This window comes from Simochromis diagramma, unplaced genomic scaffold, assembly GCF_900408965.1.
Source record: "Simochromis diagramma unplaced genomic scaffold, fSimDia1.1 OVJJ01000603.1, whole genome shotgun sequence".
Classification (NCBI taxonomy): Eukaryota; Metazoa; Chordata; class Actinopteri; order Cichliformes; family Cichlidae; genus Simochromis; species Simochromis diagramma.
The window spans coordinates 21,330,916-21,403,004 of record NW_024387414.1 but is presented as its reverse complement, the minus strand read 5'-3'; the positions used below and the strand labels follow the sequence as shown (position 1 = coordinate 21,403,004).

Sequence of the window (72,089 nt, the reverse complement as noted above, 5' to 3'; positions counted from 1 at the left end):
TTCTATTATCATAATAATAATAATAATAATAATAATAATAATAATAATAATAATAATAATGGATTGGATTTATATAGCGCTTTTCAAGGCACCCAAAGCGCTTTACAATGCCACTATTCATTCACTCTCACATTCACACACTGGTGGAGGCAGCTACAGTTGTAGCCACAGCTGCCCTGGGGCAGCTAAAGGTTGTTCAACATGCATCAGGCACTGCTTCTGTATTTTGGCATAGATTTTGTATTTCAATTTTTGTATTTCATTAAGGGACAATTTTGTCCCTTAATGCCATGCCAAACAGCCATGCTTCTATGGCTGTTTGGTCTCTCCAATGTAGAGGTCTGGGCATTCCTCGCTGCACTGTACAGCATACACCACATTGTTAAGTCTGTGTTTTGGAGTTTTGTCTTTCGGGTGAACCAGTTTTTGTTTGAGCGTGTTGCTGGGTCTGAAATGCACCGGGATGTCATTCTTGGAGAAAACTCTCCCGAGTTTTTCTGATACACCGGCTACATAGGGAATGACAATGTTGTTGCGTCTGTCCTTCTTATCCTCCCTCGCTGGTGTCTGATCTTCTTTTCTGTGCCTCTTTGCTGACTTTAAGATTGGGATTGGGACTACGATGACCTGGATGACTGAGAACCTTCACAGACATATTTACTGTTAAATACGCATAGATTATTGCGATGATGTTGTTTATTATATTGCTCTCTTTTTTTGCTTGTTTTCTCTTCTTTCTTTTCTCTCTCAACAGGTGATCCAGGTGTTTGATATATATATATGTATTTTTTGTCCCCCCACCTCTTTCCTGTTTTGTGCCCTTTATCACCGTTCCTCTTCCCCGCTGCTTTTCTTTCTCTCCCTCTCTTTCTCTGTAACAATAAATAAATAAAATAAATAAGAGGGGCCGATGGCGCGATATGGCAGCCTCGCTTCTGTCAGTCTGCCCCAGGGCAGCTGTGGCTACAACTGTAGCTTGCCTCCACCAGTGTGTGAATGTGAGAGTGAATGAATAGTGGCATTGTAAAGCACTTTGGGTGCCTTGAAAAGTGCTATATAAATCCAATCCATTATTATTATTATTATTATTATTATTATTATTATTATTATGATGATGATGATGATGATGATGATGATGATAAAAACAAAGGTCAATCAAATGGACCGATACGGCAAGGCCGGGAAGGTCCACTTGGTAAAGTAAATCCATTGGGCATCTTTCTTGGCCTTTAGACAGTAATTCTGATGGCAAAAGAACCAAACGGGACAGGCGGGGAAAAAAAAGTTATTGTTGCTAAAGGTTGTTCAACATGCATCAGGCACTGCTTCTGTATTTTGGCATAGATTTTGTATTTCAATTTTTGTATTTCATTAAGGGACAATTTTCTAGTGTCCCTTGTGTGTGTAATGTATAATGGCAATACACAGACACTGAAGAAAACAATAAACATGATAAGGGATGTAGTGATGTGTCGGTCGCGAATGAAACGGCTCTTAGAGCCGGATCTTTGAAGTGAACGACGCGAGCTGGCTCCGTGGGTTTTTTTTCTGTCTCTCACCCTCTCGCACTTGTTTTCCGCTTCACTCTGCACACGAGCCTTGTGCTTTGCTTTGGGCAGAGAGGGGAGAGGCAGTAGTTTCACTCTCAGTAGCACAGGAACAGAGCCGGAGGGAAAGAGGGAGAAAGAGAGCCAGTGACAACAACGTCACATTAGAAAGGTATAGTAATTATCCACAACTATTTTCAGTTGCGGATGATAAAGGATTCAGAAAGTTTATTCATGCAAAAGAAGATGCACATTCTCTGTCATATGGGCCTATATGACAGAGAATGTGCATCTTCTTTTTGTTTTCATATTTTAATTTATATTTAATTGTGTTGTGGTTTGCAGTGTTTTGTGTTGTTTCACTTTTAATGCATGTGTTATTTCCTTTATTCACTTTTAATAAAGGAAAAAGCTGAAAATTTAACTAGTTAAAAGTTGAAATGTAAATAGTTGGGTTTTTTTTATTATATGATTTATTTATTACATTTTATGTGGAGTGAATAAATAAAAGTATATTTACAGTGGCCCCTAGAGGCATGCTTTGGAGTTTGTACGTGCTTTGGAATTTGTTTTGCTTTTTGGAGTTTGTTTGTGCTTTGTCTCTAGGGGCCACCGTATATATTTATACATAAACATATATAAATAAATCCATGGTTTTTTTTTTTACATTAGTAATGTTGTTAATAATAAATTAATTAAAGCAACAAAATAACCTGAAGAGCCGATTGGGAGCTGAAAGAGCCGGCTCCTTTTAGAGAAGCGGCTCTTTTGGCTTGGCTCACTAAAAAGAGCCGGAAATCCCATCACTAGTGTGATGAAATGTGGATGGCTCATAGAAAATTATTATTAGTCTGTAACAGGGGTAGGCAACCTTTTTGATGACGAGTGCCATCTAAAATTTCCTCAAAGGTCAAAGTGCCATATCAACCGTTGCATTAACAAGAAATTTATTTACAACAATAACAATAACAATAACAATTGCATTAACAATATGTAACAGCATATCAACAGTTACGCACCATAGAATAACTTTATAGAACTATATTTGCTGACAGATATTGGCAAAGTGCAGATCAGCTATTTTCAAAAAACACTTTTTATACATAACAAAAACATAACAGCAAAGGAACCTATACAACAGAAAATGCAAATCCTGTTTATGGTCACCTCACAACAGTGAAAAGAAAAAATAAACTGGGCTAATATGACATTTGGTAATACAGGGATATGCATGTTAATGTGATTCCTGTCCCTGCTTTGTATTTGCCAGTTGTGTTATCTGGGGATCACATTTTGTAACTTTAAGGAGCACACAGGTCTCTGAGTGTCCAGCAGTCAGACGGCAACGGGAGGCGCTAAGGACACTCTTCATGTGAGAGAAGATTTGCTCACACAGATAGGTAGAGCCAAATAGTGTCAATAGGGCCTGTGCAATGTTCTTAAGACACTTAAACTTGTCTGGTGTGATGTCCAGCAAGTGAAGATGCAAGCTCCATGATCACGCGCAGCTGTGGATTCTAGCTGCGTTCGTAGTTCTGCGAACTTTGTCACCCACAGAGTCTAGCTTTCCAGCTCAATCAGCTGCATTTCCATGTCATCTGTGTCCAGCCATTTAAAAAGAGACAAATCCAGCTGCTCATTAAAGCTTTTTTTTTTTTTTTTACCACATCAAAACAATCCACAAATCATTCCAGAACCTTTCCACAGCTAAGCCATCGGACAGCACAGTGGAGCAGGATGTCTTTGCATGAGCTATCCATCTCCTTGAGCAGAGACTGGAATTGGCGGTGAGTCAATGGAGATCGCTTAACTATAAAGTTCACGACTTTTGCCACTGTGGCCATGACGTCATGAAGATCTGAATGTGACATCTTGGCACACAGGTTTTCTTGGTGTATTATACAGTGCAGTTTCATGATGGGATGGCCAACTTGTTCTTCAATTAAGGTAACAGCACCCCTGTGTTTCCCAATCATAGCTGGCGCACCATCAGTTGTCACAGCAAAAATCTTTGTAATGTCAATGCCTCGCTCATCAAAACACTCCTTAAAAACTTTGGCAATATCCTCACCTTGCGTTGTTTCAGGCATCGGGGTTAAACAGAAGAGTTCCTCTTGTTCCACAGTTCTGGTTGATGCAGGTATGTCTTGTATCCTTGCTTTAATTGCATCTTTGTTTGGAAGACCATTAAATAACACTTCTGAGCTTAAGAGAAAAGCCTCCTTAACAAATTTTCCGTCTGTAAACGGCTTTCCATGTTTAGCAATACAGTGTGCAATACGATAACTTGCTTCAGTTCCATGATGTTTTGCAGCTGTAAAAACTTTTAGAGTACTTGCTTGCTTCTCATATCTTGACACAGCACGTGTAATTGATTCAACTTTCTCTGCCTCATCCTTGAAGGTTTTTTGATGTTTCGTCTCAAAATGTCGTTTAACACTGGAAGTCCGGCAAACAACACTCTTGAGGCAAAGGGCACATACAGCACGATCTTTCTGTTGCACAAAACCCCAGTCTTCCGTTCAAATTGGCATAAAAGACCGGGGATCATCTTTTTTTCGCTCTCTTCGAGGCCATGATTCACAGGACTGGCTAGCTAGCTATATCCCTCTCGTCTGTGTAATTTTTAGCCAGTTACAAGTAAAACAAGGAGGTGGGGCTGTAAGCTTAGATAGTGTCATTAAGACGCGCTGTCATTAGCTGTATTGTCATTAGCTCTGTGTGAGCTAACTTGTGATGTGCATTGGTGGCCCAGCTGTAGATATTTATTTTTAAATACACCTTCTCAGATTATTTCACTGCATGCCGTGCCATCATTTAACCCTTCGCGTGCCACAGCTGGCACGCGTGCCCAGGGTTGCCGACCCCTGGTCTATAATGTTAAAGTGAATCCTGCAATCAGTGGATTATGAACAGTCATATTCCTCATGCAGAGCATGTTTGATGACCTGCATAGTGATACACGAGCCTCTGGCTTTTAAAGTCTGCCATATTAACATTTTTTAGATTAAGATGGAAGCCTGTTTTTATGGACAATAAATACATTGCTGAGAATAAAAAATTCAAAGTCATAAATTCATCATGGTTCTCTCCTATCTCAAGACCCTCACGGCCCCCCTCCTGGACCCCCTGCAGTTTGCATACAGAGCCAACAGGTCTGTAGATGACGCCATCAACATGGCCCTACACTTCATCCTGCAGCATCTGGACTCCCCAGGAACCTACGCCAGGATCCTGTTTGTGGACTTCAGCTCTGCCTTCAATACCATCCTTCCAGGCCATCTCCAAGGCAAGCTTTCCCAGATGAATGTGCCTGATCCCATCTGCCGGTGGATCACTGACTTCCTGACGGACAGGAAACAGCATGTGAGGCTGGGAAAGAATGTCTTGGACTCCCGGACCATCAGCACCGGCTCCCCTCAGGGCTGTGTTCTTTCTCCCCTGCTCTTCTCCCTGTATACTAACTGCTGCACCTCCACCCACCAGTCTGTCAAGCTAATCAAGTTTGCAGATGACACCACCGTTATTGGACTCATCTCGGACGGGGATGAGTCTGCCTACAGGAGGGAGGTTGAACGTCTGGTGTCCTGGTGCAGCCACAACAACCTGGTGCTGAATGCCCAGAAGACAGTGGAGATTATTGTGGACTTCAGGAAGCACACAGCCCCACTCCCCCCCATCATCCTGACTGACACCCCCATCACCTCTGTGGACTCATTCCGCTTCCTGGGTAGTGGGAGCCCACCATCACCTCCGTCATTAAGAAAGCCCAGCAGAGGATGTACTTCCTGAGACAGCTGAAGAAATTCAACCTGCCAACACGGACGATGATGCAATTCTACACTGCAATCATCGAGTCCATCCTCACCTCCTCCATCACCGTGTGGTACGCTGGAGCCACTATCAGGGACAAACAGAGACTGCAGCGTGTTGTGCGCTCTGCTGAGAAGGTGATTGGCTGCAGACTCCCATCTCTGCAGGACCTGTACACCTCCAGGACACTGGGGCGTGCAGCTCGGATCTCAGCTGACCCTTCTCACCCTGGACACAGTCTGTTTGACCTGCTCCCCTCAGGCAGGAGGCTCCGGTCCATTCGCACCAGAACCTCTCGCCATAAGAACAGTTTCTTCCCCTCTGCTGTTGAACACATGAACAATAACCGTATGACTGTTCCCACCACTAACACATGACCCTACGCTGTGTTCACTGCATCATTCCATGTTTGGCACTGATCACCACCTGCACTCATGTATATATCATGTATATATCTATCTATCTACTTAGCACTTTTAATTCTTATTCTCATTTTTATTTTCATGTCTATTTAAGCTTAATTTATAACAGTATGTTTGCACTGAAGCACCGCAGCAATTTCCTAATGTTGTAAACCCGCTCAACATTTGGCAATAAAACCCTTTCTGATTCTGATTCTGATAACAATGGCGTTTCTGGAATAATTTCAACACTGCATGATTACGGATCAATGTGATTCTAGTTTTAATGGTGTATTTATTTATTTAGAAACGTACACACCAATGAAGACTTTCTTTCATGTACTAGTATAATTAGATATTAAATAGAAAGAGGGTGAGAGATTAAAACAGTTTACTGGAGCGTAACATAATGTAATACAGAAAAGAGAAGAAAACAGCTACATTGCAGCAATACTAATCACTGAAACTGTAATTTTATGCAACCATCCTGCAGACACAGCTGTGCCTAGCTTATATTTTCTGTATACATCTTTTTGTTTTTGGATTTAACCATAATTAAATAATTCCTTTTTGCTGTTTGCTTTGTGCAGTCTTTTTCCAGTCGATAAAATGAAATAAAATTGAATTTAACTGAATTGGAAATTAGAGCAGTCTAGACTTAAATATTCCTTTCCTGACTTTGTGAAATGAAATGCAACAAATGATTATTTTCTATTGTGAATTACTGAATTGATATTAACTAAAATCATAAATGGTAAAAAAAAAAAAAAAAAGGAGAGGTATTTACTGACCCACAAACAAGAGAACTGTTGGCTTTTGTGTTGAGCAGACTGATCTCTCTGACATTAGGGACTAGTATCAATGAGGATCTGAACAGATTATAGTCTGGAAGCTATATAACCTTCTGGAAGGCTACTCCATAGATGGATCAGGAAGTTCACTGATTGTGTGCTATTGCACTGGCCAACCAGAGAGGAGCATCCTGTCCGGCATAGAAACTGGTGGAATTTAAAAATGGTCACATTTGTAAATTTAAATTTATTGTACATCATTAAAAAGAAAGTAGAAAATTACATTTCAGTTTTTGTTTTCCTTTTTATGCAGACAGTCCAGGGCTTCCATACTAGATGCAAGCACGTGTAATATTTAATCAGCCTGTGTATCAGGTCATGTCTGACTTTAACTGTCATGAAAGACTTAAACTATTATTTCTATTCAAAAGCTGACCACTGATAGTATAATTACATTTACTTTATTTTAAAGTACAAACAATGTAATGGCATTTTGGATAGGTCTTAAGTAAAGTGGCAAAGTAGAGCAGGTAAGTATAACTATCTTCTTTAACCAAAGAAATTTTGAACCATGAACCCTTATGAACACACTGATTGACACTGTATTTAAAGGTTCTTGTTTTTCATCTTAAATGTATTCTTAACTGTCACGATTTGTGAGGGCAGATCATGTGGAGAGAATGAAGTGGACCCAAATGCAGACAACGGAGAGATAGGTGGTTGTTGAACAGAAAGCAAGCCTCTATAGTTGGCTGCACAAAAACACTACAAAACTAGTGATGTGTCGGTCGCGAACGAAACAGCTCTTAGAGCCGGATCTTTGAAGTGAACAAAGCGAGCCAGCTCCTTATTGGGAGCGGTGTTTTTTTTTTCTTTCTCTCACCCTCTCTCTCACACACGTGATTTTGGAACGTGAGCCTTGTGCTTGTGCTGAGCAGAGGGGTGAGGGGCAGTAGTTACACTCGCAGTAGCACAAGAACAGAGCGGGAGGGAAAGAGAGAGAAAGACAGCCAGGGGCAACAACAAGAGGCAACATCATCACATTAGAAAGGTATAGTAATCATCCACAACTATTTTCAGTTATGTCACATACAAATTCTAAAACATGTACAAACTCCGAAACAACACAAAACACTGCAAACACAATGAAATATAAATTAGAATATGCAAAACAAAAAGAGGATGCACATTCTCTGTCATATAGGCCTGGGATGATTTTTGGGAGAGCGTTTTCCTGCTTGGAATTACATACATAGGATTCACTGCATGAATAAACTTTCTGAACCCTTTATCATCCGCAACTGAAAATAATTGTGGATGATTACTATACCTTTATAATGTGACAATGCTGTCTCTTGTTGTTGTCTCTGGCTCTCTTTCGCTCTCTGCTTTGTCTCCAGGGGCCACCGTACATATTTATATATAAACATATATAAATAAAACCACGTTTGTTTGTTTTTTACATTAGTAATTCCTTTTGTTCATAATTTTATATCATTGTTGATAATTAATTAATTAAAGCAACAAAACAACCCGAAAAGCTGGTTGGGAGCCAAAAGAGCCAGCTCTTTTTAGTGAGCCGAGCCGAAAGAGCCGGTTCTCTAAAAAGCACCGGAATTCCCATCACTATACAAAACAACTAGCAAAGGCGAACTGAGAAAAACCAACAAAAAACTAAACTGAGGAAAGCTAAACATGAAAACAAGAGGAGACACACAGAACACACAATATAGAAACTTGGGGACATGAGGAGCGATGAGCAGACAGATGAAAAGCAGTGAGTGATATGCAGATGAACCGACGAGGAACAAAGGAAAACACACAACTATATATACATAGGGTAACGAGGAAACACGTAATAGAAGGGAGACACAGCTGAACCAAATCTGACAAGACAAGGCAGGGAGAACACAAAACTAAATACACTCACACTGGACACAAGACCATCAAAGTAAAACAATAAAATACAAGACAGGCACGGAGATGCAGACTTGACAAGGAGACAGGGAAGACCGAGCGAACATGGAGTACAGCAGTGGTTCCCAAACTTTTTTTGCTAGGCCACCCTTTGTTTTACAAGAAAAATGTAAAACAAAGGGTGACCCCCACAAACACATCCTCCAACCACACACACCCATATTTTGATCCAATGTGGTTTATTTCACACCTCAAACATTTAGTAGACAATTAAACAAATACAAGTGAGAGGTAGTAATAAAATAAACTACTAACTCTTTTACGCTACGTCCACACCTACACGGGTATTTTTTGAAAATGCAGCTGTGTCATCCTCACGTAAACGGCGTTTCGAATCACTGAAAATGGAGATTTTTTAAAACTCCTTTTTTGCGTTTATGTGTGGACGAGGAATACAGAGTTCGTCACGCAGTGTCAAAGGTATGTGCCTTTTTTCACGTCACGCTGTGCGCCACGTTACTGTTTACATGAGATAATAGCAGATAGAGACAAAATACTGTTACTGTTAATATGACTATCTGCAGGTTTTACACGCTTACATATACACACGCAGTTACTGTCCCTCCATTTACAAAGGCAGAGGCTCACGGTCAGTGTTCCCTCTAAGTTGCGCGCGTGCGCAATTGCGCACTGCTGGCACTATCTCTGCACACAAAAAATCTGTGTTGCGCACAAAAAAAAATCTAACCTGAATTGAAATGAAAGTAAATACATTAACAATTCTGTTTTGCAGTGTTAGTCAGTAAGTGACTGGCTGCTCCTGTATGGGATTAAAACGAAGCCACATTATCCCATAGTCCAGCCAATGATGCGATTCACATTCGTATATACGCAGCTAATCAACGTCGTTGACAGGCTATGACAGCGTTCTTATGTGCAGACATCGGTGTTTTAGCTTGCAAAGCGGCTGATGTGGAGTGAAGCCACGTTAATGACAACGTGTACAACCATTGGAGATGTGAGCAGGACAGACGGAACAATTGATGGAAAAAGTGTGGACTTTATACCAGTTTTTAAATTGTGTTGATAGGCCACGTAAAACCAGAGTTATGATAAAAAGAATATATGCAATGTTTGGTTTTTATATTTATTGCGGGAAGAAACGGTAAAAACGTCATTTTATAAGGAAAACGCTAGAAAGTGCTCTCCGCCTGTGAGCAAAAAGAAAACCAAAAACCCCAGCCTTTCCTATTGGTCGAAAAAAGTACCATGTCGACCAATCAAAAAATGATATGGCAACGTGGCATTTAGTGGTTTAGGGAGGAAGGAAGTTTTAGGAGTGACGGCGGTGTTTTGAGATGTGAGAGATTTGCAACGTTTAGCGCAAATCTTGTGTAGTTAGTGTGTAGTGTAGTCAATAGTTTTGTTGTGTGTGTCAGAACAATGAGGCGACTGCTGAATGTTACAGGTGTTACAGCAGTGATACATCTCCTGTTGTCAGGCCTGCAGGTATCAGGCTGTTGTTCTGCTTTATCTCATAGTGGACAGAAATTATTTTTTGGAGTGGCACAAATAATTTGTGTGGCATCAGATTTGATGCAGAACACCTGATTGTTCTGTAAATAGTTTGAAATTTTATTTAAAAAACCGCCTTGGCTGCATTTTTAGGTAAACAGCTGCAAAAAACTTTGTTTGCAAAACTCAGTAACTTTTTTGAAGACATAACTATATATTTAATTGCCCAGCATTGGTCATTATATACTGTATTTTGCTGACAGAGAGTTACCGGACTCTCTCCCAGACCACAGACTCATAATACAAGTCAGAGCTTTATAAAAAAAAAAAAAAAACGAAGAAAGAAAGTTGTGTTTTCAAAATTGGAGTTCAAGTTATTTTTACTTCCAATAGTGTTAACATACTACACAGGTCAGGAACAAGATTTTTTTTAAATTTTCATTGTAATTGGGCTAAAGCAGTTAATTAAAAGTAGTCTAACATAAATGTAAATGCTGTATTTGATTATTTTAATAAACCATGTAACTTGGATGGATTCGATGCTGGCGTGACCACAGTGCACACGTCTGCTGTTGCTCACAGTGGTCCAACTGTCCGCTCAGGGAGTTTGTGTGTTCGCTCAGACACATGAAAAATTAGAGGGAACATTGCTCACGGTGTAATTATTTTAGGTGTAGTTGTTTTTTCCTGTTTAATAATATTCAACATTGCTATCAATACATTTTTCAAAAAATGCCTCTCTGTGCAAAGTGGGTTCAAAAACATAAACAACTGTGGGATACTGTTTGTCCGTGATTTGAACCGGGGGACAAACCGTGGCAGGATCAGCCTGATATTATTTGTATCCCACTGTAACTTTACTGTATAAAGAGCTAACATCTCCAAAATGTCAGGAGTAGTTAGTCATTATGAGAAGTGTTTGTGAACTAAAAATCAAGAATGTGGGATACTGTTAGTCCGTGATTTCAACAGTCCAGCGCGTGCTCCCCACGAAGGGAAAACCAATTCTGCAGAGGAGACCTACGTTGGCACTTGTGCAGGTGAAACCAAAGGGAAGATATGTTTCACCATATTTTCTAGTCTTTGGCTTAGAATGAAGTTGGTTTGGAAACATATTTGGCGATGCTTCATCTCCTGCTTTGCATTTCTGTGGGCGCCCCGTGCTAGCAGTGTCCAAGCGTTTTGGTTTTTTTCCCCCTTTTCATACCGCGCACCCCCTGCAATGGCTCTGCCCCACACTTTGGGAAGGTCTGAGTTACACTATAAATACAAAACTACAATGAATATACATAGTATAAAATATAGTATAAGAAAGATAGACAGAGAGGGACAGAGAAATTAAAATTATTTCCAAAAGTATGGATAAATGTAAAATTATAATATTGAAATGATTGTGATAAAATTAAAATGATTTAACTTTAACCAGCCTTTGACCTTTTTTGTAAAAGAATGTAATCAGTTTGGTTTCAGTTGGACGTATGTTGATTGTCCACATTTAGATCTGCATTGTGGTTTTCATAGTTGCCGTCCACCAGGCTCCTAGTAATCCAATGTCTTGTCTTTGAATGTATCTAGAAATAGAATAGAATAGAATTCAACTTTATTGTCATTGCACATGCACAGGTACAGGGCAACGAAATGCAGTTTGCATCCATCCAGAAGTGCTTTAGTGATATAGATATATTACAATATATATTAGCAATAATATAGATATGTGAGTATATTACAGAAATGGGTCTATTATGGTATGTTATAATGTACACGGTATGAAGTATGTTGTGAATATTCTATAACTATAAGTATGTACAGGCTGTAGTGAGTACAAGCTATGTACAGGCTATGAACAGGATATAAATATGAAAAACTATACAGAATATGAAATAAATAACTTTACAGAAATCTGAGATATACAGCTATACAGAAATGGGAACTATGCAAGTTGTAAACAGTTGTAGGGTTAAAAATTATTGAATGTACAGAATGATTATTTACACAGAGCTATACAGTAGTGCAGTTAAGATAAGTGAGATATAATTCCTACAGAGGCTATATAAAGTGCTAGTGGTTGTGAGTGGTGGTTCAGTCCATGTTATTATTGTGTGTTTGAGGGTACAGTTGTCCATTGTGGGTGTGTGTATGTCCAGTCCATGTGTTAACGTGGGTCAGATGTCAGCAGGCTCTAGACACACTAGAGCCAGATTGTTTATATATTTGAAAACTATTTTTTAAAAAATCCTGAGAAATGAATAAAACTCTCAAAAGTAAGTAACATATTTCTTTAAAAGTGACAATGATCTACTGAACTGTCTTTTTATACATTATTTTCAGACTGATTGAATGAAGAAGTCAGATGCTTAAATTATAGATGATGATGCTTGAACTGTCATTGAATATGAAAAATGAGAAAATTTCATGGAATACATAAATAACTGAGGCGCTGAGGTGGGTATGTAATGTTGCTCCATCAACCCATAAACATTGTAGATGAAACTTCCTTAATGTCTTTGATATCTTTCACACAAACAAAGACTATAACTGAAAAAACTAGTAAAACACTGTAAGGACACTGATATCATGAAAAACAAACAAAACTAAGTATTCCCAAATGAGACAAAAGTTATATTTATAAAATGCTAAATGATATGAGCTGCAGCAGTCCAGTAGAAGCAAAGAAATAGTGGGTGGTGCACTGACGCCTTTAAAGGACCACCTCATTGCAAAGACAGCCTTGGATGCACCTTACATCAGCGTAATGACGTATGTACTGACTAGTCTTCTATGTTTCTTTAATTGCTGCTGTAATGTCAGATACGAATAAGCAGAGGGTGGTTCTGGCTCAGATCTATTAAAACACTATTTGAAAAGAGGTAACTGATGGAAGTTAAGGGGAAAGTTAAGTGACTCATGCTGTAGGTGACGTCAGATGCCAGAGATTTTGGCAGAAAAGAAAGCGAATGGTAGCGTAGAATTTAACAAACGTTTCTTCAAGTATCAAGTATACTTTTCAATTGTCATATAACTAACCACATCTGCTTAATCATCTCCAACACCCTGGAGGACAGCGGGGAGAGTTTAGACGCTCTCCAAGATTTCATCAACTGGTGCTTCGAGGACATGGTGATGAAGTAGGCCCAGATCGCATCTTCTCCGGCCAAAAATGAGATGCCATCATAGAAAAGATGTCGCCCGGCAGACTCCCGGTAAAACATCGCCTGCAAGCAAAGACTTTGCTTACGTTCCTGGAGTCAATCGATAACCGATTGTCCAGTTTGAATGTGAGGTTGTCCCTGGTGGAGGTTTTACACTGGGAATTTAAATCCCTGAGGGAATCCCTGGAGTTTAGCCCGCAACAGGTGAAAACGCTCGCTGCTGAAAACGCCATGGTACGGGATTCAGTCAACTCTGTTACCGAGATGTGACCCATAGAAAATAGAAAAAACATAGAAAATAAAAAAATAAAAGAGACTGATATTGATCTACAAGCTTGTAACATGAGAGATAACCTTGTGTTTTCTGGTATTACAGAATCTGCTGGAGAGGACGCAGAAGCAACGGTGAAAAGCGTCATTAAAACCCACCTGAAACTGCTGAAGGGCACTGTGAAGAACATCATACACAGCACAAGAGTGCATCGTATCAGGGCAAAGAAGACAGGGGCTGGGAGACCATGTCCTATAGAGATTGACAGACCACGTGACTTTCGTGCATTGCATGCCGGGAACTCGTAGCAAAACAATCCAAGTACCGCATCAAATGCAAGCATTTGCAGCACCGCAAAACGTTAATTCTCCGGTTACAATACCTTCTTGCTTTTTCTTTGCCCCCCAAAAAAGTTATGTACAAAACGAAGGACAACAATGTCGGTCCGTACAAAGACAGACTTGATGAAAAGTCAAAGAAAAGATACGAGGAAAAAATCAAAGGAGTGAAAGGGTTAGACCCTTACGAGCACACAGAGTGGACAAAAGACGTTAGCGTGCTGCCCAACTTTCACCACGCTCATATTTATAATTATACGGTTCTTGGAGTGAGTGCATACACTCATGAAGTTTAGTAACTTCAGGTCACTGCAACAAGCCCAGGTACAGTTTACCGACGGATGGGTACAGGACCTTGAAATGCACCATGTAGAATGAAAGACCATCGTACGAACAAAGGTAAGTTTACCAGTCTCACAAATCGTCTTCATAAATACACCTTCGTTAACCGTTTATTAATAGGACCTTTGAGCTCAACGGTAATTAATTAGTAGTGGAAATAATTTCTGGTACGCGTTACAGAAATGTAGCAGTGACAATAATATTGTATGCTGTAATCGTACTGGGCAATTAGTGATACAAAAAAGCTGTTTTATCCTGTGAATAAAAGTATATGTTTTTGTCAATGTACCATGGTAATAACAGAAGCGAAACGCAATATTCTGTCAGGACAATTCACTATTTATGCACAATAAAGCATAGCGTGACAATTTCTGTTCTGCAGCAAGGCTTCTGACAAAAACATCTAAGTACTCTCATGTAACACCATTGCTTATACAGCAGCACTGGCTCCCTGTTGAATTCAGAGTCCATTTTAAGATATTGGTTCTGACCTTTAAAGCTCTTCAAGGCCAAGCACCAGCCTACATCATTGAACTCTTATAGCCCTATGTCCCTAGGAGGTCCCTGAGGTCATGTGATCAGGGCTTACTTGTTATTCAGCATACAAGTCTGAAAACCAAGGGAGATAGAGCTTTTGCCACTGTGGCCGCCAGACTGTGGAATTCTCTTCCTCGGAACTTAAGACCTGCGGACTCAGTGGTCACTTTTAAAAAACAACTAAAAACACATCTTTTTAGAATTGCATTTTGTTAACTTTTGTCTGTTTTTGTTTTATACTTTGTGAAGCACTTTGCGATCTTTTTATCTGGAAATGTGCTATATAAATAAAATTTTACTTACTTACTTACTGGCTGCCAGCAGAGCCCGCAAGCATGTCAATACAGCCCCCGGGCCTTCTGTGCTGCGGCTGCTGGGTGATCCTACGTCCGGAGCTCTCCTCAGCTCTTTCCAGGAGGGTGGCACAGTGGTCCCTCTGATGGTCCTCCTTGGGCTCTGGGGGCGTCTGGAAGTCTGGGGCCTGGATTTCCTCCATGCCTGCTTCATGCCCTGGGGGACGGGGCTATGGCTCCCCACACGTACACACGGTTGCTCACAGACACAAACTACACAAACAATGTACTTTGAGGCTGCTTTGAGTTTTGATTTTGTTATGCTTTTGTTTTGAAGTCCACTAACCACTCTCTCTCTTTTGAGGTAAACTTCCTGAAGGCCTGATTCATGGAGTGCACACATGATTACGGCCTAATGATGTTCAGCTGAATGGGGTTCCCCAATTATCTACTGTTAGTGGGGTAAACCATCAGAGAGTTGAGGGTGGGAGTGGGCTGAATTTTTAGTTTGATTTGATTTAGTTAGTTTGTATATTATTTAGCTGGGGTGTGTTTGTAGTCAGATATATATGAGGTGTGTTAAGATAAGGGGATATCTTTTAAATTATATTGGTGGTGGTATGACCGGCGCCTATTTAAGGAGGGGTTTTTGGGGGCTGGGTTGTTCATCTTTAGATGTGTCGCGGGTGAGAGTGTTAAACCTCTGTACGTGTAAAAGAAATGTATCCAGAGCTCTGAAGGCTGAAACAACTGAAGGCTCGTGTGGTTGTTTTTTCCCATGTGGTCCCCTTCACATTACCTTGTGACTGCTACACTATGGTGTCATGTTTATTGTGTTGCCCTCTTTTTGCTTGTTTTCTTTTTTTTGTTTGTTCTCTCTTAACAGGTGATCCAGCAGATTTTTTATTTATTTAAGTGTCTTCTCTCACTGTCCCCCTTCCCCTCTGTTTTTCTTTCCCTCTCCCCTTCCTATCCCCAAGTTATGTCTGTCCCGTCTGTAATAAAAAAAAAAATAATAAATAAAATAATAATAACAAAGGTCAATCAAACAGACCAATACAGCAAGGTCGTGATGATCCACTTGGTAAAGTAAATCTCTTGGGCATCTTTCTTGGCCTTCAGACAATAATTCTGATGGCCAAAGAACCAAACAGGACAGACACACACACAAAAAAAAACTATAGTGCTGGAAAACAGACTCCCATTCAATTCAATTCAAATTCTTTCTTGTCCCACAAGGGGAAATTAGTTTAGCAGCAAGGCAACAATAACAGTAAACAAAACAATAATATTAATAATCATATAACCAGAGATGGGCAGTAACGCGTTACTTATAACGCGTTACTGTAATTCGATTACTTTTTTCAAGTAACGAGTAATGTAAGGGATTACTATTGCAAAAACGGTAATTAGATTACTGTTACTTTCCCGTAGGAATGCTGTGTTACTGCGTTACTAAAACCGTGATTCTTTTGCGAGAATGTCTCATGACAGTGACGTAAGCAAGTGCGACGTTCGTGACAACAGCTGTGTGCAGATCAACAATGGATAATATATCAAGTGCAGGAGAGAGTATGATCGTGCAGCGTTTAAAGCGTGGAAGTACTGACCTTACTTTAAGTTTGATTCCATAAAAAGTGACAAAAACATTAGCGTCCATCGTGCGTGGGAAGAAAACTTCTTTTTACAGCTAAAAAAAACCCCCCTAAACTTCCAAGCAAGCACCGAGTGCGCTACGACGTAATGGGAAATTCACAGAGAAACTCGCGGATTCTTCAACTGACCGCTGCGGCACACCTGCACCAGGGCAAACCTCTGCCTACCCTACTCCCGCTTTACAGGTGAAAATAGAGCAAAAGGACCGCTAGTCTTTGACTTTATTAATTTTCTGCTGTGTTTTACTTGCATCTATTTGAAAGAGTGAGTGTAAACACACAAAAATATATATATATATATTTTATGTGCTGGAATGTGCAGAAAATAGGTTTAAATATTAAGCAAATTTCTTCCAGTCAGAGAATGTTGCGTACAATTATATTTTTGCTTGATGCATAAAGTTAAAAGATTAAAACTAATAAAACAAGTTTTAAAAAGGGACCTTTCCATTTGATTACATTTTGTATGATGGATTATGTAGAAAAAGTAGAATTGGGCTGAAAGATTTATCACTTTATCACCTAGGGCGATCGTGGCTCAAAGAGTTGCAAAGGCTGCACTTTTTGCAACGATCTCGTATAGAAAACTATTCTGCACGTATATAAAACAGGTCCGCGTAGTAAAGGGACCTCTGGCTAATACGTCAGGTTCCATGTTGGGCTCATAGCCGAAAACTAGCTTTACTTTGTTGTCTGGGTCAATTTTGCTAGCGAAAGACCGAGAGAGGCGTTGAAAGGCTGCTCCAACGGAACATATTGTTTTGGAGGAAAACACGAACACAGTGTACAGTCGAGTCTTAATAGCTTCCTTACAACTGGGCTCGTCAAGCACTTTTTTTTGGCTTCAGTGGTTATTATTATATTTACATGCTTCCATCTCCCGTTTCTGGTTGGTGACAACTTGTACTTTTCGACTCTTCTTTTTCTCCCTCCCTCGCGCTCACAGACACGGGTGTGGCAGTCCATTTTCCCTGCAGCACGGACTACACTACCCATGAGGCTACATTGTTTAGGGCTATGCTTGTAACACTCTGCCTATTGTCTTTATATTAAATAATTTTTTGAATAATAATTTTTAAAAATATTTTTTCACATGGCATTAGAGCCTGTTTGGGTTTTGTTTGCGTGTTTTGTTTGGGTTTCCACCAGTGTGGAATTACCAAAAGTAGAGAGGGTATAGCCTAACATGTGTAACAGGAAAAGACCGTCGTGTAATCCATTTATTTCAACAAAGTAACTGTACTCTGAATACCACCTTTTTAAACAGTAACTGTAACAGAATATAGTTACTCATATTTTGTATTTTAAATACATAATGCCGGTACATGTATTCCGTTACTCCTCAACAGTGGAAGAGATTGTAATGTTGTCCAGTGTTTGGTAGATGTCTAATCTTTTACCATGAGTCAGCTACGCTTGCCATATTTACAAGGTGTGTATGTCTCTCAGCTCGTTTTGGAACTCTTCTTCCCTCTAATGGAAAATAAATATATTATTATAGCTTAAACTGTAGAACTCATGATCACTGTAGTGACAGTTTAAATAACACAGATGAAACTCGTGTCTATACTCTGCCATCCTCTCGCTGTACATCTGTTATGTGTGTTATGTACCAGTAGGACATGAGAGAATTTAAGTTGTCAAATATGCTTTAAACATACCACTCCCCACTGCCTGTGCTGACTTTATTCCCTTGTTTAAGGTATTCTCTTTATTTATCACTGGCACATGCACAGGGCCCAGTGTGTTCAATAACACTCATTTTTCTATTCCTTTATAATTTAATCAGTGAGTGTTGGCAGGAGCCTAATAGCAAGGCCAGTGATGAGTCAGCCAGGCTGCAGTTTTGGGAGATGGAGGTGAGAATAACACGGAGGGGAGGAGGAAGGCAGGAACAGAAAGAAAACAACCAGAAAAGAAGACAAGGAATGAGAGATACCATTGTGAATAAAACTGAATTTGGAAACAGTTTTTTCTCTCTCTCTCTCTCCCTCCGTCTCTCTCTCGAAGATATGCAGCTGGAATGTGAAAGGACTGTTACTTCCCTGAACACATCATCAATAGTCCTCCTTAAAATCTTTTTTTTTTTCATTCTATTTAAATTAATTTTTTTTCACAAATCATGGTCACAATACATAATGAAAATGTTGCGATTATACACAAAAAAACAAAAAACAAACAAAAAACCCCCCAACAAAAAGACCCCCCCCCCTCCCCACCCGAGGCTCATATAAAAAGTAACAGAACAAAACAAACAAAAAATGTATGTCACACATCTGGAAAATACGTTTTTATATAGTCAATAAATGGGTTCCAAGTCGCAGAGAATTTTTGTTGTGATGAGAGAACTCTGTATCTGAGTTTTCCAGTGGTAAAAAACCATTGTATGTATGAAGGAGCCTTATCAGACTTCCAGTGGAATAGAATAAGTCTACGTGCAAGCAATGTAGCAAATGCTATGGCATTTTCCTGAGATTTGCTAATTTTGTATTGAGATGGCATAACTCTGAAAATGCCAATGCGGAAATCAAGCACTAAGTTCTGCGCACTGATATGAGATAATACTTTAAATATATTTCCCCAGTAATTATCCAGGTTCGGACAAGACCACATCATGTGACCCTCATTTGCTGGATTATGTCCACACCTAGGACAGGCAGGATCGGCTTCTGGGAAAAATTTTGAAAGCCTCTCTCTTGTATAATGAAGACGATGAAGAATTTTAAACTGAATTAAACCATGGCGAATGCAAAGGGAGGAAGTATGTATACGATTCAAAGAGATCTCCACTCATCATCAGATAAATCCACCTCAATGTCTTTTTCCCAATTATTTTTAGTTTTTTCCTAAGTAATAGGCCTTAAGCTCTGTATCAGTTTGTATAAAATTTTGGTAAGACTGCCATTTTAACTATATTTATTCTGCATGCTAATGAGATTGGAAGTGTTGCTCATTTTTTAAAATCTTGTGATGTTTGTTCTAACAAAGTGTCAAAATTATGAATCCGCAACTCGTTCATTGTGCGGGCTATATTTATTCCCAAATATTTAAACGTTTCTTTTTCTAATTTAAAAGGGAAGGCAGAGAAATCTTGCTCTATGTTATTAATAGGGAACAGTAGGCTTTTTGAATAGTTCAATTTGTATCCAGATATGCGTCCGAAGTGGTCTAATACCTTGAGCAATTTAGGGATTGATGCCGTTGGATTAGATATATACAGCAATAAATCGTCTGCATACAATAATACTTTGTGCACTGTCCCGTCCCTAGAGATTCCGGCAACCTGACCGTCCTCCCTAAGAGCGATAGCTAAAGGTTCAATTACTAAGTTGAAAAGATAGGGAGATAAACTACAGCCTTGCCTGCAGCCTCTACTAAGCAGAAAAATGTCAGCGGTTACATTATTTGTCCTCACTGCCGCAACTGGAGAGGAATACAGTATTTTAATCCATTTTCGAAACAATGGGCCAAATTCAAATTTATTTAGGACCGCATGAAGATATGGCCACTCCTTAAAATCTTTAACATCACAATGACCAATAACGTTTGAAATGTGCAGATGTGTTCTTTTTTCTATTTATTTTTTTAATTGTTTATTTATTTTATTTTATTTTCAATTTTTACATACGGGAGAAAGAGAGGAGGGAAAGAAAAGCAGCGGGGAAGAGGAACAGCGATAAAGGGCATAACACCCCCCCCAAAAAAAAAACAAAAGGTGGGGGGGCAAAAAAAATTGTGTATGTATGTATATATATATATATATATATATCACCTGGATCACCTGTTGAGAAAAAAAAATAGAAAATAAGCAAAAAAAGAGAGCAATATAATAAACAACACCATCACGATAATCTGTGTGTATATAACAGTAAATACTAAATATTGAATATTATTGTACAGCACGTAAGATCAACAGCGCACAGTGTGCTTTGAGGTAGCAGCCAAGAAAGATTGTAGTTTGTGTCTGTGAACACCTGTGTGCCCACCTGTGAGCATGAGCTCGCTTGTATTTAAAAGGTTTCTTCATGTAACGATCTGCTAGAGGGTGTGGGGAGCCATAGCCCTGTCCCCCAGGGCATGAAGCAGGTATAGAGGAGATCCAGGCTCCAGGCATCCAGAGACCCCCAGAGTCCAAGGAAGACCAATGGAGGGGCAACTGTGCCACCTTCCCGGAAAGAGCTAAGGGAGCCCCAGAAGAGGGGTCACCCAGCAGCCGCGGAGCAGGAGCCAGAGGGGGTTGCAGTGATGTGCTGGCAGCCAGCTGTGCCAGAGTGGACCGAGCCCCAGAGGCAGAGGGCAACTCACCCCTCTGAAGGGGCCCGACTGAGCCACAGATGCCAGGCCCCAATAAGCAGCCACCAGGAGTGAGCCGGTGCATACCTGAGTGCCCAGCCCCAGACACCAAGAACCACTAACGCACCAATGTCTGAGGACATCAGTTCCTGTTCCTGTTATTTAACAAAAGAAACAGGATATAAAAACCAAATATATTAGGACATGTCCTTTAGCCGGTAGGTCCCTTAAAATAACTAAGTGGATTTATGGGAGAGCTGCAGTACGAAGTGTTTGTGTGGCAAATCATGGGATTCCAATAGCACTTCAGAAGCCCAGAAGAAATGAGAGGGGTTTGTATGTCCCAGGGATCCCAGAGGATATGTTGTTCGGGGGCTTTTGCCCCCTGGTAGGGTCTCCCATGGCAAATTGGTCCTGGGTAAAGGACCAGACAAAGAGTGATTCAGAAGACCCTTATGAGAAAAACACAGAGGGAACGGGTTACTGGGGCCCCGCCCTGGAGCCAGGCCCAGGGAGGGTTCCCGAGGGCGAGCGTCTGGTGGCCGGGCCTTAGTCCATGGGGCCCGGCCGGGCACAGCCCGAAATGGGGACATGGGCCCATCCTCCCGCAGGCCCACCACCCGCAGGAGGCGCCGTAGGGGTCTGGTGCATTGTGTGCCGGGCGGTGGGCAGGAGCGGAAGCCCTGGCGGACTTACCAAGACTGGCAATTGGGACATGGAATGACATGGAATGTCACCTCTCTGGTGGGGAAGGAGCTTGAGTTAGTGCGTGAGGTTGAGAGGTACCGGCTAGATATAGTCGGACTCACCTCTACGCATGGCTTGGGGTCTGGAACCAGTCTCCTGGAGAGGGGCTGGACTCTGCCTCAGTCTGGAGTTGCCCCTGGTGAAAGGCGGCGGGCTGGGGTGGGTATTCTAATATCCCCTCGGCCTGATGCCGTTACGTTGGGGTTCTTCCCAGTGGATGAGAGGGTTTGTTCCCTGCGCCTTAGGGTTGGGGAACGGGTCCTGACTGTCATCTGCGCTTATGCGCCGAGTGGCAGTCCAGAGTACCCAGCCTTCTTAGAGTCCCTGGGTGGGGTGCTGGAAGGTGCTCCACCTGGAGACTCTGTTGTCCTACTGGGAGACTTCAATGCTCACGTGGGTAACGACAGTGAGACCTGGAGGGGCGTGATTGGGAGGAACAGCCTCCCTGATCTGAACCCGAGCGGTGTTTTGTTATTGGACTTCTGTGCAAATCACAGTTCGGCCATAACGAACACCTTGTTCGTCCATAAGAGTGTCCATAAGTGCACGTGGCACCAGGATGCTCTAGGCTGCAGGTCGATGATCGATTTTGTAATCGTATCACCAGACCTGCGACCATATGTTCTGGACACTCGGGTAAAGAGAGGGGCTGAGCTGTCAACTGATCACCACCTGGTGGTGAGTTGGATCAGGTGGCGGTGGAGGACGCTGGACTGACATGGTGCACCTAAACGCGTAGTGAGTAGTGATGGGATTTCCGGCTCTTTTTAGAGAACCGGCTCTTTCAGCTCAGCTCACTAAAAAGAGCCGGCTCTTTCGGCTCCGAACTGGCTCTTCAGGTTATTTTGAATTGAATTGAATTGAATTGAATTGAATGAATGCTTTATTGGCCATATGCAGGTTGCCCCGCAGAGGAGTAGGACCCCCCCCCCCCGACTTAACCACACAACAAAGACATCACATGGGAATACAGTCGGAGATCGGCAGCGTTACAGAAAAAAACACTGAAAAAGTACACAACAATGGGAAAGTACAAGAGGAAAAAAAGAGACCTCTTCTCACGCTGGGCACCTATGGGAGGACAGCATGAGAACAGGAAACAAAAAAACTCTTCTGCACAGAGAGCACATAAATGTCCACATTACAACATTGGAGCACGTGACAAGCCACAGGGGTTGGGTGGGGGGTGAGGAGTAATCCGAAGGAACACAGCAGTCGTCCTACACAGCGCTACCATTCCAGCGCGACACACAGACCCGCCGTCTTCCCCCACAGGAAACAAGCATCGAAGGCGTTTGGAAAGGGAGGGGGGTGAGTGCGTGCTTATCAGTGTAAGTGTATATGTGTGCGTGTCCAGAGTTCAGCTGAGACAGTGTCCTTCGCTCTATCAGGCTAAGTAAACAGTCTGCCAGCCAACCCAGGTGGCCTTGCATGGGATGGGAAGAATAGTCATCACACAGGTCGTTATCAGGGAGTTGTTGTTCGGCTCCAGCCTTGGGCCTGAGCAGCTGGCGCCGTGGTGTCCGCATGTTGAATTTTCTTTTATGCGAGCAGCTCCGGAGAATTTCAAGCTGTTCTTTAACACTCTGACACTGGTCTCTCGATCTCCCGTTGGAGAGCCGCGAGCCTCCCCATGATGGTATCAAACTTCTGTTCCGTGGTGTTGTCATTCTTTTGATTCTGAGATCCCACAACTGCAGTGAGCCGTTCTGCGATGTGATCCAACTTTCGCTCAAGGGTGTCATTTTGAGCAGGCCTCTCTCTGATGTATCCCACCATACGCTCAATGTTGTTATTTTGAGTCTTCACGGCAGCTGTAAGCGTCTCCAAGGTGTTAACCATGCTGCGTTCATTGTGAGAGGTCGCGCCTCGTCCCATCGCTTCGATTCCAGCGGGCAGCCTTGGGGGGGTTTGAACAGCTGGTTCCGCTCTCTTATTTCTCCGATAAGTCAGGGCCAAGCCAGCTCCGATCAGCAAGAACCCTGTTATCATGGTTCCGAATAGGTAGATATCTTCAGCGTCCTCGATCGACAGTCCCGCCAGGCACATGGCCCTCCAGTTCTGTCACCCGTCCATCGTGTATCCGGCAGGGAAAGTCCCTCCAGGGCACTCGGGCTCTCCCGAGCCCAGACTTCTCATTGAGAAAAGGGTGTCAATAGCATTCAGAGACCAGTTGATCAAATCCATAATTCTCTTTTAGGTTTTAGAGAACGACAGTGAGAGACTGTTCGAGGGAAAGTAATACTGCAAGCCACAATACAATGAAATATAAATTAAAATATGAAAACAAAAAGAACATGCACATTCTCTGTCATATGGGCCTGCATGAATAAACTTTCTGAATCCTTTATCATCTGCAACTGAAAATAGTTGTGGATGATTACTATACCTTTTTAATGTGACGTTGTTGTCCCTGGCTCTCTTTCTCTCTCATTCTCTCCGGCTCTGTTCCTGTGCTACTGCAAGTGTAACTACTGCCCCTCCCCCCTCTTCCCGGTGCGAGAGAAAGGGTGAGAGAAAGAAAAAAAAAAAAAACCACGGCTCGCGTCGTTCACGTCAAAGATCTGGCTCTAAGAGCCGTTTCGTTCGCGACCGACACATCACTAGTAGTGAGAGTGTGCTGAGAACGCCTAGCAGAGGCCCCAGTCCGCGAGATCTTCAACACACACCTCCGGCAGAGCTTCAATAGCATTCCGAGGGAGACTGGGGACATTGAGTCCGAATGGACCATGTTCAGCATCTCCACTGCCGAAGCTGCTGCATTGAACTACGGCCGTAAGGTGGTTGGTGCCTGTTGTGGTGGTACTCCCTGAACCAAATGGTGGACACCAGAGGTGAAGGGAGCCACCAGGCTGAAGAAGGAGTCCTATCGGGCTTGGTTAGCCTGTGGAACTTCGGAGGCAGCTGACAGGTACCGACAGGCCAAGCGGAATGCGGCTCCGGCAGTGGCTGAAGCAAATGGTAAATGGCCTGTATTTGTATAGCACTTTACTAGTCCTTATATATGAGTAATTTAGGGCCTAACACAGAGCTCTAAGGAACCCCCACAAGTTACCTTCAACTGATTTGATTTTACACCACTGACTTGCACATATTGATGTCTATCATGCAGGTAACTATTCATCCACTTGTACGCTATCCCTCTCATACCATATCTCTCTAGTTTATTCATTAATGTTCTATGATCAGTTGTATCAAATGCCTTTTTAAGTCTATAAAATTATGGATTTGATCAACTGGTCTCTGAATGCTATTGACACCCTTTTCTCAACGAGAAGTCTGGGCTCGGGAGAGCCCGAGTGCCCTGGAGGGACTTTCCCTGCCGGATACACGATGGACGGGTGGCAGAACTGGAGGGCCATGTGCCTGGCGGGACTGTCGATCGAGGACGCTGAAGATATCTACCTATTCGGAACCATGATAACAGGATTCTTGCTGATCGGAGCTGGCTTGGCCCTGACTTATCGGAGAAATAAGAGAGCGGAACCAGCTGTTCAAACCCCCCCAAGGCTGCCCGCTGGGATTGAAACAATGGGACGAGTAGGGATGGGTACCGGTATCCGGTGCCATGATGGCACCGGTTCTGTCATAAACAGTAGTAACCAGACCGAAAAGCAGCGCACATTTCGGTGCTTTTTTTTTTTTTCCCTGAGCTGTGATACACTTTAGATTCTAGCCAATCATTTTATGTTTCCGAGGATAGTAGGCGGGTCCAGGTACGTACGGTCTTTTAGAGCAGAGCTACAGATTAAAAATGGCCAAGGCGAAGCGGTCAAAGTCTGGCTGTACTTCACAGCAAAATATGCAAACTCAGCAGCCTGCAACAAGTGCTTTAAGCTGATGCTGTGATACTGTCAAAGGAGGTAACACCTCAAATCCGATGAAACACCTGGCGACGCATAGCGTTTTTTTTAAAACCCGAGAAATGCGCCGTATTTGATAGCTTGCTGCGAGACCTCACACCGTGCACATCTACTGCGGGTGTGGTGCCTGTTATCGGACCCGGAGTTTGCAACATCCCCCAAAAACCCGAAGAGTAGAGTCCTGGCCCCTAGCCCTGCCAGTGTAGCAGAAATGATGACGGATGATGATGGCAGCAGCAGCCGTTCTTCCCTGCGTGAGTAGCTTAATGTTGTTCGTGTGTAATTTACGTTGAGTAGGCTAACCACATTATTACATTAATGCATGTAAGGTGAACTAGCAAACATCATCATAGCTACATGTGGCTGTCTTCTTGTTTGATGGCAGATACTCCCTTCACCCTGGCCAAAAAGGCTAAAATGACCAAAGAAAAAGTGGAAAACAGTTAAACACAGGTTTTTGGACCAAGTTTGTGTTTTTTCCATTGTTTAAGCACTGCTTCCAGCCAAGAATGATACCATATATGCCCCATAGCTGCAGAAAAGGCAAACATTGTTATCTTTTTACAAAAAAACAGTTGAACATGAGAGGTTTTTGGGCCAATTTTGTGTTCTCCATTCTTTAAGCACCAGTTTGAGCACCGTTTAAGCACCGGCACCGTTTCAAAAGTACCGGTTTGGCACGGTATCGGATAAAACCTAATTGATACCCATCCCTAGGGACAAGGCGCGACTTCTCAGAACGGGCTCATTGAGAGCAGCATGGTTAAGACCTTGGAGACGCTTACAGCTGCCATGAATACTCAGAATAACACCTCTGAGCATATATTGGGTTACATCAAGGAGAGGCCTGCTCAGAATAACACCTTTGAGCGAAAGTTGGATTACATCGTGGAACAGCTAACTGCAGTCGTGAGTTCTCAGAATCGGCTCTCTGAGCAAAAGAATGACAACACCACGGAACGCAAGTTTGATACCATCATGGGGAAGCTCGCGGTTCTCCAACGGGAGATTGAGAGACCAGTGTCGGGGGGTTAAAGAACAGCTTTGAAATTCTCATGAGTTGTTGCGAAAGAAAAATTACCATCATAATCCGGCTACCCCTTCGGCGCCAGCTGTGGGCTCAAGGCTGGAGCCGAACAAAAACTCCCTGATAACGACTGTGTTGAGTCTGTTCCTTCCCATTCCAAGCAAAGGCCACCTGGGTTGGCTGGAAGACTGTTTCTTAGCCTGGCAGGGTGAAGGACACTGTCTCAGCTGAACTATGGACATGCAAACACAAACATATACTGATACTGATAAGCACTCACTGACGCATCACCCTCCCTACCCCGGATCCAACGCCACCTCCAACGCTTACCTCCCCTCTGATGTGGACATCGGGTCAGCTGGAGGCGCAGTCGAAGATTGCAGCGGTCCCAGATCAGATGTACACACTGGAACTCTTTCCCATGTTGCTTGTCTGTGTTTATTGTGCTATGGTGTGTTGATATCTGTGCATTCCTGTATTATCCTTTTGTGTTACACATTTCGGTGTTTTTTCCTCGCTACCTAGCCTGACCTGTCTCCCCAACAGAGATGGGCAGTAATCCGATTACTTTTTTCAAGTAACGAGTAAAGTAAGGGATTACTATTACAAAAACGATAATTAGATTACCGTTACTTTCCCGTAGGAATGCTGCGTTACTGCGTTACAAAAACCGTGATTTTTTTTTGCGAGAATGTCTCATGACAGTGACGTAAGCAAGTGCGACGTTTGTGACAACAGCTGTGTGCAGATCAACAATATCGAGTGCAGGAGAGAGTAAGAGCGTGCAGCGTTTAAAGCGTGGAAGTACTGACCTTACTTTAAGTTTGATTCCATAAAAAGTGACAAAAACATTAGCGTCCGTTGTGTGTGGGAAGAAAACTTCATTTTACAGCGAAAAACCCTAAACTTCCCTAGCAAGCACCGAGTGCACTACGACGTAATGGGAAATTCACAAAGAAACTCGCGGATTCTTCAACTGACCGCTGCAGCACACCTGCACCAGGGTAAACCTCCGCCTACGCCACTCCTGCTTTACAGGTGAAAATAGAGCAAAAGAACCGCTAGTCTTTGACTTTATTTATTTTCTGCTGTGTTTTACTTGCATCTATTTGAAAGAGTGAGTGTAAACACAAAAAAAATTTTGCTTGATGCATGAAGTTAAAAGATTAAAACTAATAAAACAAGTTTTAAAAAGGGACCTTTCCATTTGATTACATTTTGTATGATGGATTATGTAGAAAAAGTAGAATTGGGCTGAAAGATCTATCGCTTTATCACCTATTCAGGTTGTAAATCGTGTTTTTAAAAAGTAACTAAGTAACTAAGTAATTAATTACTTTTGAAAATACGTAATCAGTAAAGTAACGGGATTACTTTTTTGGGGAAGTAATCAGTAATTAGTTACTGATTACTTTTTTCAAGTAACTTGACCAACACTGCTCCCCAATGTGATGTTTGTGTATTGTATGTACAGTCAGCAAGGTCTGTCATCTCGGTTGTGGGCAAAAGACCTGCAACTGACAAATAAAGGCTATCTCATCTCATCATCTCATCTATAAAAACACCAACAGAATATTTCTTATTATTTAATGTAGTAGATATCCCTTCGACAAGTTCCATCACTGCCATCAAAGTGGACCTTTTTGCTCTAAAGCCATATTGGGTGTCACCTAAAAGATTATGTTTCTCAATATATTTATCAAGTCCTTAAACAAACAATTTTTCTAAGATTTCTGAGAACTGCAGAAGTAGTGATATTGGTCTAAAGTTGGTAAATTGACACCTCTCTCCATTTTTATGGATGAGAAAAACTTTTGCTATTTTCATTTTTGAGGGAAACATACCAGTTGGAAAGGACAGGTTACAAATGGATCTGAAAGGTTGCACTATATATTCTATAACAGTTTCAAGTAATAGCATATCATTACCAAAACAATCAGCATACTTTTTAAGTGTTTTCACAATATCAGGTATTTCTCTATGACTTACAGCACCAATAAACACGGAGGACAAATTTTGAGTAATATGTTTATTTATTTCATTATTATTTCTTGGCTCTGGTATTTCTTTTGGTATATTATAGCCAACATGTACAAAGAAATCATTAAATTCATTTGCATTAAATTAAAGCATTCTTTTCCCTTTTGCATTGTTTCTTTTCTTTTTAAAGGCAGATGAAACCCTTTCTGGCAGTGGAGGTTATATTTATTACACATATAGCTTAATTTAAATCGCTCACATGACGCATATAAAAATGCACTTTTGTCTTTTACAGAATCCTTCTGTGGGGGGCAAAAGTATTTCCACTTGTGTGACACAGGAAAACATTTTGGAGCACAGAGAAAATCTAACCACTGTGGGGTAGTGTTTCTCTTCACAAGAATTTGGCTACACCCACAAATACATTAATAAAGAAAAGATCATAAAAATAATATGCACTTTCACCTCACCTCTCTTTGCTTGGACTGAAATGTCATACTACATGGACTTCTACTGTGTGGACGTATAAAATAAATGCAGATCTCAATGGTTTTTTTTGTTGCAAACTCTCAGTAAATAGTGCTCCTATTCAGTAATATTGTTTACAGTTCTAAACAGGTGTACTCTCTGCAGCACTACCTAAAATTAATAACCTTAGTCTAGAAGTAAATTAAGTGTGTTTTGACCTTTAGCCTAATTTCTTAGTCAATTAGATACCATGCATGAGAAATTAATCTATAATTACAGTGTGCAGATGTTAAATAATCACTTGTTTAAAAATTCAATAAATACATTGCTCATAAAGTTGCACATTCAGATGACATTAATCTTTGTGAGGTCCATGGCTTCCTATATAATCACCTGAAAAAGAACATTTTCACAGGAATCTGCAGTCCCCCCCCCCCCGCGCCCAAAAAAAAGGATAGTCGAAACAAAACAAAAATTGCAGTACGCCCTTCCTGCTTCCATAGGAATTAAGGGGTAGTGCTGCTAATCAAATTCACTTGATTAACTGATTATCGTCAAGTGTCTGATGGTCTGGAGGATTCAGATGTGCATTGACACAATGCCACAATATTCCTAGAAGTGAATGCAAACTGACACCAAGGTCAGACTGTGCAATGTACAGAGAAACTGAAAATAAAGAGCTACATCTCAGACTCTACAAGCCTTGTTAACATGTAGAAAGAAGATAGAAGCAGAGCTTCGGTTTGCAAAGCTGCATCTGAACAAACCACAAGACTCTTGGATCAGTGTCCTAAATCCAGATGTTCACCATGGCAGTGAAACTACACTACTGAAGTTCTGAATCATCTTCTTATGACCTTTGACAGTGGAGTCTTTGTGCTTGTCCTGTTAGACCTCAGTGCAGCATTCAGTACCACTGATGATAACATTTTAATACAGAGAAGATAATACACTGTTGTTATTAAGCTGCAATGTTTGAGCCATAACTATCAGATAGATTCCAATTTGTTCTAGAAAATGGGAAATCTTCTTCACACACAAAAGTTAGTCATGGAGTTACACTGTGTTCTGTATTGGGATCACTCTTTTTTTTAACATTATACCCACTTCCGTTCAGCAAGATTATCAGAAACCCTGTGCATATTTTCACTGCTGGGCAGATGATACCCAGCTTTATTTGTCCATCAAGCCAGATGACACAAATCAATTAGTTGAGACTTCCTTGAAACATGTTTTCTAATCAGATACTTAATTCTGATGGAATTATTTTGGCCTCCAGCAACACTGTGACAAATCTTTTAGTCATTTTTGATCAGGATTTGTCCATCAGAGCCCATGTCAAACAAATATGTTTGTTCTATCATCTGCACAATATCTTTAAATTTACCTCCTGGTCAGATTGATGTTGTAAAACTAGTTCATGAGCTCATTACTTCTTGGCTGGACGACTTTAATTCATTATTATCAGATTGTTGTAAAAGTTCTGTGAAAAGCTTCAGTTGATTCAAAACACTGTACTGAGCCTGCTAACAAGGACGAGAAAGAGTGGCCATGTTTCTCCTCTATCACCTTCTCTTCCTTAGCTCGCTACTAAATCCAGAATTTAATGTAAAATCCTTTTCCCCACATACAAAATCTTGTATAATCAGGCCCCATCATATCTTAAAGACCTCATAGTAGCTTATAATCCTAACAGAACACTTCACTCTTAGACTGCTGGCTTACTTGTGGTTCTTAGAGTTTCTAAAAGTAGAATGGGAGGCAGAGCCTTCAGCTTTCAGGCCCCTCTCCTGTGGAACCAGCTTCCATTTTAGATTCAGGAGATACACATCATCTCCAGATTCTTTCCTTTTTCATTAAGTTTTTTACTAGGATTGGATCAGGTGACCCTGATCTATTTCTTAGTTATGTTGGTATTGGCTCAGACTGCTGTGGACTTGTGTATTGAGCACTTTTTCTCCATGCGTGTCTTTTCACTCTCCACATGTTTATATACTACTCCAGCATGTTATTTACTTTTCGGACCATAAGGCGCACCGGATTATAAGGCGTATTAAGCGAAACAAAACAGTCAGATAAGTCAAACTTCACTCAACTCATTCTTCGTACCATTGATTCATTAATGTTGAATTCTCTCAAAGCTGCTCTATTCCCATGTTGTTGCAGTATATTAATGACAAGCTTCGTATTGTGGATGGATGGACTTTCCCACCACTGCAAACCGCTTGCTCTTAGGATGTTGTCTGATTGTTGGAGTTTTCCCTCGAATACAGTAATTTGGTATAGACTAGAACAATGACTGTCCTAGTCTACACCATTACCCAACTCGCCAGATGTGGCTCTCTAAGATGTCTCTAAGAACTCCTCTGCATAACAAAGTATTCTACAGGGTGGGCCATTTATATGGATACGCCGTAATAACATGGGAATGGTTGGTGATATTAAAGTCCTGTTTGTGACATATTAGTATATGTGAGGGGGCAAACTCCTCAAGATGGGTGGTGACCATGGTGGCCATTTAGAAGTCGGCCCTCTTGGATATAACTTTTGTTTTTTCAATAGGAAGAGGGCCATGTGACACATCAAACTTATTGGTAATGTCACAAGAAAAACAATGGTGTGCTTGGTTTCAACGTAACTTTATTCTTTCATGAGTTATTTAGAAGTTTCTGACCACTTATAAAGTGAGTTCAATGTGCTGCCCATTGTGTTGGATTGTCAATGCAACCCTCTTCTCCCACTCTTCACACACTGATAGCAACACCGCAGGAGAAATGCCAGCACAGGCATCCAGTATCCGTAGTTTCAGGTGCTGCACATCTCGTATCTTCACACCATAGACAATCACCTTCAGATGACCCCAAAGATAAAAGTCTAAGGGGGTCAGCTCGGGAGACCTTGGGGGGCCGTTCAACTGGCCCACAATGATCAATCCACTTTCAAGGAAACTGTTCATCTAGGAATCCTCGGACCTGGCACCCATAATGTGGTGGTGCACCATCTTGCTGGAAAAACTCAGGAAACGTGCCAGCTTCAGTGCATAAAGAGGGAAACACATCATCATGTAGCAATTCCAAATATCCAGTGGCCTTGAGGTTTCCATTGATGAAGAATGGACCCACTATCGTTGTACCCCATATACCACACCAAACCATCACTTTTGTTGTTCCAACAGTCTTGGGGGGATCCATCCAATGTGGGTTAGTGTCAGACCAATAGCGGTGGTTTTGTTTGTTAACTTCACCATTCACATAAAAGTTTGCCTCATCACTGAACAAAATCTTCTGCGTGAACTGAGGGTCATGTTCCAATTTTTGTTTTGCCCATTCTGCAAATTCTGTGCGCCGATCTGTGTCATCCTCGTTGAGATGCTGCAGTAGCTGGAGTTTGTAAGGGTGTCATTTGTGAGTAGCTAATATCCGCCGAAGGGATGTTCAACTAATGCCACTCTCCAGTGACATGCGGCGAGTGCTATGCTGTGGGCTCTTGCTGAATGAAGCTAGGACAGCCACTGATGTTTCTTCATTAGTGACAGTTTTCTTGCGTCCACATTTTGGCAAATCCAACACTGAACCAGTTTCACGAAACTTAGCAAGCAGTTTGCTAACTGTAGCATGGGAGATGGGTGGTCTCGTAGGGTGTCTTGCATTGAAATCTGCTGCAATGACCCGGTTACTGCGTTCACCAGATATCAACACAATTTCGATCCACTCCTCATGTGTTAACCTCTTCGACATGTCAATGGCTGTGAACAAAGAGAAACTTGTAAATAACTCATGAAAGAATAAAGTTACATTGAAACCAAGCACACCATTGTTTTTCTTGTGACATTACCAATAAGTTTGATGTGTCACATGGCCCTCTTCCTATTGAAAAAACAAAAGTTGTATCCAAGATGGCCGACTTCTAAATGGCCACCATGGCCACCACCCATCTTGAGGAGTTTGCCCCCTCACATATACTAATGTGCCACAAACAGGACTTTAATATCACCAACCATTCCCATGTTATTGCAGCGTATCCATATAAATGGCCCACCCTGTAGAGTCACCCATGTCATCTGAATCTAGGTGTTGCAATGGACCAGTCAAAGTCCAGACCTCAACCTGATTGAAATGCTGCAGCAGGACCTTAAGAGAACTGTGCATAAATGAACTCCTGCAAACCTCAGTGAACTGAAACATCATAAAGAAGAGGAGGCCAAAATTTCTCCACAACAAAATCAGAGAAAGATAAATTTAAACAGAAAACATCAAGCTACTACTGCTAAAAGTAGTACAATCTACTGAATCGTGGGGTGTACTTAGTTTTTCAAAGGACTGCTGAGAGTCCTTTTAAAGTGAATATGCAAGCCTGATTTAGATACCAAACAGTAAACACCACACTGTATTGATAGTAATACAATACCACTTGTGCCGCAGGTGCACCATGTGCCTCTGGGTACACAAATACCTAACATAGTCACCACACCCTGTGCGCCTTGTGCCTTATCTGGTGATTGCCCTTTTGCCCATGGACCACTGATTATCCTATAATGCAAACAGTAGAGATGCTCTGAGTGTCAGGTGCTGTTAAACTATAATTGTATGTAGTTAGCAAATAAGAGTAATTTCTTCATCATGGAAAGAAACAAAAAAAGAGTAGTCAAGCAAGTGCAAGGTCACTAAATTGGGTACACAAAAAAGAAGTAACTGCTGTGGTGTTTAAGAGAAGCTGTTAATGTAGAAGTCTGTGGGTTTACTCTGGTTGCATTGCAGCTTCTTGTGCCAGTTTATGTTTGCAGTCAGCACTTAATTGAATGATGGTATTGAATATATGCATATTACTGCATATAATGCAATGTGCTTGCCATTTAAAGTCACAGTGCACCAAATGGTGCTGGCTCAAAAAATAAGAAAAGAGCTGTTGAATGCACTTTTACAAAAACACATAAAGTGCCTATATTACAAATGCAAGACCATGCTTTACCAGACTTAAGGGCAATTTAGAATATATTTACAACAGAAAAGTTCCCCCTGATAAGTTGAATTTCATCTGGATAACCTGTGTAACTTTACAGTTACTGTCCCAGTCTATACCATTACTTAACTCACCAGATGGCATTCTCTGAGACTTAGACCTCTTCCCCAAATTGAAATTCATGCAGAATTCAGTGCTGAGGTACAAATGGTCAGTGCGATAGTGATGGGATTTCCGGCTCTTTTTAGAGAAAAGAGCTGCTCTTTCGGCTCCGAACTGGCTCTTCAGGTTGTTTTGTTGCTTTAATTAATTTATTATTAACAATAATATAAAATTATGCACAAAAGAAATTACTAATGTAAAAAAAATGTGGTTTTATTTATATATGTTTATATATAAATATATGTGGTGGCCCCTAGAGACAAAACATGTACAAACTCCAAAAAGCATGTACAAATTCCAAAACACATTTCTAGCGTTAACTGAACTTCCAAAACAGAGCTACCTAGATCACTTAAATCACACAAATGAAAGCATATGTGTATTATTTGTGTATTTATACACAAGCACTCATATATATTCAAATAATTTAATATAAAAGTTCATTTACCTGTTACTACCACATACCAAATGCGGTTGTTGGTACTTGCTGGCTTGTGTAGCCACTAGGTAACAAAAGCTCAACACTGCGCCTAGCATTCTGAAGCACTTCTGTTGTCTTTTGTACGTGTTTTGGAGTTTTTACATGTTTTGGAGTTTTTCTGTGTTTTGGAGTTTGTACATGCTTCAGGGTTTGTATGTGCTTCAGAGTTCATACGTGTTTTGAAGTTTGTACGTGCTTTGTCTGTAGGGGCCACCATAAATATACTTTTATTTATTCACTCCACATAAAATGTAATAAATAAAATCATATTATACAAAAACCAACTATTCAAATTTCAACTTTTAGCTATTTAAATTTTCAGTTTTTTCCTTTTAAACAAATTTAAAGTGAAACAACACAAAACACTGCAAGCCACAACACAATTAAATATAAATTAAAATATGAAAACAAAAAGAAGATGCACATTCTCTGTCATATGGGCCTGCATGAATAAACTTTCTGAATCCTTTATCATCTGCAACTGAAAATAGTTGTGGATGATTACTATACCTTTCTAATGTGAAGTTGTTGTCCCTGGCTCTCTTTCTCTCTCTCTCTCCCTCCGGCTCTGTTCCTGTGCTACTGCCAGTGTAACTACCGCCCCTCCCCCCTCTTCCCAGCGCAAAGCACAAGGCTCGCATGCGGAGTGACGCGGGAAAAAAGTGCCAGAGAGAGGGTGAGAGAAAGAAAAAAAAAAACCCACGGCTTGTGTCATTCACTTCAAAGATCCGGCTCTGTTTCGTTCGCAACCGACACATCACTACAGTGCGATCCAGGGTGCTGGAGATGCCACACTTCATAAGAATATCTGTTTATGAGGGATAATGGGCTCATGAAATGTACCTATAGTTTCTGCTTTTTATTTTTCACAGTTGTGAAACTTTTTGATCGCACTTTGTGTAAGCATTAAAACCTAACACAGGCAGTAAATCATTTGAAACTCACTTGGTCATTAAAATGTTACATTTCACTATTAGCCTTATTCTTTAGAATGGTAGTTTTTCCCAAATTCAGCAGGCCAAGTCTAGCTGATTAGTTATTTACAACATGCCCACATTTTAATGACACACAGACACACAAAGCACTTCAGGGAAAAGCTGTGGTCTGCAAAACAGTTTGGCAGGAGCTGTTGGCGGTTTACTGTTTTCTTGCTCAAAGCTCTTTGATGGGAGTTGTTGATTTATGCTTCGTTAGAGTGCTTTCCTGTCTCTTGCACATTTAACAGACAAGATGATAAAAAAAATAACCCTAAAAACAACAATATGTAATCCCTTTAAAACAAGGAGTCTTTGACCCTGCCTTCACAGTATTACTTTTCCCTTAATCGTCACATTTCTGAGGTTTGAAAGAAAAAACATGCACACTTTAAAAAAATACATTTATGTGTGATTGCTGTCATATGATTTGAAACTAATTCTCGCTATATGTTTACAATGATATCTACATTTATTGACATCCTCCACTGCATGCACAGTTACCTGGCTCATCCATGCATGTATAATGCAATCTCAAGTGAACTCTGTACGTAGTAAATCTACTTTGACAAGTATACACCCAGTCAATTATCTGTCAGGGCAGATTAGTGAGCAAAACTACTGGTGCCCAGTCACTACATTCAAAGTGTAAAGTAGTTAAAGCAGAATGACATGTGCTTATTCCCATTTTGGTAAATCACATACTTGTACTACATTACCTGTTACATCCAAGATAAAAATCTTACATAATAAATATATTATGTAAAAGACTGCACCTGGATGTGTTACTGTGCTATAAACACAATATTTCGCAAATATTGTGGACTTTTAAAAAAAACTTTTTAAAAGATTCATTACTGCTAAAATAGCAGCTTTTTAATTATAAATGTATCATGAACTGATTACTTACATTATACTACTAATAAATTACTGTCATTTAATGGTCGGGCATTGCATTGCACAGCTACAAGCATTTCACCTCATGTCATACTGTGTATGGTTGTGCGTGTGACAAATAAAATTTGAATTTGAAATTATTTTAAAAAACAATCTTTTGGATTGGTGATGATTATTCAGAGATGTTCTAACTGTATAATAATTTATATCTTATCTTAAATATAATGTAAAACTACATATATAAGACTGGGTTGTGTATTTGCACCATGAACTACCTGTGCATGTAACAACCATTAAAGTACATTAATGCATGTTGCGCGCATGTTCACACATGTTTACTGCACGATTACTCTTGAGAAGTTTTCATGCTTATATACAATTGAAAGGCTGAAGAAGCAGCTGGCTATGCACAGCAGCACAATCATGCAAGAAAATTTGCAGCCGTACTGGTCCTCCATGCATGTGTGAGCACTTTTACCTGACTTTTGTGTGTGTGTGTGTGTGTGTGTGTGTAGTGGGGGAGTGTGCAGTGGTTGGCTGCCTGATGCGGTGGTGCAGGTTTCAGTGTTACACAGGCCGGGCCCAGTGCTGCAGGTTGTCCGGTAGGGTGCCTGCCGAGCTACAAGCATGCTGTTGATGTCAGGAGCAGAGGAGAGGAACGTGAGGAATGGCTGAAAACTGACGGTGATCTCCCGTAAGGAAACAAACCGGGACGCAAACGTCCGCTATGTTTAGCTGAAGACCTGACTGCCCCCCGGACCAGCCTTTCAGCGACGCACTAACAAGCACTGCTAGTGTTTTTCTTCTTCTTTTCTTTTACAGAGGGGGGGTTATTTAATGGGACAGCGAAAACGCAAAAAAAACGCAAGGTACGCTACCGCTCCTGTCGCCAGCAGAGCTACTTTTATTTTCACGGACTAATACGACACACGGGTTGAGAAATGTTTCCCACCAAGGTAAACTGGCCGTCTTCGAAGGCAGTGTTTGTGTTTTGAGCTAGCTAAACGCTTTTGTGGGTACATTTTTTTTTTTGCTTTTTGTTTTCTGTGGTCGGGGTTGTGAATGTATGAAGTGTTTGAACCGCTGGGGTTTTGTTTTGAAAAGCGTCGGTTAGGCTTCACCTCTTCATGGTTCACAACCTACCAAACCACATGAGAAGAAGACGACGTCCGGAGTAGATTAAACCGCAAACAAAGGCCCCACTTCTTCCCCCCCTCTCCCGTCGCTGCCACCTGAACCGAAGAGGAGAAAATGCGTGTGGATCTGTTTTGGGTCTGTTTGTGGTGTTTGCTTCGCCCCGGTGCCACCGGTCAAGGGCAGTCGACGGCCGTTTGTTCGCTCTCATGCAGCTGCGATGAAGATGGGGGTGCAGACTGCTCCGGGAGAGGGCTGACCACCGTCCCAACCGGGCTCAGTACTTTCACCTACTACCTGTAAGTGACAACCAAGCATCTATGATGAAACACAAGCTATTTGCACACTTAAAAACTGCCTCATCGTTTACTGTACTGTGTTTACGACGTAAGTGAGTGATGGCCATTGAACATCACCGGGTAAACTTAGTGCAGATGGAGGGAATGTCCTGCCGTGGATTTTAGGATTTCAGACTTACAAAGGCTGACCTGTTATCTAAAGCATCACAACACTCAAAAGCCTGGCGTAGTTCAGAAACAAACTATACACAGCTGAATCTTCAGGACTTATCACTATTATAGCATCAGTATAGCAGCGCAGCCTCCATTAATGTTGTAATGACATGTGTAATGATTGCAGCTAATAACTAACTAGATTATCAGTTATTATTTAAAACAGGGAATCAGCTGATAGATGGATCTGTGTAAACTGTTTCCAGAACAGGTGAATAAAGTCATTTTTAAGCACAGGTTGAAACTTTTTGCGTGGTTTGCTACTAAAAGTGGTTCCTTATGAGAAAATATCTGCTACTAATCATAGAGTGAAAGCAGTAGATACTGAGAAGTGAAAGATTTATGATGCTACTATGAAGCTTCCCACGATACATTGATTCTGCAATACTTGATCTAATGCAAAACTGTCGTCTATGGTGCATGACAACATAAAGGAAAAAGGAAAACACACTGCAAAGAAATGAAATACACATATTTACCTATTTGCGATTGTTATGGTTAAATACTGCCCAGCTTCAGGAAGCCTTTTTAAAGTACATTTGAACTCGGTGATGTCTGACTTTTGCCATGATCAATGAAATGTTCTCCAGGGGGGTGGCTGTGGCTCAGGAGGTAAATTGGAAGGTTTTGTGGTTCGATCCCTGGATCCCACAAAATACTGAATCCAGAGTTACCCCGATGCATCAGTCAGGGGTGAATGTTGGGTTAAAAGTGTTTGTATGAATGGGTGAATGAGGCTTGTTGTAAGAAAGCGCTTAGAGTGTTCAAATTGAGTAGAAAAGCGCTACAAAACCACTGTCCATTTAGGGGCCAAATACAGTTAAAGTTTCTCTTGATTTTTGCTTTACCTGAACCATGGGTAACCTCTGTCTTACTCTCTCTGTCTTTTGTCATCTGTGCAGACTGCATGGACAGTCTGTGTGGAAATATTATATTTAAACAATTGGTTTAGCTCCTGACGTGTACACACAAGTATGACAAATATATTTAAAATAAATCCTCCAGGTAAAGCCACAACTTGTCCAACTGTTTCTCTAAAGGTTTTTGTGGGAAAAATGACTGAATCACAGAGTAATGCACCAAGTGCTGTGATCACAAATAGGGCTAGATTTGGGTGAGTAATGCATGGATGGTAGCCAGCAGTGTCTTGTTCCCTCTACTGTAAGATTGAAACAATAAAATAAGGAGTCAAGCCTGTTCCTTTATCACATTCTCACAGCAAGTCTGGCTATGTTTAACTGCTGCACTCATTTTTACAACAAGTTGAGCAAATAGAGACCAGGTAGGTTTGGTCTTTTATGGAGCAGTGCAGATACAGTTGATGACTGGCCCACGAAGAAAGAGTTTGTGTCACAACTTCTGGGTTAATCACAAACTAAAGTAACTCTTTAGTCACTGACTCTGCCAGTTCCCGCGTGAAAAACACACTCGAGCTTCACACATACGAACAGCCATTTTGAGTTTGGGCCTTGTTAAATGTGCAAAAGTGCATGCGACTTTCAGAAAAGTGTAGAGGCTTGTTTGTTGAAACCTCTGTGCTGCTGTGCTGCCTTCTAAGAATGGCGGCCAAAGCCCTGCTGCACCAAAATGGACAGTGTACCACTTGAAATTCCCATTGTTGAAGGTGTGAGGTGAGCTAAACAGAGGGGAAATGGTTGCATGGCGCATGAGGCTTACAGCTGAACCTCTCGGCATACTTGCTCCTCTGGGTAAAAACAAAATAAAAGGTTCACCACTATATTATGACATCTGAATTACAATATGGTGCAGTGTTTTCACAGAAAAACACTGCTGCTCTCCATGCTACTCTGTTGGCTAGTTTTATGCCAAAAAGGAAAACACTGTGTTGTTTGCGAGCATGTGGTATCTTTGGTTCTCATAGTTTGTCCTACTCATAGCAATCTAAATGCTCTGTGACACATTTTAAACCACTTAATGTATTCATTTGAGACTTAAAGTATGTGAAAGGTTGCTTGTCCCCCTCTCTTTTTTCCCCTTCCTGGTCTCTTGAACTTTAGTTGTCCTCTCTTACTCCCTCCGTCTTTTGTATGTGGAGCAAGGGGGGGGGTTAGGGATCATGATGGATTAGTGAGACATATTGCAGCTGCAAGGGCTCCTTCTCTCAGGGCTAATGCACCCACAATGGCCCGCTGAAGTGTAAAGGAAATGTCTCATATGAGCATTTTGTCACTACAGTAAGGGCCATTTGTTTATCATGTGTTTAGAATCAGAAACACTCCAAAAGTAGAACCTTTTATATCCAGGCTGGTGGGTTCCAGCATCAGGAAAGAAGGTGTGTGAAGAAACAAACACAAGTGTGCTCGCTCACAGCAGCAGATTCAGTGCCCAAAGGTAAGGAAATGATCTCAATGTTGTGGAATAGTGTATCGTTGTCATGAAGGAAAAAATAAACGTGGTAATGGGAGACAACGCATTTTTACAATAAATCATATGACATTGTTGGCGTGGACTCTTACCTTCAGCCCACAGGGGCTTGAGTTTTGGCTTCTATAATGGAACCAGGCCTGTCACAGAAAAACAGATGGAAGAAGAGGCCCCTCAGCCAGTGACAAGGCAAACACTCTTGTAGTGTACCTGTCACAGAGTGTCCACATAGGTTTTTCTTTTGCTACAGTGTCTGCACAAACTTGTGTATTTTAAGCAAGCATAGAGGCATTGTTAGAGCGGATATCTCAGTAATGTTAGGTCCTTTCATAGCGTGAAGGTGCCTGAGACTTGGGAGGGGAATGGAGGGGTGGCGTCATGGGTCTTGCACTCTGCTGGTAGAGCTTGCCGACTTCACCACTGGTGCCCTCAATCCATTTTTAACTGAATGATACTTTTGTTCTTGGTCAGCAGAGGTAAGTAAGTAAGTAGTTCCTGCTTCCAAACAGGATGAGCTGTGGATGGAAGAATATCAACATCCTCTCTGAGTTCTTAACACTGAGCTTTATTGGTATACCTATTTCCGTCCTCCACCTGCAAAGCTTCAAACGTTCAGAGATTTTTCAGAAATTCTCTTCAAAACTCTACAAGAAACTCAGGGTTTCAGATTTTTTACTTAAGTGTCTGGTCTTCTATAATGTCAAAGAGAGATAACTGGAAGAGGTTTTAGGGTAACTCTAAAGGATGTGAGACCACATCCTTGAAAATGAATCTAATCTGTGGCAGGTGATATGCAAATGACAGTCTGGGAAATCAGCTTAGGGGTGGCACTTAGGTAATATGGTGGATGTTAAATGATTGGATTCAGCTGCCTCTCCAGTAGATCTCTTGTCCTGTGGATGGACTTGAACTACAGCTGTTACCCTGGTAGCTTACCCACCAACTAGTTGGTGGATTAAGTACTTCAATACTAAAATGAGTCATCCACCATGCTTTGTTGGCCATTAATATACCAGAGCCACCAGTTTGTCTCACACATACACATGAAATGCTTATCATCATGTTGTCTATTTGCTGTCGTGCTAAATTATTGTGAAGTGTTCTCTAGAATTAATCTAATTGTATGTTTTGTGTTCAGTATCTTGAACTGTTTAACAACCTTAATTATATGTTATGAGTGAATTATGAGGCTCCACATCACTGATGTAATGGAGTCATTTGTGAAGGGTGATACTTACTTTTCTTGTAAAATAAGTCAACCAGTGAAGTAGAGACCAGTCATTTAAAAATTCTCAAAAAGTAATTAATTTACCAGATTAAAGTAAAAAACAAAACAAAAAACCAAATGTTCAGTGGAGCTGTTTCGACTCTCTATTTGTTTTTCCCCATAATAGTTGCAGTTGCCTTTAATTGGGTTCCTTTATTTTAATATTTTTAACATTAAATGACCAAATGTTTAAGAAAACATGAATGATTCATGGCCACATTTAACTGTTAATCTGAGATTCGAACTGCAATTAAAATTTTTTACCTGAAATTGTGGTTCGTTGTTCATTTTTTTTATTAACTCCAACAGCATTTGCAAAACTTGACAATCAGTTACTGCCCTGTGCAATAGTTTACAATATAACAGTTTAACTGCAGTGTTGCTGTGCAACCTGCGCCATAGCTCAGAGTAATACCCTCATAAATGCCATCGCATATCTTTATAACAGGATGGGCTTTTGTGCACATTTTCAGTTCTTCCAGAAATTGGTAGGTCAGTAGTACATTAGTTACATTTAATCTATTGTTCTAAAAGCTGTATTTTATTTTTCCTGTAGCCCATTAAGGACTGTCTGACACTTTATTCGTTCTAACTTTGCTAGGATAGAGCCCGACTCTCCCTTTACCTTTTAATTTCTGTAATTTTACACATTTACTTCTTACAGCCAAAACTCATTGCACACTTTAGGTTGCGGGCCAAACAAGATAAACATTTATTGAACACACTAAAACAATGGTTTTTTTAAACATAAATATGAATAAAAACAGACAGGAATATTATTCCAGAATAAATAAACTTTAAAAAATAAACTTTAACTTTAAATATTTTGCTCTTCATAAAAATATATCCCGTCAAAATTATGCAAGTTAGAAATATGAACATGCCGCCAAAAACCCCAGAAAAAAAATAAATGAAAGCATACACAAGGTTCGAGCCGTGTGTAGACGGAGCTGGGGCATTGCTTCAGGAATGGAACTAATAAACTGGGCGGGCCGTTCAGTGTTGTACTTTGCCTTGAGTGTACCATTACACTGAAGCTCCATCTGAATCTGCACAGGTGCAGTTTCCACATAAACGGGTTGCAAAGCAGCTCGAAATTCTCTTTATGTGCTTCAAAGTCACCAAAGCTCTGTGCGAACTCAGTGCGCTCAGTTTATCAGCAAAGTGCGCATTTGGGAACACTGTTGCGCTGACTTGGTTCAACATTACTTGTCAATAGGGAAAGTGAGGCAAGTTGTACTGGTGCATTTGTGATAGCTTCACTTGAAATGCCTTCACCGCATCATACATGCCATGTCCATGAACTGACAGATTTCCTTGCTGAGCTCAAAAACTCGATTGAGAACTCTTCCCCAACTCAGCCAACGGACCTCTGTATGATAAGGAATGTTGGCAAACTCTGAATCTATTTCTTACATAAAAGACTGAAATTGACAGTGATTTCAACCTTTAGCTCAGATAAAATTTACAGTTTGCGTTATGGTGATCATTACATGCTCCATTTTTAGGACTTTACCACAACGTTTCCTGGTGTATGATGAAGTGAGTGATATGCTGTTAACTCACCGGTACAGTTCTCCTCCTGCATCTTTACTCGCATCCCGCCGAGTAGTCCACTTTTTTTCACCGCACAACACCAGTGCTCCATCTGTTGTAAGTCCAACAAGTTTGTCCCAGGGTAGTTTCATGTCGGTTACACTGTGACATACTTTTTAAAAAATGTCTTTTCCTGTCGTTGTCCCGTGAATCAATTTAATGTTCAATATATCCACTTCACTGATGAAGATGGCCAGCTGCGCAATGCCCATCATGTCTGTACTTTCATCCACAGCAAGAGAGTATGCAATAAAGGTTTTGCTTCTTTCACACAACTGTGTTCTTAAATCAGTGGCCATCTCACAAACCCGATCAGCAATCGTATTTCTCCTCAGGCTGACATTTGCCAAAATCTGCGTTTTGACTGGACTCAAGACGTCGCACACCTTCATCATGCAGCACTTTAGAGTGGTAAATGGCCGGGCTGATTTAGCTATCTCCTCTGCTACTATAAAACTTGCTTTCACAACAGCTTCACTTTGTGATTTTTGCTCTGGTGAAAAACGTCTGCTGAAATGTCAGATTCTTCTTTAACTCTTCTACTTTCTGTAGTTTCTGCTCTGCATTTAGGTTTTTCAGCTTATCCTGACGTTTTGTCTCGTAGTGCCGTCTTAAATTAAATTCCTTAATTACAGCCACATTAGCTCCACTAATAAGACACACGGGTTTACCAGCAATGTCTGTAAACATATATTCAGCCTCCCACCGGTGCTGAAAGGCTCTGTTTTCAGAATCAACTTTTCTCTTTGCCGTTGTGAGGGCTAGCTTTGCAATAACAGAAGTTTGACTTGATTGACGCGGGAATGTTCCTGGGTAGCCTAGCATTCGAAAAGGAGGCTGCAGCGCTGCATTATGGGATCTGTTGTTTGTGTGTTATTAGCACCTCATATTGCCGGGCCATGCATAACAGTAATAATAAATCTATATAAAATGATCTGGCCCGCGGGCCTTGAGTTTGACACATATGGCTTAGGTAATGCTGACAAATTTCTTTTTACCACAGCAGCATTTCTTTACCATGTATATATTCTGTGAAATAATGTTGAAAATGCTCCTTTCTTCTTACATTAAGATTGAGTGTATAGTTCATTGATTAAATGTATAGTAAAACGTATTCACAGTGAGAGAAACTGTAGTTTTACTTCTGCAGCCCACATAAGATCAAAGTGTATAGATTGTGGCCCAGAATTTAATCTGAGTTTGACATCCCTGCGGGAGTGGGTTGAGATCTGGTGACTGTGGAGGGTGTTTGAGTTCTCATTGCCATGTTCAACAAACCAGTTTGAGATGATCTGAGCTTTGTGACACGGCACGTTATCCTTCTGGAAGCAGCCACCAGAATATAGTCGGGGCCTTGACCACGTCTGCATGCAGCTTTCGTCCATCAGATACACAACAATGCACTATTTTTGGTAGAGCATGCTAGCGGGCCGTCGTCATTACTTTGTTTTTGTTTTTTTTTGGAAAATACGGCACACTTAAAATCAATCCTTTGATTTTTCTGAAAAATCGACAGTGCCCCTTATAATCCCGTGTGCCTTATGTATGAATTCTGGTTGTGTTTACTGACCTCAAAACGATTTTATGTGGTACACGGCGCTCGAAAATCTGTCAAATGTTTTAGTACGACTTTGCTAAGCTACGAAGTCGCACCACTTGATGGATTGTCGGAGCATTACGGCTATTCTACGCAGGAGCCTCGCGGAGTGATGTGTACTGTGCTTCAACATAATATTACCATATTGTGCGTGTGTGTGTGTATAACCTCTTTTTAAGTTTTGTGGATATTATACATTGTTATGCTCACGATATGTCAGCCAATTTTAACTGGAAATGCCTTTTGGTTAAACTGTCAGTGAGGAATTTGCATTTGCACTGTTAAATTTTTATATAACTTTAATGCACATAAAAAACAGCTGCTAGTTTAAGTGAAAATACATTGATGGGGTTTTTTTGCAATAATAAAGTTGTGGAGTTGTAAAGTATTTTGTCTAGTGTCAATTATATCGTCAGTTATATCGTCAGTTATATCGTCAGTTATATCGTTATCGCAAATTTCCAAATGTATATCGTGATAAATATTTTTGGTTATATCGCCCTGCTCTAGTTGTAATTATCAGTTAATTCTTAGTCCAGCTCAGTGGAGTGGAGGGTTTCAGAGGCCTTTAGCCAGGCAACTGCTCACATGCAAGCTGCTCTCTTCTTTCAGCCCCTCACTGAACAAAGTAGACTCAGAGTAAGGTGCGCTTGTGGTTGGAGGGCTGCTGGCTGTTGCTATATTTCTGCTTCTTTACTGGATAGTTTTGTGTTTTTTGAGGCCCACAAATAGTCGTTCATGAAAGCCAGTGGCTGTTGGGTGACTTTAAGAACTTACCAAGAAGTCCTGCAATTTGTTTGTCACACAAACAAAAACAATAACTCAAATTTGTGATTGTTAGAGGCATCACGAGAATGCCGAGTCTATGGGGATCAATCCCAGCTGACAAGCCTTTAGCAGCACAGTTGAAATTTTTCCATACTCAAGTGTATTTGAATCAGTTTTTGGGGCAGTTAATGTCTTCTTTATGTAATTGTGTGGCATGAAAGCATTGCTTAGCTTTTGCTGTGAGTATGTCATGAGGGTATCAGGCACTGAAGCAGAGTATATTTCCACATTTTGAAAAAACAAAGATCTGAATTTAAAAATATTTACCCAGTCAATGACTATTTTAAAAAAGTCAAATATTTCTATTAAGGTTTCTACCATTTTCTGCTTATTGTACATTTCTTTATCTAACTGGTGGAAAGTGTCACATGAGGACAATGCAATAGATCAGCCATCAATCTACAGACTGAGGAAAAAGGTGGCACAGTGTGCTCCAGTAGTCTGTATGTTTTACTTTTTTGCTCTTACAACACAAGATCTGGAAAAATCCGAGACCTAGGAGCATATAAAAAGGATATAAAAAGTGCCTCACACAACCCCTTTTTTGTGTTTTGGCCCTGTCATGCAAGCTTGATTTGTGAAGCACTGCAGCAATTGTTTTCTCTTCCGGTGAAGTGTCCCACAGGAACCGATGACCTCTCGAGTTATTTTACAGTAGTTCTTGGCATCTTGGCCTCAGACCCTAATTAAAGCCCTTTCGCGGTTCCTGTTTAGGTTTGGTCAGACAGCTAGCTCTCTGGAGAATCAGCGCAAGTGCTTTTTTATTTCCTTCTTCTTATAAGTCCTCTTGTTCTCTCTGAAATTTTGTCACACTGTTTCCCAAGAGAGATGAATCATGTGGTTAAAGGGGCTGAGCAACAGGTACACCCAGTAGTTATCAGGTGTAAGTACTGACATGTAAGCTTGCTGTTAAGACTGTGTTTGTGGTAATTTAGCAATTTTTATACCTGTACTCAGTTTGAACCCACAGGCTGCAGGTTGCAGAACTGTGCTTTGTTTCATTTCTTAATCTGATGATTTTAAAAAGATGCCAAAAATTGCCTGAAATTGGTTCTAGGTCACAAATAGCTATGTTGTTGTAGTTTTTTTTTTTTATAATTACTTTTGAATGTAAGAAGTTTCAGAGATGTTTTAAATATTTTAAACAATGTCTGTGTGGGTGCCAACCCTTTCAGCACAGTTTTATATGTAGTATTTTTGTGACATGGCAAGTGCTTGCTTGCCTTGACCCAACTTATCTGGCAGATTTAGATTGCATTTTTGTAAGATCCTATGTTTTGGCTTTAAGAATATATATCCCTGCTTCACCTTAGCTCTCCATATTTTCCTCTTCTCTTAGCACATCTCATACCTTTCTCAGATTATCTCCTTCCTTGCTGCTAAAATGAAGCCAAACGGCACACGGGATAGAAATTTGCAGATACCTGTTTGTAGAAGCGTTTAGGCTTGTCACCATTTATCACAGCTGCAGTTTTAGTGTCCTCTTCAATCTGTCTTAGCAGGGACAGGCCAGGACCTTGATGAGTAAAGCAGCCAGACACAGTGGGAGGGAAGGAAGTGTGATAGAGTCATTCAAGCCTCCTGTACTCCCCAGAACGGCATGTGGTTTAGGCCACTCAACAGTCTGCGTGGATGATTTAGTCAAAAGGTTAAAAAATGTGGTTAAGGATGTATCCATCTGACCATTGCAGCCGTGGTTGGGAAACACCACTTGAGATGTTGTCAGTGTAGGAACAAAACCATAAGGACTGTTGATACAAGTGTGTTTGTGTCTACATAGTCTATATGGTAACTGGATAACCAGGTAAATGGAGATGGGACATGCTGTAGGTTGCAGGGATGATGAGGGTTCTGTCAGGGCCTGCCTTTTAAGGCTTTTGTGTGTGTTTGTGTGTCTGCCTGGCTGTGTATCTGTGTGTGTGTGTGTGTGTGTGTGTGTGTGTGTGTGTGTGTGTGTGTGTGTGTGTGTGTGTGTGTGTGTGTGTGTGTGTTTGTGTATCTGGGTCTGCAGAGGAAGAGCAATATGATCCTTGTAAGATTCAGGGGCCCACACACAAGGTCCAAGAGAGATCTGGCAGTGAAATTCAAGATGGCCACTCAGGGAGTGAAAGGAGTGAGAGGGGAGAGAGAGCGGGGTGCAGGGGGTTGCTTCATTCGCGAATACTGGATGTTTTATCCGTCTCTGTTGTGGATTGATGTCTCTTTACATATTAGGAGTAGGCATCCAGACGTGATATCCGCAGTAAACCCCAAGACGTCCTTTTACGCTCTTTTATTCTTGGAGACGCTTACTTTTCATCACCAGCTGAAAACATTGTACTGCCAGTTCTAAACACAATAGAGTCTTACTTTTAAAGTTATTATTATTATTATTATTATTATTATTATTATTATTATTATTAATATGTAAACACAGGCTTACACACACACACACACACACACACACACACACACACACACACACACACACACACACACACACACACACACACTCACTTTAGGTTTGATGGGGAAGCAAATCAAGTCCTCTGTGCATATTTTTCATGCTGCTACATGCCTATCTTTACTTGTTGATTTGAAAAATGAAGATCCCTGCGGCTAAAGAGAAGGGCTTTTTCAAGGTTTTTTTTGGTGTAAGTTGAAGAGTCATGCAGGCACAGTCAAACATAGAAAGCTGCCGTTGGGGACGAATGATCTAACGACCCTATTGTTTGTGTAAATAGGCTGCAATAGCAATCAAAATCTTCCATCACGGTAATATCTCTTTTCTGCATGTTTAGTTTATGTGATAAAATCAGGCTTCATAGACAGATGATTTCACGTGGAGGTTATTTTGCAACTAAGCAAAACTTTATTTTGAGTATTTTACTATTTAAATCTAGGGTTAAATGAATACTTTACAGCTGTTGAAAACGAGGGGATAACTATTATAATCAACATAAAAGTGAACACTTGGAAAATGAGTGCAAAATCAAGCCAAGAAAGCAACTTAAAAGAAAAAACAAGAGTCTCGAATGAATGAAAAGTGATCTTTGCAAATGTATCGGTGAACTCAAACAAATTTTTTTCCTGTTTCCACAGTGACCTGAGCATGAACAACATCACTGAGCTTCCAGCATACGTATTCAAAACCTTCCCCTATCTCGAAGAACTGTGAGTACATGCCCCCTCTCCCCCCCTGTAAATGATGTATTTATTCTGTACAGTGTTGACATGAGGGCTGGTCTTTATGATACGCACCTGGGTATTTTAGCTTGCACTGTAAAGTGCACAGAGCGTGCCCTTCCTCTTAGCTGAGGGAGATAAGCGTAGCATTAACTGAGGTTACGAATCACTCACCATTCACGAATTGAGCAAGGGCAATAATAAAAGGTGCAGTAAAGCTCAATTAAAAAGGTGAGGTAATACAACATGCATTGAGGCAATGATCATGTGACATCCTGTGTGGATTTTTGCTTTTAAGGGATTATCAGGGTGGCAACAGCACATCTGTGCTCTGGGGCTTTGTTGGAGTGGAGTTCCATCTAATCTTCGTGGGTGTTATTTCTTTGCTCTTTAAATACTTTGCTGTCTGGCTCGGCACTGCTGAGTGCCAGAGATAAAAATCTGTCTACCTGGTATCAGGTAACACGCAGCCCCGAGAAAAATGACCAGCGAGTGAACGTACTCGGGCAGTTCCAGCTCCACTTGACTCGATGCGGTTGTGTACTTTTTTTGTTGTTGTTTTTTCAAGCCCCTTGTGCATCTTTCAGTCGGCAGAATCTTCATCGAGTGTACCACTCAAACCTGCTTTGTGGAAGGGGCAATTTACTTTTCATCGCATTGTGTGTAGGAATGCAAGGCAGGAAGGAAGAGGGCAAAACAATGGTTTCTATGGAAACAAGGCCAAAAAAACCCACCCAGTCTCGCTGCCACTTCTGTCTCGTCTTAGATCATCAAAACTGTCTGACTGCCGTTGAGCTGTCTGTTTCCGGAGAAGGCATTTCCAGGGGTTTATTGATAAAAACCCTTAGCTCATTTTTTGTGTTTGTTTACCCCCCCCCCCCCCCCCTTGTTTTTGTTTTTTTGTTTTTTTACATTTCTTTCTCAGAGCAAATCAGCAGTATCAGTCTTCAGTATTCAGTGAATTCTGGTGGACAACTGTTTCGCTTTAGGGCTTCAGCAGTGTCAGTGAACCAATGCATGGGCCCTGAGGGTAAAAAACAGGGGGAGAAAGAGATCAGGAGGAGAAGGGGGAAAAAAAGAAAAAAGTGCAGGCCGTCCCTTTACAGAACAGGAGCACAGAAAAGGGAGGAATATTCCCTCCTTCTTAGTCACGCAATCTCCTTCACTCTTTTTCTTTCTTGCCAAAGGCACAACAAAGCTCAACAGACGTGATGACAGAGGTATTTTCTGTCTCCCTCACTGTTTGTTTATATTCTTTAAAGTAACCTGTGACTGATTGGCTCTCTGTGTATCAAGAGGGAATTGCAGTCAACTGAGTCAGTCAGCATTGATATGTTTAGTTTCGTGACACAAAGATTTAAAACATTAATGTGTTTATTATTTTTAGTCATCCTTGTTAAATATTTTTGGTTGCAGCCGCATGGTCCACATCTTTTTTCTCTTTTGTGCATTGAAATGGTTACATAAAAGTTTCTGTATTTCTGATAATTATAAGTTGCAGAATCTGGCATATTATTTTAGTAAATGTAAGCTTATGTATTTGTTTTTTGTTTTTTTAGTTTCTTTTTAAGTAAAGTTAATATATTACAGTGTAATGAAAATTGTTGAGTTATAAAGTATATAAAGAAGAAATGGTGGTTCTGTGATGGGATTTACTCCGTATTCCTGCTTTTATAACATGGTTTCATTTCTGAGAAGTTGAAGTTCCAGCCACTATTGCTGGGCAGAAGACGATACGGCTCAGATCACGTTCAAATTGTTATTGTTCACTATCAGATGATAAACCAGAGGAGTTCAAATCCAAACCATATGACCTTGTCTGCTGTGTGTAGATAGGAAATGACATCAGGCCTGTATAATCACAGGTAACTGTACTAATAGTTGTACAAACAGGTGTGCATTACACATGTGTGGGAGGGGGTCCTTGTTTTGATTTACCCACAGTAGTTTACCAGATAGAAAGTAATCGTGTTGTTTTTATTTACTGCTACAAAACTGTGCATTTTCTAGTGAATTTGCTGTTGACAGAGGCAGACCTGTGGGAGTGGTATTGCACAAGGAAAGGATTTAGCCTTTCCTCAGTGAAATCCATCAAAGCCCTGAGGGGACATGTGCTGAATTTGCTGAAAGATGCAAGAGGCGGGGAACCTTTTTAATGTTGAGAAACCTGAACGATTTGTCAAACTGTGTTTGCGCGTCGTAATTAGCGGCTTGTGACAGTCACCACAATCTCTGGGTTGTGTGAATTAGCCACATTGGTCACTATCTGTTGGAAATGAACAAGAGTGACTCAACAGTTATTGACAAGATTAATGTCATGTTTGATTTATAGGCGTCTTTATGCGTGTGCCAACATGCTGCAGTCACGACTATACCTGCAGACTGGTCTTTAATAATAAAAGTCCAAATTCTGTTGCAAGACATCATTGTGACAAACTTTAAGTCGGAAGTGAAACAAATGTTTAGATTTATTGGTTGATTTGTTGGTGTTGTGAATTACGGGCTTCTGCTTTGGAGTTTATAATTGGGTTTGTCTCAAAGTGTGAGGTAGCAGCCTCTAATAGCTGGCAAACATTCACAGTTAATACTAAATGTTAAGGTCATGTTAACATGCGTATCATGCAAGTCCAAAATCAGAATTTATCAAGTTATTTAGATGACTCTAACAGAAAAAAAGAAACAAATATTGAAAACATGTTTTTCATGCTTTTTGATTTTGTGATAAAGTCAACAGTGGACCCAATTTGACTATTGAAGCAGAAATATTTAATCTGTCTGATTTGTCTGACCAGGAACTTCACTGCTTCATGTATTGCACTTGATAAGCTTACAGCAAAGTGGCTGTGCCTGATTTACTGTGATGGATAAAATGGCTTGATGGTATTCTGCAATTAAATTGTAATATTTTTAAGTCTTTTTCATGTGAACAGATATAAACTCTAACAGAAAGCAGATTTAATAAGTTTAATATTGTAGATATAGTTTGCTAATCTACAGCACAAGGCCCATTATGTACAAATCTTGCAAGGTTACCTGATGTTTCTTTGTCCGTTGCATCCAGTTTGTACCACTAGAAATCACCACTAAATTACTTACTTGACAAAATATCTTTTTCTCAGGAAGGTTCTGTATTAATCATCTGTGGTACAATATGCGTACATTTAACTATAAGAAAACTGCTTACAAAAAAGTATAACACCACAGTAAATGTATGACAGGTTTGTTACTCAGCTCAAACTTCACCATGAGCTCGGCTCATGTGAAGCGCTTCTTAGAAATCCTGTTCTGACCACTTGCAGGCGCACATTTGCAACGCACCGTTGATTTCCCCCAGTAACAAAATGTAAACCCTTGAACTTGAATTTCATTTTGGAAAGTGTGCGATGACGTTATGGCACACGCCATGGTTTAGAAAGTTTCCGCCAAAGGTTTTCCCTCAGATGCCTCAGGGCTTTACAAGCCTGGGGGTAGTGCACAATCCCTGTCAATGATCAAATGAGAAGCACCCAGTCTGATGTTTGCTCTCTGGATCCCAGATGCCCTGCTTGTATCACAACTGATGGTCTTCTGCATGAAGGTCGGGTCAATTTGACACAGAAGTTAATGTTTTCTCTCTGCATGAGTTTAAGGGCCATGCTAAAGCTGTGACAAATGAGGATGTGCAGGTGGTCAGCACGAGACTCCTGTAGACTGTTCCAACATCTGCAGCAGTGCCGGCAGAGACGCAAGACTTCACAAGGAAACTATCTTGAAGGGGGAGAGCGGACACATTTGAATCTATTGTGTTTTTTGCTTCTTATGTGTAGAGTTTACTAACTTTCTGACCTGACCTCTTCCTTAATCCAACCAATTAAATTTGTGCACTAACTCTCAAATAAATTTGAACACGTGACATGCAAAGAAAGACAAATTTTAAGTCGGATAAACTGTCTTCTAATACACTCAGCCTTGATTCTCAGGCTCACACCCAGCAGCTCTTGTTGCAGGGAATTTAGCCTGGCCTGACTCGCATTGCAGAGTGATAAATCTGTTGCTAATCTCTCAGGCTAGATAGGATACTTGGTCTCTGTATCCCAGTCAGTCTGTCCCATGCTTATTTACACCCATATTTCCTATATATTTCCTGTTTCCAACAGGAAAGGGAGTTGTCCCCTCAGCCTCAAATTATTCATAAATGCTCTGAAGGAGCTGTGTGATGATAAATGTAACAAGGCAGCACTGTTCAAAGGGAATAACTCTGCTTGTGTCAGCCTCAGAGAGGTGAATTATTTTTCACTCTCTCTGAAAAGAGCACTTCATAGTCATGCTTTGGAGGCTCAGAAAGGGATTTAAGCAGGGGATATCCAGGAACAGCTCTAATCTCTCATGGGTGACAGATGAAGTGACAACAGGCCAGGGGCACAGACGCATGTCTTTGACACTCCAGGCCCCGTGTTCACCCTGAGAGCTGGAACATGATATGCAGAGACGCTGGATATGAAGAAGTCCTCAGCTGAATGCATAGCTTCAGAAATAAAACCGAGTCTGCAGTTTTCTTACACTCTGTTCTGTTTTTGCTTAAATGCCTCTTGTAGCTTTTGATCATTTGAAAAATGTCTTAAATACAAGTTTGACTCTCTCTCTCTCACCCAGTCGACTTCCAGGAAATGACCTGTCGTTCATCCACCCCGAAGCCTTTTCTGGACTGCATCAGCTCAAAGTCCTGTAAGCATTTGCCTTCTCTGCCAATCTCAACACTCACATACCCCCGCAAACACACACAGACGCACTTACGGCTGTGACAGTGTTTTCTACACACTGGGGGAGAGAGTAAATATTGCAGTTTGCGGGAACATTGTGGCAGTGTCAGTTACTGACAGGCTGGGCATACACTTGGTGTAAACTAAATGTAGTTTTCCACCCCTTCCCCAACTATGACTGTGTATATGGGAATCCCCAACAGAGAACTGCGTACATGCTCTGCTTTAAAAGCTAGAACTCCAAAATTTACATCAGGCAGCACACCCTAGTGTGCTTGCACACAGGGAGTGACAAACAAAGCACAGTCCTGTAGATTGTGCACTTAGCCAAAAGTTCAAAGTCCTGCTGATATACAGGGGACGTTTTGAATAGAAACTGCAAACAGAAACACATGGAAACATTATATACAGTGGGGCAAAAAAGTATTTAGTCAGCCACCGATTGTGCAAGTTCCCCCACTTAAAATGATGACAGAGGTCAGTAATTTGCACCAGAGGTACACTTCAACTGTGAGAGACAGAATGTGAAAAAAAAAATCCATGAATCCACATGGTAGGATTTGTAAAGAATTTATTCGTAAATCAGGGTGGAAAATAAGTATTTGGTCACCTCAAACAAGGAAAATCTCTGGCTCTCACAGACCTGTAACGTCTTCTGTAAGAAGCTTTTCTGTCCCCCACTTGTTACCTGTATGAATGGCACCTGTTTGAACTCATCATCTGTATAAAAGACACCTGTCCACAGCCTCAAACAGTCAGACTCCAAACTCCGCCATGGCCAAGACCAAAGAGCTTTAGAAGGACACCAGGAAAAGTATTGTAGACCTGCACCAGACTGGGAAGAGTGAATCTACAATAGGCAAGCAGCTTGGTGTGAAAAAATCAACTGTGGGAGCAATCATCAGAAAATGGAAGACATACAAGACCACTGATAAACTCCCTCGATCTGGTGCTCCACGCAAGATCTCATCCCGTGGGGTCAAAATGATCATGAGAACGGTGAGCAAAGATCCCAGAACCACACGGGGGGACCTGGTGAATGACCTGCAGAGAGCTGGGACCAAAGTAACAAAGGTCACCATCAGTAACACACTACAACGGCAGGGAATCAAATCCCGCAGTGCCAGACGTGTTCCGCTGCTGAAGCCAGTGCATGTCCAGGCCCGTCTGAAGTTTGCCAGAGAGCACATGGATGATACAGCAGAGGATTGGGAGAATGTCATGTGGTCAGATGAAACCAAAGTAGAACTTTTTGGTATAAACTCAACTCGTCGTGTTTGGAGGAAGAAGAATACTGAGTTGCATCCCAAGAACACCATACCTACTGTGAAGCATGGGGGTGGAAACATCATGCTATGGGGCTGTTTTTCTGCCAAGGGGACAGGACGACTGATCCGTGTTAAGGACAGAATGAATGGGGCCATGTATCGTGAGATTTTGAGCCAAAACCTCCTTCCATCAGTGAGAACTTTGAAGATGAAACGAGGCTGGGTCTTCCAACATGACAATGATCCAAAACACACCACCCGGGCAACAAAGGAGTGGCTCCGTAAGAAGCATTTGAAAGTCCTGGAGTGGCCTAGCCAGTCTCCAGACCTCAACCCCATAGAAAATCTGTGGTGGGAGTTGAAAGTCCGTGTTGCTCGGCAACAGCCCCAAAACATCACTGCTCTCGAGAAGATCTGCATGGAGGAATGGGCCAAAATACCAGCTACTGTGTGTGCAAACCTGGTAAAGACCTATAGTAAACGTTTGACCTCTGTTATTGCCAACAAAGGTTATGTTACAAAGTATTGAGTTGTATTTTTGTTATTGACCAAATACTTATTTTCCACCCTGATTTACGAATAAATTCTTTACAAATCCTACCATGTGGATTCATGGATTTTTTTTTTTCACATTCTGTCTCTCACAGTTGAAGTGTACCTCTGGTGCAAATTACTGACCTCTGTCATCATTTTAGGTGGGGGAACTTGCACAATCGGTGGCTGACTAAATACTTTTTTGCCCCACTGTATGCATGTCAGATCCAGTGATTTATTCATGTTACTTATAAGTACACAAATGAAAATAATTGGCTGTATATTGGCTTCAGGCAGACTAAGTTAATGTTCACTTCAGGTCAGGGTTTCTTCATATTTGTTTGCAAACTTTAGACTTTAGAGTTATTGTTAGACAGGAATGTGATGTTGTTTTAAGTTTATTAAACACACAAAAGTTGTGGGAGATTTTGTAGACTTTAGGTTGTCTGTATTTGCTCGGGGAAACTCCGTTTTCTAAAGTGAGTAATAATAGCCAAAGTGAAGCCACGTGATAGTGTACGGACGGGAACCTCAGGAAATGAATTTATTTATTTTGTAACAAGAGTTGAAATAATTGAAATATTCAGATATATTTTTTCCAATTTGTCCTCAGGATGCTCCAGAATAATCAGCTGAAGATGGTGCCAAACTCGGCACTGAAGAACCTTCACTCTCTCCAGTCTCTGTAAGTCATTTGCATGAACACACGTACACACACACGTGTAGCATGTTTAAGCACATGCCGGGTATTGTCTAGATAAAAATCCTTCAAGGATTCAAGTGGACCTTCCTCTCCTGCATCAACCTTGGAGGAAGCGATGCACAGGCCTGCTCCAGAGATTGTAATAGTTCTTTGTTATTGTATTACAGTGCTGTTTAGATATATTGTTTGATTAGTTATAAAAGGTTGTAAACTTCCAAACGTGGTCTCACAGGGGAAATAAAGCTTAGCCTTAACTCTGGACTGAAAACTGTCTGTTTTGGATTGCTTATGGAAAATGTGAATGGTCAAAAAGTGGAGATGCTGTTGTAAGTCCTGCTATTATTACTATAAACATACAGTGTTTCTATTAGAGAGGCTCAATCAATAACTAAAAAGCCTGTTTCTTCTAGAATTTACAGATACTGATGTGTTTTAAGTGTGTACTTAGGAATATGTACTGTAGTAACAAAGCACTCTTAGTGTATTAAGCAACTTACGGTGTGGAAATGGAATTTAATGTCAAACTAACAAGCCCATCCAAGATGGGTACTCACAAAGATGATAATGAAGCAACAGTAGCACTGCAGGACAGTTTATCTACTATGATATGTAATGATAACATTTGCTGCTGAAAATTTGCATAACAAATGTATGCAAATGGGTCTGTACTGTGCAGCTGAGCTTTTAGTTTCATGTTGTGAAAAACAGGGGAAAAAAATCGGCTGCGCTGATTTTTACTGGGATTATTTTTGAGGGGAGGGCTGTGTTGTAGCTTCTTGCTGTGTTGATTAGTTGGCCCACAATTTTGGTGGTAAACATCTATGAGAGGGATCGCTTTTAAATTTACCACAAAGATTCCCAAATGTCAGATCATAAATCCCAGTTACTTTCGCAGTACCGCTATGTGATTCACAGTACTACCGTGTGGTTTGGACTGACTCCCAAAAGTTGTCTTCAGCAACTAATGAATCTTAAGTATCTTGGTTTTCAGCTTGTGCAGTATTTAGGATGTATTGTGTGTTCAGTACTAACTAGTAAACATTTATTTACTAAGCTGCAAAATTAAGACAGTGACAGTTGTAAGCACTTTACCTCCTGAGCTTCATCGTGTCAGTGTTGACGTTGCAGATGTGTTGCCATTAGGATTTAGCTGAACGCACAACCAGCATTATGTGTGACCATTAATAAACAAAAACATCAGTTATGTCCAAGTCTTTAAAAACGCGTGCTGAATTTTTCTAATAACTGTTCTAGATGTAAGCATTTGTGCTGTAAACTGTATAGCCTTGTTGTCTCATGCCTGAGTGTGTGGTGGAGTTGCATTTATGTTGCGCACCAGGTGGACCAAATTCTTGTAGATAGTGGCTCCTGTTTAATGTGTGACTGTACACAGCAATTTTACAGTAACTAAAATGTTGAGAGTGATTGTTGAAATGATTTATTTGCCTAATCTGTTTTGAGGCATTTGAACATTCTTTCAGTCATATCACATTCTTATCACTCTGCTGCTGTATTTGTAGGTGAGTCTTATTCAGCCAATCCGTTGCTAACTTTTCTGTTTGTTTCTGGAGTTTTTACGTTTGCTTGTAAGCATCGGCCTTTTCACAATTATCTTTTCCATTAACCCTCATATGTAGTGTCATTTCACCAACTTCAAAATACCAGTTTCTTCGAGACACCACCTCTCTCCAGCAACCGTGCCTTTGAGTTTGACAGAGACTAAAGTAGGAATGCATCCAGCTGGAGAAATGTGCTGAAAATTCTGCCTTCAGCTATAATCACTCCTCTGTATCCCGCCATATGTCCTCCCTTTTCTTTTTTCCGGCTTTCTTCTTCCTTTTTTAACAGATGTCTTTTCTCTGTTGGGGTTTTAGGGTCTGTAGCTGAAGTATTATGCACTGGCAGAGTAAGGACTTGGTTTGTATAAAGCCTGTAGAGAGCTAAATGTCAATCATGTCTGTTTTTCTTACAGGCCAGACACTTGAGGAATTTTGAGGGAGGGTGAGACACTCAGTTAGGGAGGATAGCAGGAGAACGTAACGTGGTTATGGTGAAAAGAGCACTTGTGCATTCATAATACTGTTTAAATCCTTTTTTTACCTTCTTGTTTATTTTTTTTAATCCCAAAACTGTCAGTGATCAGAATTTTAGGATCTTGTTGGATCATTCATGGTACACGCAGATATTGCTTTTTTAAAATGTAAATTCTGTGAATTGTCTACAAAGAATTTGAGTTTGCTATATATGGCTACTAAATAAACATTCATGTCTTAGCTACGAGTTTGTGGGGACGTGGAGAATTTCAGGTGTTTCACTGTTTCTCAGAAGTGAGGGTTAAAAGTAGGCTGTGAGTTAAACCACTGTGGCAAAAGGGCCTGTCTTATGTTCTATAGAACATGCCAAAGAAACATGATGATATAGGTAATTTGCTTTTGACACCACCTAATATACAACATGGATAGTTTAAGAAAACGAGAGAAAGTAAAGAGAAAGATTTCCATTGTTGTCAGTAAAGTTATGAATGTGTTATGCCCCACTTGTTATGTAATTTAAAATAAAACCCCTTTTCTATGAAATTCTGGTATTAGTCTCCATATTTATGTTGCGGCTTTTAAGCCGGATTGTAACAGAATGTTTACATGTTTAATACAATTTCTATCCAATTAAATAAAGTAGTAAGTATTAGTAAAAGTACTGATTCTTATATAGTGCTTTTCTGCTCTACCTGAGCAATCAAAGCGCTTACTTGCCTAATTCACACAAGCACTTTTTACTGTGTGCAAGTGCTTCCTGTCTAACATTCACACTCTGATCGATGCATCGGAGAGCAAATTGTGGTTCAGTATCTTGCCCGAAGATACTTTGGCATGCCGACTGGAACAGCCAGGGATTGAACCACCCAACTCCCGTTCTACCTGCTGAGCCACAGCCACCCTGTTTAAGCATTTCACTTTACAGTCCAGTCAGAGCGCTCAGGTCATCAGGTGCAGATCTGTTAACTGTTCCTAGAATTAGATCTAAGTGCACTGAGGGTGCTTTCAGTTATTGTGGTCCTGTTGTTTTGAGATTAATTACATCTGCATAAATTTAAAAACAGACTAAAAACCTTTTTATTGACACAGGCGTACTCTTATAAGGTGGATTATTTTTTGCTTGTTTCCCCTATTTTTATTTTGTTTTATTTTATTTTGCTGTTTTCATTCCCCTCGGCATTGTAAGCCTACATGGTTTTCAAAACGTTCCATCCACGTGAATAGAACCAACTTTCTGGGATTATCTTACCTGGATGATTGAACATGCATGAAGACATAAATCTACACAGGGTTTTCAGTTTTTCTGTGTTGGAGCTGGAGCACATGGAGTTCATATATAACACCCAGCGGGCGGTTTATCCTTCATGCTCGGGTCCTCTACTTGAGGGTGCTGCACAGTATCTTAGCTGTTCCCAGGACTGCACTCTTCTGGACAGAGATCTCCGATGTTGTTCCCGGGATCTGCTGGAGCCACTCGCCTAGCTTGGGAGTCACCGCACCTAGTGCTCCGATTACCACGGGGACCACCGTTACCTTCACCCTCCACATCCTCTCGAGCTCTTCTCTGAGCCCTTGGTATTTCTCCAGCTTCTCGTGTTCCTTCTTTCTGATGTTGCTGTCATTCGGAACCGCTACATCGATCACTACGGCCGTCTTCTCATGTTTGTCTACCACCACTATGTCCGGTTGGTTAGCCACCACTATTTTGTCCGTCTGTATCTGGAAGTCCCACAGGATCTTAGCTCGGTCATTCTCCACCACCCTTGGGGGCGTCTCCCATTTGGACCTCGGAACTTCCAGGTTATACTCGGCACAGATGTTCCTGTACACTATGCCGGCCACTTGGTTATGGCGTTCCATGTATGCCCTGCCTGCTAGCATCTTGCACCCTGCTGTTATGTGCTGGATTGTCTCTGGGGCATCTTTACACAGCCTGCACCTGGGGTCTTGCCTGGTGTGATAGACCCCAGCCTCTATGGATCTTGTACTCAGAGCTTGTTCTTGTGCTGCCATGATTAGTGCCTCTGTGCTGTCTTTCAGTCCAGCTTTGTCCAGCCACTGGTAGGATTTCTGGATATCAGCCACCTCCTCTATCTGCCGGTGGTACATACCCTGCAGGGCCCTGTCCTTCCATGATGGTTCCTTGTCTCTCTCCTCTTTCTTGGGTTTCTGCTGCCTGAGGTATTCACTGAGCACTCGATCAGTTGGGGCCATCTTCCCAATGTATTCATGGATGTTCGTTGTCTCATTCTGGACTGTGGTGCTGACACTCACCAGTCCCCGGCCTCCTTCCTTCCGCTTAGCGTACAGCCTCAGGGTGCTGGACTTGGGGTGAAACACTCCATGCATGGTAAGGAGCTTTCTTGTCTTTATGTCAGTGGCAGAAAAAGCATGGCAGCGACGGAGAATGAAAAGGGCGAAAGCGGATCGTTAAATGAAAGAGATGAACCAGAATTGGTTTGTAAAAATGCTGCAACTTCAGTGGTGTGGAACTGGTTTAGCTTTCGTCCGTCAGATACACAACAAAGCACTATTTTTGGTAGAGCATGCAAGCGGACCATCATTATTACTGTGGTTTTTTTGGAAAATAAGTCGCTCTTAAAATTAATCCTTTGATTTTCTGAAAAATTGACAGTGCCCCTTATAATCCGGTGCACCTTATGTATGAATTATGTATGGTTGTGCTTACTGACATTGAACCGATTGTATGTGGTACATGGCGCTCGAAAATCTGTCAAAGAATTTTTTAGTACGACTTTGCTAAGCTACGAAGTCGCACCACTTGATGGATTGTCGGAGCATTACGGCTATCGTAGGCAGGAGCCTGGCGGAGTGATACGTACTGTGCTTCAACATAATATTACCGTATTGTGTGTGTATGTCCTCTTTTTAAGTTTTGTGGATATTAAACTTGGTTATGCTGAGGATATGTCAGCCAGTTTTCACTGGAAATGCCTTTTGGTTAAACTGTCAGCAAGGAATTTGCGTTTGCACTGTTAAATTTTTATATTTTTACAGCTGCTTGTTTCAGTGAAAATACATTGATGGGGTTTTTTGCACTAATAAAGTTGTGGAGTTGTAAAGTATTTTGTCTCGCGTCAATTATATTGTCAGTTATATCGTTATCGCAAATTTCCAAATATATATTGTGATAAATATTTTTGGCCATATTGCCCTGCCCTAATATATATATGTTTGCATAACAAATGTATAGCAAGGGCTCAGAGAAAAGCTCAAGAAAATGTAGAGGGTGAAGGTAACGGTGCCATTATTGCAATGTAATTTCTATATGTATTTATTAAATCCAATTCAAAGTACAAATGCGTTTCTACTTTGCTCTGTTTTTTAGTCGCCTGGATGCCAACCATATTACAACTGTTCCAGATGACAGCTTTGAAAGCCTTCAGCAGCTGCGCCACCTCTGGTTGGATGATAACAACCTGATGGAGGTGCCCGTCGGTTCTCTGAGGCACCAGGCGAACCTTCAGGCTCTGACGTTGGCACTTAACCGCATCCTGTACATACCAGACAACGCCTTTGCAAACCTCACCAGTTTAGTTGTACTGTAAGTTATATTAAGCTTCTGTTTAATTGTGGTTTAGAATGAAAATCTGCACAGTAGCATTTAAGCGTTAATGTTTACAGTGTACTTGACAATTGTTTCTGGCCAGTCAGGCCAATGCTGCAGAGTGCAGGGCGGATGATGAACGTCATAGGGCACCAAACCGCCTTGTGCCTTAACTTTAGATGGATGTAAATCTATAAATGATCTGTTGATAGTTGGTATAAATATCAAATTATTAACATCATGTTTAAGTAGCCTGCCTGTGAAACAGTTGCCATAAAAGTAAATTCCCCAGGATAGCTAAAGGACCTTTGCATGCAGTTTTCATAGAACTATACGCAGAATAACTCAGCAGGAACAACTTGTTGGTGTACTTTTTGGAAAAACTATAATTAAGCAGGCAATGCTCTGCAAACATTCACATGGCCTGAGGGAGATGCCAAAGTGAAACTCCTCGGGGGTGGGTTGTCAATAAGATCAGGACGATTCTCAGGTTATAATGCCAGCACATGTTAACTCTCTATAGGGTGAGTTTAGCTATAGTTTAAAGGTACTTAAGTTTCTGAGTCATGGGTAAATCTCTTCTACTTGGCTGTATAATTAACATCATGTTAGTAAAATCTAAATGTATTGCCTGTGTTCCCATCTGAGTTAAGTAAGCTATAGTATGTGTTTTTTCATATATCATTTGTATTATTCTGTCACCACAAGTCAACATAAAATACCTTTCTGTGAGCTGAGCTTTAGCTATCAATGTATCCTCAACTTGACTGCGGGTCAAACTCCAAACACAGACATACCATAGTTTATTTCCACAGCTTACAGCTTAATAAGTCAGCTAAACAGGTCGCTACTCATTCTCTGCTGTGTTTATGCACGAGGGCGTTTTTGCAGTGAAACGAGCCACAGGCACTGGACATTGCAAATCAATGTTAGCAAAATCTTTGTAAAAGGAGCTTGATGCTGAGCAGTGACGCAGAAGTTATGTTGTTTTATGTATTAAGGGAAATCCTAAAACCATCCTTTGCCAGGAGCTTGTACAAAAATGCGTTGCACTGCGAATCCAAGGGATTGTTCCAGATCTTTTTTTTTCACTGCTGCTGTTATATGTTCACATAAACACATGCTCAAGAACACACGCATTGAGTGGCATTGCTGCAGGGTTAGTATAAACACGTCAGAATAAACAGGAAGAAAAGACCTTGAATCTATTAGGCGAGGAGGACTCTTTGCATATACACATACAGCACAGACACCTGATTCACAAGCGCCATTCAGAAATCATGCATGGAATATTTTTGCAAAAGCTGAAAAGTAGATTAAAACCCACGAGGAATGATTGAATGATTTTATTTCTCTTTGGTACGACGGTCTTGCAGATCTGTGTTTTACCTTTTTCAGGCATCTTCACAACAACAGAATCAACGAGATAGGAGACAACTGTTTCTCTGGACTTGTAAACCTGGAGACGCTGTAAGTACACAGCAGTATGGTAATTGTTGTCGTGTGTGTGCGCGTGTGTGTGTGTGTGTGTGTGTGTGTGTGTGTGTGTGTGTGCGTGCGTGCGTGCGTGCGTGCGTGCGTGTTGGTGCTCATATTTGTATGTGTTAACATGTCCCCCCTCGCCCCACCCTCCTGTGCTTCAGTCCTCCAGACATCATTGTGTCCACTTCCTCCTTTAATTGCTCTAGGATAAATAGAGCAAAGTACATGATGCTTATCAAATCTGCCCTCCCACTGTTCACTTCCTACTGCCACAGAGCCATGAAAAACCTTTCAGTGACAGCCGTACCTCCTGGCAAATGGTTACTGTACAACACATAATCTCGTGGCACTTGCTCTGAGCCATTGTTGGTATTTACAGACACAATGACACAGCACAGGGGACACAAGTAAGCTTATAAAACTAGTGCAGTATTACATTTCAACAGTTTTTTTAATGTATATTTTTTCTTTAAGTGTGTAATATCTGTGGAGGCAGGAGGTTTAGCTGCTGACAGAAAGGTTTGGTAAGGACTTGAAGGGCTTTCTTTGCTTTTGCTGAATAGTCATTCATTCATACATTCAGGGGCAGACTCATTGTGAGTTATTGCATATGTTTATTAAGCAAAGAAAAATGCTTATGACTGAAACTGAATATGTCTCAGTTCTGGAACCTGAACAAGGATATTGTCAACAATATTTATTTTTTTGCTTAAAATATGAACCCAGTAATAAATTGATTAAAAATGGATTATTAACTAGTTTCTTACAACACAGTGTACTTGGAAGCATTCAGTATTTTAATATTTAATAGATTAATGTGCTTTTGTTATATTTAGAGAAACGAGCAGGGGTTTTTTCTGGAGCTAGGCCTTTGGGGGAAGAAACAGGCTCAGTTGATCAGTAGATCATTAGAGGCAATAAGTCTCTGTTACCTTATTTGACAGAAATCAATGCATTTCCCCATTATGTGTGACCATTAATAAACAAAAACATCAGTTATGTCCGAGTACATGAAACGCCAATTAACAAAAGTGTTATATAAAATATTTACAGGGCTGATAATTTTCCTTTGACTCTGGCTAAAATGTGTGTGGGGGGGGGGGGCACGCAATAGTGCGTGACTCTGTGCTGGCCTTAGTCACAAAACCAGTCTTTCCTCCTAATTGTAGATGTCCTTGTTTGAATGTTGCATTGATTTTTGGATGCGAAACAGGATGGATGAAACTGCGCTGATTTCCTGTGTCTCTCTCTGTCTAGAGATCTTAACTTCAACAACCTGAAGGTTTTTCCCAAAGCAATACAGGCCCTCCCCAAACTGAAAGAGCTGTGAGTATACTGCCCCATTTCTGCTGCCTGAGAAAGACATTTTGTACTGTTACTAAAGCCAGGAAGCTTTTAATGCCTCACTGAGGCAAGTTGCTGTCTTTTTATCTGGTTTAAATAAGGACAGATGTGTAATGAGGAAAATATTAATTATATTAAATATTAGAGGATTAGACACATGTATACTGAAATTATTTTAAGCTACCTTCATTTCTGTGACTGTTTCTGTTTGTCACACACAGAAACAAAATATTCTGTTGACTTTAATGCTGTTACATCGTTATATATCTGAGCTTTTACCTTTTGGATATGATGTTTAAAGAGAAATAGATAACATGTTTTTTTGATAAAAGTTTTTTTAAAGCATTTGACGTGTTGAACTGTGGAAAGTTTACTGACACTGCCACCTTCTCTCTTTAGTGGGTTTCATAGCAATGATATTGCTTCCATACCCGAGGGGGCCTTCCACAACAATCCCCTGCTGAAAACCATGTAAGGTCCAACTCTCCCCACTGACTTGCAGACACTCATTTATAAACAGACATGGCACACTCATAGCTTAACTTTGTAAATACGCCATATACAAGTTTGAGGCTTCAGAAAGATGAATGTCCAGAAGATGGTGCCATTCTCGCATAGTGAATGACTTTTGCTTTGAATTCTCCCCCCTCTGCTCTCCCAGACATCTTTATGACAACCCTCTGTCGTTCGTGGGCGCGTCAGCTTTCCAGAACCTGTCCAGCCTGCACTCACTGTAAGTCCCTCCGTCAGGCTCAACTCCTGACAGATGGTAGTGCTGAATAAAAATATATGAAAAAGGCAATTTGAATGTGCTCTAAGAGTCAGTCAGTCTTATTTAAGTCACACCATCTCACACTTTGATCTCTGTAATAATGATTTTACTATTCTTCAAACTTGTGTTTTCAGGATGTTGCGTGGCGCCAGTATGATGCAGGACTTCCCCATCCTTACATGGACTAACAACCTTGAGAGTCTGTAAGTGAACTCAGATGTGGCATCTTTCTCTGCTTGTGCGATTTTGTGTTTCAGAAGTGACTGAGTAGCTTTTCATATTCAGGACCCTGTCGGGCACCAAGATATCGTCCATACCCACTGATCTGTGCGAGGACCTCAAAGTGCTGCGAACGCTGTAAGAAACATTCTCTTTCCTGTTACCTACAGCAGGTAATTGATCGTTAGGAAAATACAAAGAGAGTAGGGTAGGTCGAACAGTGCAGAACTATATATAGTGTTTTAGTAAGGTCTGTGCACTCATTTTTACAGACCAGTTATCACTGAATGGAACAGTCCAACCTTTTTGTCTTTGTTCTTTCATTTTAATTTGTCCCAGTTGTGCAGTTATTGAAGCTGTTTGTTTTCCTCCATCAGCGACATGTCCTACAATGAGATAAAACAGTTACCTTCCCTCCAGGGCTGCACCCAGCTGCAGGAGATGTGAGTGAAGATCGAAAAGCCGTTACACAAAAGAAAGCTTTAAAAGGCAGAAAAAATAAACAAATAAGGCGATTAAAGAAATGTTTGCTTGTTTATAACCTGATAAAATTATGTTTCCCATTTACAGAAACTTTCAGCACAATCATATTGAAAAAATTAACCAAGACACTTTCCAAGGTCTCTCTGCTCTCCGTTTACTGTAAGTCCACTTAGTCATGCACTTCCTTGATGCAATATAAACAAATGTTTTTATGGCTGATTTGTGAATTCACTGAGTTATGTTACACAGAGACCTGAGTAGAAATGAAATCCGAGTTATCCACAGAGATGCTTTCCTCACCCTCAGGGCGCTCACCAACCTGTGAGTAGGACCTTCAGTCACACTGTTTGGTGTCACTCTCTGTGCCCTACAAAATTAAACTGTCTGTGTGCAATCATTTCTGCAGAGACCTGAGTATGAACTCTCTCACTGGGATTCCAACAGCTGGACTGAGCGCGCTCAGTCAGCTGAAACTCTCCGGGAACCCGCAGATGAAAAATGTGCTAACTGCAAATAACCTGCCTAAACTCAGGTGAGAATGACGCTGTGTAGGCTGAGGACATGTAAGTGTAAAATACACTTGCATGCTTAGACAAAGAGGGCAAGTAGTTTTCAAGAATTGAAAAGCATACATGGTGCACACAAGTATAAACTGAACAGTTATCCCTCAGTACAGCAAAGAGAAACAAATCAACAATGGTATAGAAAAACTGAGGAAAACACAACAGCTTCCACGAATGAGGAGGCTAGTCCACATCTAAATACTACTACTGGAAGCAATCAGAAGGGCCAGAAATGTATATACGACACTTAAATCTGCCAGTGCTGTTAAATGATAAACATTTTCTTTTTTTTAAGGTCCATTTCTGTCCCTTACGCCTACCAGTGCTGTGCATTCGTTGGATGTGACTCAGTGACGACTTCTTTTGAGAAAGAGCACATGAAGAAAACTGCAGGTGGGGATGGCGGACATGTTAACTGCATGTGTTATTTAAGTAAAAAGATTGTTTGCAGTGTTAGTGTAACTCCATCTTACTAACATTAAATATTGTGCTATATTTCCTGGCTGTCATGAGTGTGTAAAATTCCCAAAAAAAAGATATAAAAAATGTAAATTACATTTAAATTGAAAGTATCACAGAGAGCTTAAACAGCAATGTTACTAGTTTGGATTGAGTTAAAAAAAACAAAAACACTTTTCCCTCTTAGTATATCCATTTTCTTTCTTGTTGCAGGTGGGGAAGATGTGGAAAAAATCTCAATGGTTATGCATTGTTCTCCTTCACCAGGTAGTCAGCTTTTGTGTTTATCAATCAGTGTTAAAGATTTGAAATAATCCCAAAAAAGATAATAACTAAATTTGTCATATTGTTGGCTTTTCAGGAGCTTTCAAGCCTTGTGAACACCTCTTGGGTAACTGGATGATCCGTCTGACAGTCTGGTTCATCTGCCTGGTGTCGCTGGTCTTTAACAGCCTGGTGCTGGTGGCCACCTTCTCTCCCTCACACCGAGCTGCTGCCCATTCCCACTGCCCGACCCCGTCTCTTTCTCCAGCCAGGCTGCTGATGGGGCTGCTGGCTCTGGCCAACCTGCTCACGGGCTTGTACGTCGGCGTGCTGACTGTGCTCGATGTTGCTACGTGGGGATCCTTCGCTGAGTTTGGGGTGTGGTGGGAGATGGGACCCGGCTGTCAGATCACAGGAGTTCTGGCCGTCTTCTCGTCAGAGTGGTCAGTCTCGTTGCTGTCGCTGGCAGCCGTGGAGCGCAGCGTGGCCGTGCGGATGATTCTTGGGAAGGTCATGATGTCGCCCAGGAGGAGTGCCAGCGGCCGTCGCGGGTGCTTAAGAGGAGATCGACGCTTCAGCCTCGCTGCAGGATTGCTGGCGCTGCTGGCCGCCGCTGGGGCCTGCCTGCCTCTCGTGACCTCCGGTGATCAGTCTTCGTCTCCTCTCTGCCTGCCGTTTGCCGGCGGCGAGCGTCCAGCTTTGAGTGTTACGGTCATTTTGGTGCTGCTCAACGCCGTGGCCTACCTGTTCACCGCAGCTGTGTACACCCAGTTGTACTGCACACTGGGCAGGGTGGAGCTGGCAGATCCGGAGCAGACGGGTGCCCTGAGACACATCGCCTGGCTCATCTTCACCAACTGCATCTTCTTCTGTCCTGTGGCGGCGTTCTCTTTTGCCCCCCTTCTGACTGGCTCCACAGCTGGTGGCCCGGAGATTGCCAAGACCGTCACCCTCATCTTCTTCCCGCTGCCCGCTTGCCTGAACCCAGTGCTGTACGTGTTCTTCAGCCCAGCCTTCAGGGAGGACTGGCTGAGACTACGCAGTCGCAGAAGTTCAACCAGGGAGATGAAGACCACCACAGAAGGTCACCGAGATGACAGTGGCGGAGGGTCTGAGCTCACAGATGGGGGCTCCTCCACACACCTAGGCTTTGACTGTGGGATGTACTCGCAGCTTTGCGGTGAGGTGGTTGTTTGTGAGCAGTGTGAGGCAGCACTGCGTGCCAGGACCTGCTCTTCCCCCTCGTCCTCCACAGTCTGTAGACACTTGGTCAAGTCCCACAGCTGTCCCACCCTCCTGGCTGGAGCTGCGGCATACCAGCGCTCGGAGGGGTTTTGGGGAGACAGCAGCACGCCGTCTGCACAGTCTGAGTACGCAGACGAGGGGGACTCTTTTGTGTCAGATAGCTCGGACCAGATTCAGGCGTGTGGCCGAGCTTGCTTTTGTCAGAGCAGAGGCCTTCCTCTTGTACACTACTCATACAACATACCTCGAGTCAAGGACTAATGACGCATCTGTGTCATGTGAACTTGGATGCTACAAGAATAAACGTTTTTATATCAAACAGCAAAATGTGCCAACTACCCTACGATTCAGCAAGCACTTAGTTTCTAATAACTGTGTTAACAGACACAGCCAATCATTTAAAGGGAACTTGGTTTGAACCGAGAAAGTTGCATCACAAACTGGTCGACAAAGGATCTCGCAAAGGAAAATGTTGCCACCGGTGCCTGCGTCTGCAAGCCTCCATGTATGTGTTAATGATTTTTTTGCCCTGTTTCACCTGTACTTATAAGCTTTTAAATTTTTAATACATCTTGTCAATTTTTTAAGTTTCTTCACAGCAACTTTTGATTTTATAATTTTTTTTTCTTTTACAAAAATGTAGCAAATGTAATAATCACTCTAAACTTTCATGTATGAATGTAACTTTCAGGTGGTCTTCACCTAGCGGGGGGATAATATAAAGTCAGCAATAACTTCTGCCCTGCCTGCGTGTGATTGTAAAGTGTCTAAAATAGTCTAAAACAAACATGTCTTTACTTTAAGACTAAGAATGTGATTAAAAGTAGCAGATATCACTGTTTCAGCAACAACTAGGCGCAGTAGTTGTGAAAGATTATTTATTGTTTGAGTAGCATTAAGTCTCTGGCTGGGTGGAGACAGTTTCTGGCCTCTGAATGATAAATACAGTGTAATAACAAGCATTCACCAAAACAACAGCACCTTTATTAGTTTTTCCTCACCAAAAAACCAAAACAAGCACTCTCATGCAGGTTCATGTCACAATTTTTGATCTTTCTTATGGAAAATTCCAGTTATTTTAAAATCTGGGCCTTATTTTCATATTTGTTTTTCCTTTTTGAGCTATTTGTTTGCTAAATTACAGAGCGATGCATGCTGTTAGCCTTTTCAGTACAATGACACTTAAATGAGATCTGCCTAGGCCTGATACTCAGATTGGTTGTGGCCTACAGGGTGATTGTTAATGGTGCTGAATGCAGAGTATTTATAAGCATAAACTGCTCAAAAATTGAATCCTATGAATAATAATAATAAAAAAAGAAATCATTTAAATCACAGGAGTAAACCAACATTTTGGGAAATGTGCTTGTTTGCTTAGAGCAGACCTTTCCAAAGTGTGGGGCAGAGCCATTGCAGGGGGGCGCGGTATAAAAAGGGGGGGGAAAACAAAACGCATGGACACTGCTAGCACGGGGCAGCCACAGAAACGCAAAGCAGGAGATGAAGCATAGCTGAATATGTTTCCAAGGTAGTTGCCAAGGTAGGTCTCCCCTGCATAATTGGTTTCCCCTTCGTCGGGAGCAGCGCTGGGCTCTCCAAATCACGGACAAACAGCATCCCACATTCGTGATTTTTAGTTCACAAACACTTGTAATGACTAACTACTCCTGACATTTTGGAGATGTTAGCTCTTTATACAGTAAAGTTACAGTGGGATACAAATAATATCAGGCTGATCCTGCCACGATTTGTTCCCCCTGTTCAAATCATGGACAAACAGTATCCCACAGCTGTTTATGTTTTTAAACCCACAGAGAGGCATTTTTTGAAAAATGTATTGATAGCAATGTTGAATATTATTACAGAGTAAAAAAAACAACTACACGTAAAATAATCACACCGTGACGCCTCTGCCTTTCTAAATAGAGGGACAGTAACTGCGTGTGTATATGTAAGCGTGTAAAACCTGCAGATAGAGACAAAATACTGTTAATCTGACTATCTGCCATTCTGCAATTCATCTCATGTAAACAATAACGTGGCGCACAGCGTGACGTGAAAAAAGGCACATACCTTTGACGCTGCGTGACGAGCTCTGTATTCCTCGTAAACAGGTAGACGCAAAAAAGGAGTTTTAAAAAGTCGGTGATTCGAAACGCTGTTTACGTGTGGATGAAACAGCTGCGTTGTCAAAAATACCCGTGTAGGTGCGGACGTAGCATAAAAGAGTTAGTAGTTTATTTTATTACTACCTGTAATTTATTGCAGATTACTTGTATTTGCTTAATTGTTTACTAAATGTTTGAGGTGTGAAATAAACCGCAATGGAGCAAAATAAGGGTGTGTGTGGTTGGAGGATGTGTTTGTGCGTGTGCGTGCGGGGGGGGGCGCGAACATTTTTCTTGTAAAACAGGGGTGTCAAACTCAAATACACAGTGGGCCAAAATTCAAAACTGGAACAAAGTTGCGGGCTTACATTGATATTTATTGAAAAAAAAAATTGCTCCAGATATAAGAATGAATCTTTTCTTATGGACTCAAACAAGTTTTGCTGAAAAATTGAATATGGAACAAGCAAAGTTTAATACTAAACAATATATATATTAGCTGTATAATACCAGTAGGCCAGCTCTAATAGTAATTTTGTATGGCTTCGCGGGCCAAATGTAATTAGCCCAATTTGGCCAAATTTGGCCCGCGGGCCAGAGTTTGACACCTATGTTTGAAAACAAAGGGGGGCCCAGCAAAAAAATTTGGGAACCACTGGCTTAGGGTAAGATGACAGCCAGCAGCTTGTTAGCTTAGCATAACCTAAGCCAGGCTTTTTTTTTGTATTCGTTTTTTTATCCACCTGCTGCTCTAGCTCTATGTTTAGCAAACATTTACAACCCTGGATTTACTTCAGAGCATAGAAACTCACATATGTTGCAAAAAAAAGGCAATAAACAGTCTACGAATTTAAATCAGCTACATTTATGCTGGTTATACTACAAAAAAGTGCAGAGCTACCCGCTGTGGTGACCCCTTGTGGCAACGGAGCAGCCAAAACTTGCTTTTTTTATACTATTGATTGAAGTCGTATACATATTAAACAGATTTTGGCTCATGAGCAAGAAAAAAAACCTCATGAATATCATCCAAGACAAAAACATGAATGTAATACTGCTTTCACTTTCACGTGATTTGAACACTACACAAGACTGGCAGCCAGCTGAGTTGACAAGATGGTGCATTAGCATTGCCAATAAGTATGAAATGGACGAGTATAACCGAAACGGGGGCGGTTGTTAGTCACCCACAGATATTTAAAGACAAGCATCTGCAGTGTGCTCTTGTATTAAAAGGTATTTGTGTGCAGCCTGTGTGTTTCCTGTATATGATGGATTGACTAGTAAATATGTGATGGTACAAAAAAAGGAAAATAAGGCCTTGATTTAAAAAGAAAAGGAAGATTTATCTATAACAGATTGACTACTTTAACTCTGCTGTTTGAGACTCGCTATCAGCTT

General features: G+C 41.2%; 1 protein-coding gene across 1 annotated transcript; it reads left to right on the top strand.

Moving 5' to 3' along the window:
• The first annotated feature begins 36,894 nt into the window (after positions 1-36,894).
• Positions 36,895-69,547, top strand: lgr4 (leucine-rich repeat containing G protein-coupled receptor 4). The gene is made up of 18 exons (XM_040011343.1): positions 36,895-37,853; positions 48,821-48,892; positions 53,537-53,608; positions 56,059-56,130; positions 61,531-61,746; positions 63,148-63,219; positions 64,489-64,557; positions 64,975-65,046; positions 65,237-65,308; positions 65,482-65,550; positions 65,633-65,704; positions 65,944-66,009; positions 66,137-66,208; positions 66,299-66,370; positions 66,456-66,581; positions 66,908-67,005; positions 67,285-67,338; positions 67,433-69,547. The coding sequence occupies exons 1-18, from the start codon at positions 37,672-37,674 to the stop codon at positions 68,839-68,841; spliced, it is 2,937 nt and encodes a 978-aa protein (XP_039867277.1). The 5' UTR covers positions 36,895-37,671; the 3' UTR covers positions 68,842-69,547.
• The last annotated feature ends 2,542 nt before the right edge of the window (positions 69,548-72,089 follow it).

What these genes read in the sequence shown, in the direction of transcription:
- lgr4 (XM_040011343.1), top strand. Translation starts at nt 37,672, where the DNA reads ATGCGTGTGGATCTGTTTTGGGTCTGTTTGTGGTGTTTGCTTCGCCCC. An exon ending in CTTCACTCTCTCCAGTCTCT is followed by an intron (nt 56,131 to 61,530) that starts GTAAGTCATTTG and finishes TCTGTTTTTTAG; the next exon opens with TCGCCTGGATGCCAACCATA. An exon ending in ACTAACAACCTTGAGAGTCT is followed by an intron (nt 65,551 to 65,632) that starts GTAAGTGAACTC and finishes TTTCATATTCAG; the next exon opens with GACCCTGTCGGGCACCAAGA.